At 44.0% G+C, this 72,089-nt stretch overlaps 1 long non-coding RNA gene and 1 pseudogene across 1 annotated transcript; both read right to left on the bottom strand.

Annotated features, from left to right (window-relative positions):
* Window positions 1–19,603: 19,603 nt before the first annotated feature.
* On the bottom strand, window positions 19,604–41,013 carry LOC136510345 (uncharacterized; annotated as a pseudogene).
* A 756-nt stretch (window positions 41,014–41,769) lies between these two features.
* On the bottom strand, window positions 41,770–51,388 carry LOC136511638 (uncharacterized). Its single transcript, XR_010772784.1, has 3 exons — window positions 51,225–51,388; window positions 50,886–50,986; window positions 41,770–41,977 (listed from the first exon to the last, which is right to left on the bottom strand). It is a non-coding gene; the product is annotated as an uncharacterized lncRNA (long non-coding RNA).
* Window positions 51,389–72,089: the final 20,701 nt, after the last annotated feature.

The following is a 72,089-nucleotide window of genomic DNA, read 5'->3' as shown; positions in this document are numbered from 1 at the left end:
CACATGGTGTATTGGATCTCGATCCTATTGGATTGGTCCAACCCATCAACTTGCTTCTTGTTCATCAGCTGCATTGTTCATCACGCTACCTGATTTTCTTTTATCTTGGTCAGAGCTCCAATTGCTCATCTAGACGGAACTGTGTGAGATTCTTTGCGAGCTATTAATAGTATAATGCATGTAGATACGGACATAGGAATTCGTGCTAAGTACGTAGCAGCTCATTTTAGGATGATGCATGATGCTTCCCACGCTCTTTCATACCTACAATAATATCGCCCTGGTGATCCTCATCTCTTCCCATCCATCTCTGGGATAACTCAAATTTTTTACCATAAATACATGTCGAATTGATTAAACACTAGACCATGAATCGATGCTCCTGCACCAGCCAGAATTATAAGAAATATAGGCTTTAGAAGATTAGTGTTTAATACCGTACCCACAACTAAAAACGGATTAGTTTCCTTTACTGGCTCTATTCGTTTTCGAACACAATAGATATATTATTGATAGATAGCCATTGAACACTAGTACAGAAACAATTTGTGCACACTACTGAATTCAGGTTCTTTGCCGAGTGCCTGAGGCACTCGACAAAGGCCAAATTGCACTCGGCAAAGAACACACGGCAAAAAAAATGATCGGCAAAGCCCTCTTTGCCGAATATCTTTTATCGGACACTCGGCAAAAGCTTTGCCGAGAGCCTCGGGGGCACTCGGCAAAGAAAAGCAACCATCACGGCGCCGGCCCTGTTGACGGTCGCTTTGCCAAGTGCCAACCCTTCAGGCACTCGACAAAGATTTTTTATTTTTTTTTAAAAAAAATTCTTTGCCAAGTGCCCTCTATTCGGCCCTTGGCAAAGATGTTTTATTTTTTTTAAAAAAAAATTCTTTGCCGAGTGCCCCCTGTTCGGCGCTCGGCAAAGTTTGATTTTTTTTAAAAAAAATTCTTTGCCGAGTGCCCTCTGGCTGGCACTCGGCAAAGTTTGAATTTTTTTTAAAAAAAATTCTTTGTCGAGTACCATGGTCATGGCACTCGGCAAAGCTGGAAAAATGGTTTTCCGAGCGCCCATTTTTCCAGCTTTGCCGAGTGTTGTGACCATGGCACTCGGCAACGGGGTCCTTTGCCGAGTGCAACACTCAGCGAAGTGACCCAAAACGGCAATTTTTATTTTTTTTACATTCCATCATGACAAATAAATTCATACAAACATATATCACATATATATCTCATCCATCACATATATATCTCATCCATCCACACATCCATCCGCACATATCACATCCATCACAATATATATCACATATATAATAATAAGTGCTCAAGTCCATCCAAATAAATCCACAAGTCCATCACAAGTCCATCAAAGTCCACAAGTGCATCACAAGTATTACACAAGTCCATCACCAAGTGAACAACAAATGAAAAAATACAACGTGCACTCATCTCGGCCACTGCAACTGTGGTAAAGGCCCAGCTCCATCATTCGGAGGTGCATGAGGTGGATTATTTGAACCACCATCAGATGGAGACCGCACAAAGGAGAAAAGATTGCATGTGAGACAAGATTATTTGGATAGCTAATCTAGGAAGGTAGAGACCATACAAGCAAAGCACAAGCGAAAGTAAAAAAACTCCCATACTCACAGGAGTAGCTGTAGTTGCAGGACGCAGAGATGGAGGTGGAACCAACAGCCCAGCTGGCAGAGAGAAGCCCACACATTGCCCAAGCCCTTGTTGGAACTCCGTAATGTCCGTCAGCCTCTGCGCCTGGGCCTACTGCTCGGCCCGCTCGGCCTCCAGGTGGCCCGCCATCCTCTGCTGCCCGGCCTTCAGCTCCTGACGTTGCCTCATTTCTTGTTCCAGCCGGGACTGTAATATTTCACTCCAATGTTTCAGTAATGCAAAGCTAATTAAGGTGTGTAAAGATCAATGTATGACGAGTAAAATAGGGAGGTGATGCCGAAACTCTGTCTCGGACCAGAGCAGACCATGGAAACTAACCCATCTACGCATCCGCGGGCTGTCCAAAAAACATGGACAATCCGAAATAGATACGGTCATAGATATGTAAAGATCTGCATACCTCCAACCGTATCTCTTTCGAACGGGAGACGCCTAACTGGGTTATGCGATCTACGACCGTGATACAAAAAGAGGGGTTATACCTAGGGTGGCGGTGGAGTTAGGCTAGCGGGGCCGTGGCAAGTCGGTGCAGTGGCGAGGCGATGCGGTGCAGGCAGACCAGCATGGCGACGGGGACTCCGACTCGGCTCCGACGGGCTCTTCTCTACAAAAATGGAACAAAATACTGTCATTTAAAAAAATTCGGCAGAACCTCCCCTGCATGGTGAGGTTTACAAAACCTGCAAAAAAACAACGGCACGATTGCCGACAAGCACATATGTCTCAAGAGAAGCCATGTAGTTTGGATATCAATCCATACAGAAGAATATATCCAAGTAGTACCACTATTTCTACTACTACTTCCACTATTGCTACTACTACTACTACCACTAGTTCTACTACTACTACCACTATTGCTACTACTACTACCACTAGTTCTACTACTACTACTACCACTACTTCTACTACTACTACCACTAGTTCTACTACTACTACTACCACTAGTTCTACTACTACTACCACTACTTCTAATACTACTACTACCACTAGCACTACTACAACTAATACTACTACAACTATCACTACCACGACAACAACAAGAGAGAGGGCATACTTGACGGGCGCTGGGGGTAGGGGCGGGCGGCATTGGGGTCGGGGTCGGGGTCGTCGGAGTCAGGAACGGGGTCGGGCACGGGCGGCGTCGGGGCGGGCGGTCCACGGGGTGCGGCTGGGGGCAGGGCCGGCTCCTCCTCCTCCTCCCCTCCTCCCCCTCCTCCTCCTCCTCCTCCTCACCTCCTCCTCCTCCTCCTCCCCTCCTCCACCCACCAGCGTTGGCGGGTCGGCGTGGGCGAGCTGGCCACACGCAGGCGCGGGGACGGGGGCTAGCGGGCGTGGGGGCTGTCGCCGACGCGCGGCGTGGGGAAGGGCGGCGGCGGGCAGCGCGGGGCACTACTACAAAAACAAATTTGCGCAGCGTTGCGATAACGCTCTCCGCGGTGGGCATTTTTTATTTACTGAGGCGGGCACTTTTGCCCACCACGGTAAATCGATTTACCGTGGCGGACCTCTTAATATGTCCGCCACGGAAAATACCTATTTTCTATGGCGGGCATATTAAGAGGTCCGCCACGGTAAATCGATTTACCGTGGTGGGCATCCTATAAAGCCCGCCTCGGTTAAGGCCGAGGCCCAATAGACCTAGAGCGAGGCCCGTAGCGGGTACTGGTATAAAATGAGCACTTAGGGTTTCAGTCCTCTTACCTCTCATCCCTAGGCGCCGCTCCCACCTCGCGACGCACGCACTCCCTCCTCGCGACGCACGCACTCCCTCCATCGCCAGCGTGAAGGCCTCTCCCACTCCCTCTCTCTCTCCCTCGCCGGCATGTGAAGGCCTCTCTGCGGCGCAGGGACAAGCGAGGTCGCGCGTGCCACCACCTCTCCGTCGTGCGCGCCGCCGGCGTGTGAAGGCCTCTCCGTGGCGCAGCATCGAGCAAGGTCGCGCGCGCCACCACCTCTCCGTCGCGTGCGCCACCACGCGGGTCCAAGACCGTGACCGGATCTGGCGAGGAGAGCGCCGCCGTGCCCGGTATCTCTCTCTCCCTCTCTCTCCCACCCTCTCTCTCCTCTCAGTACCTCCCTCATCTCTCTCTCTCGTAGGCGAGGAGCTACGTGGCGTGCAGGGATAGGTGATCCACACGGCAGCGGATCCAGGCGGCCGCGTCGACTCCCTGCGACGTGGATCCACACGGCGGCGAATCCAGGGCGGCCACGTCTACTCCCTGCTCCCACGACGTGGATCCACACGGCAACGACATGGATCCACGACGAGACGGCCCCAACCTGCGGCAATGGCGTAGATCCTGCGAGGATGACCTCCCCGGCGGGAGATCCGGCAAGGTGGAGACCCCGGCGGCGGATGCAGCGAGGTGTGGTGGCGCCAGTATTGGGTTGTGAATGGGCTCGTCGATGGGCACGAGAATGGGCTCGCCGGCGGGTTCCTGGGTTTTTTTGTTTTTTTGAAACGTTTAACCGCGGCGGGAATCCTAACGCGCCCGCCGCGGGAAATCGATTAACCACAGCGGGAAAAGCGGCCCGCCGCGGGAAGGCCATGATTTACCATGGCCTCTAGGCCACGGCAGACGGCTTTGCCCGCCGCCAGAAACTGAAAACGCCCGCCTCCAGTAAACTTTGTGTAGTAGTGGGGAGGGGCTGTGGCAGGCGGCGGGCGGCACGTGGCGCGGGGAAGGGTGGCGGCGGGCGACGCGGGGCACGGGGAAGGGCAGCGGCGGGCGGCGCGGGGAAGGGCGGCGAAGCGCGGCGTGGGGTGGGGCTGCGGCGGGTTTGTAAGCATTGTACGTGACAACTTGCACGAAATCTTCTGAAATTTTTATCATAGCCTCCACATATGATATCACGACATCTCAACAAGTTTCATGATTTTTAGACTTCGTTTGCTTTTTATAGAATTTAAAAACATTTTGCACGGAAGTTCGTGGTCATGTTTCGTGAACAAGATGTCTGAAATTTCGGGTCCATTCCTGGATACGGCCTCACACTACACTCAGTAACATGACTATCATTTTTTGAATCATTAAATTCCATTATTCGTACCACGTGCAGTTTAAATTTATATTTTTCGAAAAAATTCAAGTAAACGAAATATAGTAACTAAATATATAAAAAATGGACAAAAAATCCCCAAATTCTAACGAGGAGTTCCTGGTACTTTAAAAGGGCTGCACAAAAAATTTGGAGGCCAAAAATAAAAAAAAACTTTGCCAAGCGCCGGGGCTTGGCACTCGGCAAAGGGGGTCTTTGCCGAGTGCCAAGAATAAGACGATCGGCAAAAAGGTTTTTTAAATTTTTTTTAGAAATTTCCTCTTTGCTGAGTGCCTTCACAGGGGCACTCGGCAAAGGTATTTCAAAAAAAATGTAATTTTTTTAATTCCTCCATTTGCCGAGTGCCGAAGCTGTTAGGCACTCGGCAAAGACATTTCAAAAAAATATTGATTCTTTGTCGAGCGCCGTGTCAGGGCACTCGGCAAAGTATTTTCCAAAAAAAAAAAAATCTTTGCCGAGTACCTAACAGCAGGCACTCGGCAAAGAAGGACGTGGCCGAACACCGTTACGCGCGGTAGCCTATGCCGAGTGCCGCACTTTTGCCGAGAGCTTGGCACTCGGCAAAAAAGTCCTTTGCCGAGTGCCCTTTTTTGTCGAGTGCCCGGCACTCGACAAAGAATTCATTGCCGAGTGCAATTCTGTGCCGAGTGCCCGATTTTTGACACTCGGCAAAGTAGTTTGCACTTGGTACACTGGTAGAGAACCGAGCTTTACTCCCGGTGGGGAACCCCCTCTAGTCCCGGTTCCCCACCCGGGAGCAAGCATCCGGGACTAAAGGGGGGGTCCTTTAGTCCCGGGTCAGGAACCGGGACTAAAGGAGGACTTTTAGTCCCGGTGGGTAACACCAACCGGGACTAAAGGTGCCTCCTGACATGCCACGATGGCCGGCACCTTTAGTCCCGGTTGGTAATACGAACCGGGACTAAAGGTTTTTTCTTTTTTCTTTTCTTTTCATTTTTTTGTTTTCTTTTCAAAATAGGTTTTCGAAGTCGTATTGTACGCTGCTAATTATACATTTATACGCGCATATAGTATGTTTCGGTTCAAGCACAATGAACGTATTAAATCACACAATTCAAGCATAGAAATATATATATTTACATATCTTTTTTATATGCATGCATGCATATGTGTATTTTACATTATATTATTTCATGTGCATATATTACAAAAGATTGCATTACAGTTGTTGTGACATAACAAGTTTCCTCTCATCCTCTAGCTTGGCTTCAATGGTAGTGTTGGGTCGAAGTAGAACTCACCCTTGGAATCGATGACCTGCTCATTAAAAAATCCGGCTATAGACTATTGAATTGCTTTGATTTGGTCTTGCCGTATGACCTTTTCCTCCAACCATCGAGTCTACAGGTTTGAATTAAAGGAAAATAAATTAATATATGTACATATATATATATATAAAGACATAGTAACACAATCAATAATAATAATTAAATGAATATATAGTGTATTTTTAACGTACTTTGAGTCTCTCTATAGGAGTTCTTTGGGAGAGCACCTTGATAAACTTGCAAACATAGTAACCACAGTAGTTGTTCCCCTGTTCTTGCCTCAGACACCACTTTACGAGAAAAAGATTTGTTATCCAATCTGGTGATCCGGTGAAAGCTAAATGTTTAATTAATAAAGATGATGCGATTCAGGGGACTTACTTTCAAAGGGATTACATTCAGTGGCGCTTTGCATTTTTCCATGTGTTGCTTCTCAATAAAGGTTTTCCAAACACTGCCCAATAAAAAATTTGCCACGTCATCAGATATAGTTAATCATCATGTTTGTGTGTATATATAGTTGCTAGAGATCCCGAAATTATCTCTGGATAATATCTATCATATCTTGGTAGTCTTGTTGTGGTTTTCTCATCGAGTCATAGATTATCAAGTGACTTTTTACCAGATCGATGTCCATCAATATCCAGTGATTGCTGCATGTGTTTATAGGATATAACGCATAACACTCATTAATTAACTAGAATCAACATATGAGCCATTAAGGATGATCGACATGATTAACACTCACTTGAAGTTATAGGGAAAGAGTATATCCTTCTTGTGGCGTTGGTTCACTAAGAAGTTCATGAGGTTACTCTCTGACTCAGACTTCCAATTAGTCTTTGGAGTAATTGGGTCTTTGAATACTATATGGGGATCAACAAAACCAATTTCAATGCAGCCTTCCTTTCTGAGCTCTGTCATTGTAAATCTGCATATATATAGTACTTGTTAGGATAATTTATATGCATATACACACATATGATGAGTTTAATAATAGATCGAAAGAATTATTACTTACAGGCAATAGCAGCTAATGATAACTTTGTCCAGAGAGGTCAGGTGGCATAGTTGATGAAATTCTGCAAAGTCAACATACATAACATCATCGCCACGGAACCAATGTTCGTCTCTAATTCTGACACCAACGCAGAAGTCTCCACTGGTAGACGCCTGCATGTACCACTTGTTTAGCAGGTACATTTGCGTCCCCAGATCAGATAAGGCTTGAGGGTTGTATAGACTCTGGCCTAGTACAAATTTTTTCTTCCAAATATCATCCTCCGCCGCACTCTCAATGTTTCCATCACCAAACATCTGGTAAAGGTCGAGACCAGTCTCATCAAGAAATTCACCAAGGTGATCCAAATCGACATCCGGAGGTATGTTTGCCTGATGCATTAATCCTAAATTCGAACCATATTCATTACCAACAACTAGCGGGGGGATTGATTGGTGCGCTTGTTGTCCGAGTTGGGCAACTCCTTTCCCTGCCCGCTTCTTTTTCTGTGCTGCCTCAATTGACTTGGTGAGAGTGCGGTCATAGTCCGATAACGTTGATTTGGACGGCTTACGAGATTCCCGCTGTTGTTGCTGGTAAGAAGTCACCTTTTTTCTTAGAATATCTGGAGCTACGAAGAAGTACGGTTTCTCTGGGTTTGTCCTTGCTTCTTGATTCATTTTAAGTTTGTCATAGAATCTAGACATGTCTTTTTTATATGCATCAGTTCCTTCTTCCTTCTCTTCAGATATTATTTTGGGAATAGCCCTTGGTTTCACGGTGGCTTTCTTTGCAGGCGGGGACTGGTTCTTCATTTGAGGGGCTGGCCTCTTGCTAGGCTTCTTGGTAGGCGGGGGCGGGGGAGGCATTGGAGACCTCCTTGGAGGTGTTGGCAGCGGCGTTGGAGACCTCCTTGGAGGTGGCGGCTGCGGCGTTGGAGACCTCCTTGGAGATGGTGTGGATGCAGCCTCGCCTTCCAACACAATGTCATCGTACAGAGCACTATGATGATCTGGCGATTGAACAATTGGATTTAGGTTGGGGGAGGATCTGCTACAAAAAAAGGAATGACATATTATTATGAGCAGATTGTTAATTATTTAAGCCAATACAAATTAATGATGTAGTGTTTTCATCCGCACGTACCTATGGTGAGGTAGTTCAGGAGGAGGTGGAGCCGACATCCCTGGAATGATGATGTAGCGCTTGCGCCATAGAATGAATGTCTTCTCCGCTTCTCCTAGAGTCTTCTCGCCATCACCTCCAGGAATGTCAAGAGGCAAATCACTAAAACCTTTTTCAGCTTTATCTACCGAGATGGTAGCATATCCTTCTTGGATTATATTCCCATGAATCCTTGGTGTCTTGGTTCGGTCGATATGATTAACAAGACCGATAGCCACCTTGATTGTGGAATTCTCCTTCGGAATGTGTAGCTCACACGTTGTACAAGGTTCAGTGATGTCATCCACAGGGAAGCGCAGTCCTGTGTCCCCTTGATTTGGTATCTCCGTGGAAGCGCAGCTGCTTTTCAACTAAATAGATTGGCTAATGTTGATTCCTGGCTCTGATGCCTGCTTGCTTGCACTCACTGCTATTTGCACTTGCCTTCTGATTTCCTCCTGCATTCTCGCTTCAAGGTTTTTTTCCCGCTCCTGTGCTTCACGCACCGCTTCCTCCAACCTCTGGAGCCGCTGTGCCTCTTCTTCCTTCTTTCTCTGGCGACTTCTGTAGGAAGGTCTGTCCTGAGGGAATCCATGCTCCCACGAGACACTTCCTTTGCCTCTAGTTCGGCCACCATGTTCAATAGTCCCGATGGCGTATGTCAGCTCATCCTTCTCTCTGTTGGGCCTGAACGCACCACTAGCAGTAGCTCTCTGAGCATAAAACAATCTTTCTGCTGCTTCTTGCAGTCTTGCGCCATAAACGCACTTCCCTGTCTCCTAGTCTAGTGTTCCCCCATAACTGAAAAACCAATTCTTTGCACGTTCTCCCCACTCGAGTGATTCTGGTCTGATACCCTTGGCAAGAAGGTCTGCTTCCATTTTGTTCCACTTCTTAATGGCAGTCGGGTAGCCACCTGATCCCAAAGTATGGTGGTATGTCTTCTGTTGGGCATTACGTTGGTTCTTTATCACCCGACTCACACCCTCTTCCGAAGTCTTGTACTGTACAAACTCATCCCAATAGGGCCTCTGCTTTGAGATCGGGCCTAGGACAGTAAAATCTGGTGCTATGTTCTTCTTGACATACGTCGTGTATAGGTGTTTCTTCCAAGTCTGAAACTGGGTGGCCATCTTCTTCATTGCCCAATCCCTAACTCGCTCCTTCAATTCATCACCATCTATTATATCATCATAACCATCTGTTTGGAGCGTGAAATGTACCAAGACATCATTCCAAATTAACGCCTTGTCACGATCGGAGACAAAACTGATATGAGGAGCATTGGTCTTCTTCTTCCATTCACGGGTACTAATCTGGAGCTAGTCCCGTACAAGGTAACCATAGTGGTGCACAAATTTCATTTTATTCGGCCCCCCCGGTTCTCCTGTATCCACATTGAACTCCGAGATGATGAAGCGGCCCTCAAATGGCTTTTTGGGACCTCGAACATTTTTACTCTTCGTTGTAGTTGTTGATGTCGATCCAGAGGGCTACAAAACATAAACATTATTTTTAATGTCATGAGCACACATAAGACATATGATAATATATATAGCTAATAATAAAAAATATATACTTGGCCAATATGTTGTTGCTCATTTTGTTCAAGTGCTAAGTACTGACTCCCATCATCTGCATCCTCTTGCACGTTATTTTTAGCACCATCATCGCCGGCAACTTGAGTGCCAGTGTTGATCAAATTCATCATCAACTCCTCCTCATCTATGTTTCTTGGGTCGGCCATCTAGCTTCAAAAAACAAAACCAATATATAGTACATCAAATCTTTGCTTACATGCGTAAAATCTATGAACAATATGCATTATTAAATCTTGCCCCTCGGCCACGGACGCAATTCGCCACACTAGGGCAAACTACGTCGGTACTAGGGCGAATTAGGGCTATACATAAATGGCCGAGGGCAAATTGCATCGGTGACTAGGGCGAACCACGTCGGTGACATCAACAGCGCGGTTCGCCCTGGTGTGATTGTTTAGCATTAACGATAACGATAATATGAATGTTGATCAACTAGGCCACGAGAAAGGGCGGTGTGACAAGAGTGGCGGTGCTCCACTCCGCCGTATATATGTCTGTACACATGGGTGAACGAGGGCGGCGGTGCTCCGCCGTATACATAGAAACGCATGGGCGAACGAGGGCGGCGGTGCTCCACGACATATATATACATGCATATGAATACAAATGACGTATATATACGTGTCGGCGCGGTGGCCGGTGTGCTGACGACGACGACGTGAGGCGGGCCAGCGTGCTGACGACGACGACGACGTGAGGCGGGCCGGGGCGGTGTCGGTGCGTGATGTTGTGATCCTATGTACCATGTGAACCATGTAGTCATTCATCATATGAGAAAATTCTATGTTGATAATGTTAGTATAAGTCATTATGAAATGTAAGTATATGTGTCTTATTGCTAATAAAACCATTACTATTTCCGAAATGATAAGAATTTATTTTCTTCTTCTACAGGCGATCTCTGATGCTATGATATAAAGTTGAAAAAATATGTAATGCTCATATTACTTTAGCAACATTAATATATTATATCTGTATATTCAAAGTTCACAAATGAAGAAACGTTGAAGTTTTCCTTCATTGTCTGTAGCCATGCATGCAAGTCCAACCAAAACTGCTTACATCATCACATGTGATATTTTTTATAAACTAAAAAACGCTTAGTTTACAAACTGGGTATCCAAATTGAGTTCCTATTTGACCATATTATATATCCTACAACAAATCCTTCAAAAAAAAGACCCTACATAAATATATTTGGATAAAATTTCGTTAACAAACATTGATCTATGAAGATAGAAAAAATTCTTCTATTGAGCAAAGGCAGTGGAGGGCCTCGTCTGAGAATGTACAAAGAGAATGTACAAAGAGATCGACGAACATATCACCTTGAGCTCGGTAGTGGAGGGCCTCGGGCGTGGTGGAGGGCCACGGGCGCGGTGGAGGGCCTTGGGCACGGAGGAGGGCGCGGTGGAGGGCCACGGTCGCGCGCGGAGGAGGGGCACGGGCGCGCGCGGTGGAGGCCGCACGAGGAAGAAGAGGGCAGCGGTGTCACGGAAGGCGAATGGACGGCGGCGCGAGGAGGGCGGCGGTGTTCGACGAGGAAGAAGACGAGCGGATCGATCTGCGCCAGGCGCTCGAGGTTATATATCAGAGAGAATTACTCCCGGTGCCAGCCACCAACCGGGAGTAAAAACCCTTTACTCCCGGTGCGTATTACCAACCGGGAGTAAAGGTCTCTTTACTCCCGGAGCGTGTTACCAACCGGGAGTAAAGGTATACCTTTACTCCTGGTTGGTAACACGCACCGGGAGTAAAGGGTATTTTTTGGCGGGCCACAAAACTGCAGCCCACCTTTACTCCCGGGTGGGCTTCCCACCCGGGAGTAAAGGTGGCATGCAGTTTCGTTTCCCGCCTATTTTAAGCAATAGTCTTGTTAAATACAATAGAAATGCAATAGTTTTTGTTAAATACATAGTAAATTAAATAAAAGGCATAAAATTATTTTGTTAAAAATATGGATTTTCTTTTTGTTTATTGCACATAGGAAAAATCTATAACCTAACTTTTTTATTTTTTGTTAGAATTATAAAACATAATGTAACTAATATTTATTATTTCATTAATGCAAAAATGTAGTGTTTAATTAAAATTATTAAAACTACTGGTTTTGGACAGGAAATTTGTTTTCACATCATTTTAACGTTAATATTTTAATTTTTCATCACTCAGTACCCTAATTTACCTTTTTGAGAGATAAATCCCACCAAATCAAACATTGATTTAATTTGAAACATGACATAATAAACATCTGAATTCACAATTATTACATAATATCTCAAACACACTACATTAAATCACTATATCATCAAGTGGGCACAACAGTGAACTTCTTCTTTACGTATGTCTCTTGGTTATGATCGCGTCGTAACCATGGAGTGTCCTCATCATTTACCAAGATGCTAGGGTCTTTGTTCACTTTGAATGGCGGAATTCGGTCATCTTTTTCATAATCTTCTGACATGTCCGACTTGTCCTCAATTCCCACGATGACTCTTTTCCCTGAAAGAACTATGTGGCGCTTTGGCTCTTTGGTTGAGTCATTATCGTTTTTCCCTCTTTTTGGTTTGGTAGACATATCATTGACATAGAACACCTGATTCACATCCTTGGCAAGGACGAATGGTTCGTCTTTGTACCCAATATTACTAAGGTCTACTGTTGTCATTCCATACTCGTTGTCTACTGTTACCCCGCCTCCAGTCACCTTGACCCATTGGCACTTGAACAATGGGATCTTCAAAGTAGGTGCATATTCTAGTTCCCATATTTCATCTATGCGTCCATAATATGTCTGCTTATTCCCATTCGGGTCTGTGGCATCTATGCGGACACCACTGTTTTGGTTGGTACTCCTTTTATCTTGGGCTACTGTGTAGAATATGTTCCCATTTATCTCATACCCTTTGTATGTGACGATATGCCATGATGGTTGCATAGCCAATAAATACAGTTGCTCATGGATGCTCTCATCACCTTGACATTTTTTTCGCAACCAACCGCCGAAAGTTTCCATGTGCTTACGCGTAATCCAAGCTTCAGTCTTCCCTGGAAACTCGGATCGTAAGAGATCCTTGTGTCTCAATATACGGATCTACCAAAAAGGAGTTCTATAGAACTGTGTAGTGCGCTTTATTGAAATAATCATCATCCGTACCAATATATGTTTTCCTCCCTAGTGTCCCCTTTCCGCTTAGTCTCCCCTCATGTCTCGATTCAGGAACACCAATCGAGTCAAGGTCGGGAATAAAGTCAACACAGAACTCAATGACCTCTTCTGTTCCATAGCCCTTGGCGATGCTTCCTTCTGGGCGAGCACGGTTGTGAACATATTTCTTCAGGACTCCCACGAATCTCTCTAAGGGGAACATGTTGTGTAGGAACACAGGACCGAGAGTGAAAATCTCCTTGACTAGGTGAACTAGGAGGTGTGTCATAATATCAAAGAAGGAAGGAGGGAACACCAACTCAAGGCTGACGAGACATTGAACCACATCATTCTATAGTTTAGCTAGATCAGTTGGATCAATTGCCTTCTGAGAAATTGCATTGAGGAATGCACATAGCTTCACGGTGGCTAGACGTACATTTGGAGGTAGAATTCCTCTTAATGCAACTGGAAGTAATTGCGTCATGAGAACGTGACAGTCATGGGACTTTAAGTTATAAAATTTCTTCTCTGGCACATTTATAATACCCTTTATATTCGAGGAGAATCCAGATGGTACCTTGATGTTGTTTAAGCATTCAAACATGATTTCCTTCTCCTCTTTGCTTAGAGTGTAGCTAGCAGGACGTAAGTAATGGCGTCCATCATCTGTCTTCTCTGGATGCAGGTTGTCTCTTTCTCTCAAACAACGCAGGTCCTGTCGTGCTTCAAATGTGTCCTTAGGCTTTCCATACACACCCATAAAGCCTAGCAGGTTCACACAAAGATTCTTCGTCAGGTGCATCACGTCGATCGAGCTACGGACCTCTAGGACTTGCCAATAGGGTAGGTCCCAAAATATGGACTTCTTCTTCCACATGGGTGCGTGACCGTTAGCGTCTTTCGGAACAGGTTGGCTTCCATGTCCTTTTCCAAAGACGACTTTCACATCATTGACCATATCGAGTACATTCTCACCGGTTCGGTTGCGAGGCTTGGTCAGGTGGTCTGCCTTCCCTTTAAAATGCTTGCCTTTCTTTCTCACGGGGTGATTTGCAGGAAGAAATCGACGATGGCCAAGGTACACGACCTTTCGACATTTTTTCAAGAATGCACCTCTAATATCACCGAAGCAGTGTGTGCATGCATTATATCCCTTGTTTGACTGTTCTGAAAGATTACTTAGAGCAGGCCAATCATTGATTGTTACGAACAACAATGCTCGCAGATCAAAGTGTTCCTGTTTGTACTCATCCCACACACGTACACCTTCTTTATTCCACAAAATGAGAAGTTCGTCAATAAGTGGTCTCAGGTACACATCGATGTCATTGCCAGGTTGCTTCGGGCCTTCGATGAGCACATGCATCATAATGAACTTCCGCTTCATGCATAACCAAGGAGGAATGTTGTAGATACTTAGAGTAACAGGCCAAGTGCTATGACTACTGTTCTGCTCTCCAAAAAGATTGATACCATCTGTACTTAAAGCAAACCTTAAGTTTCTTGCGTCATTTGCAAACTCCAGGAATTCTCTGTCGATTGCTCTCCACTGGGACCCATCAGCAGGGTGTCTCAACATATTGTCTACCTTACGGTCTTCTTTGTGCCATCGTAACAATTTTGCATGTTCTTTGTTTCTAAACAGATGTTTCAAGCGTGGTCTTATAGGAGCATACCACATAACCTTGGCAGGGATTTTCTTGCGCGGATGTTCGCCCTCAACATCACCAGGGTCATCTCGCCTGATCTTATGCCGCGACGCATGGCATACCGGGCATGCATCCAATTTCTCGTACTCTTTGCCACGGTACAGGATGCAGTCATTAGGACATGCATGTATCTTCTCTATTTCTAGCCCCATAGGACAGACAACTTGTTTTGCTTCGTAGGTAGTGGCGGGCAATTCATTGTACTTCGGAAGCATCTTCTTTTGGATTTTTAGTAACTCTCCAAATCCCTTGTCAGATACACCATTCTTTGCCTTCCATTGCAGCAATTCTAGTGTGGTTCCCAACTTTTTCTGCCCTGCGTCACAAGTTGGGTACAACAATTTCTTGTGATCTTCTAGCTTCCGCTCGAACTTGATCTTCTCCTTTTTACTTTCACATTCTCTTTGTGCGTCACGAATGACCTGAGAAAGATCATCAGTCGGCTCATCTTCTGCGGCTACCTCTTCTTCAGCTTCTCCCATTGCAGTATCATTGAAGCACGCACCATCGGGAATAATATCATTGTCGTCCCATTGTTCTTCTTCACCTTCTTCCATTACAACACCGGTTTCTCCGTGCTTTGTCCAACAAATATAGTTTGGCATGAAACCCGACTTGAACAAGTGTGAATGAAGAGTCCTTGAGCAAGGATATTCCACCGTATTCTTACATATGGCACATGGGCAGCATATGAAACCGTCGCGTTTGTTTGCCTCGGCCGCATGTAACAAAGAATGCACGCCGTCAATGAACTCTTGGGAGCGGTGATCAGCATTATACATCCAATGACGGCTCATCTGCATTACATGACATAAATATCATATTAAAACCTAGATCATAATTAATTATTTATACAACATGCGTGCCACCACAAAAGATACAAATTTATGAAAGCATCGCTACAATGTAGACAATCCCAACTACCACTAAAAGAACTAAAGCTAAAATACATTTCAGGAGCACAAGGATTTCGCGACCAATCTCAACTAAAACAAACAGATCCCCCGATTGTGCAACATCTTTGGGCTTCTTCGGCTGGATCACTGCCTCATTAGCCGCCGTATCTGCCTGTTGTGTAAGATATTTTTGCACGAGTTCAACATACTCTTCCTCCCAGTAGAAGCCTGAACATCGTCCACTGCCATCCCACTGAAATTAAAACAAAAAATTAGAACTTTAATCACAACCATCATGAAAATAGGTATAAACTAACCATAATCATTAAATACGATAAAATAACTCACATTGCGATCGGGACACTTGTAGAAGATACGATCCTTGTTGGGACCCTCTTTCTTCACTCGGTACTCCATCACAATCTTCGTCTCATCACGACACTTGCCGCATGGAATGAGAGGGAGGCCCGACCTAAGTCGCTTCGGAAACCCATGAGAGGCCGAGGACCCGGAAGCAGTTACCATCTACTCTCTATACTCATTTTTTAATACACTATAAATTTCTCCTTTTATAAACAAATAAAATTAAGAAACTATAAAATTATCTAGATCTCTATACTCATTTTTAATACATTATAGCTCAAAAACATGTTTTAATAAATAACCATCCGTACTAGTTGACCTTGCTTACGTGATCATCTCGGCGAGCATTTCTCCACCGGACGGCACCGTACTTGATCAAGGAAGAGCTCCGATTCTACGAGGAAGGGAACACGGTCTTCCACGACCGTTGTCGCTCTCCCTCGTAGAATCAAAGCTCCTCCTTGACATCCGTTACCGCTCGGCAGAGAACATGATCGCCGAGATGAACACGGTCCGCAAGTTCAACTAGTATGGATTTTCTATAATTTTCTAACTATTTTCTAAGTTTATATTTATATATACTACGTTTAGGTACGGTGATTGACAGACTACTGCGACGATATCGGGACATGTGAATAAATAATCATCCGTACTAGTTGACCTTGCTTACGTGATCACCTCGGCGAGCATTTCTCCACCGGACGGCACCGTACTTGGTCAAGGAAGAGCTCTGATTCTACGAGGAAGGGAACACGGTCTTCCACGACCGTTGTCGCTCTCCCTCGTAGAATCAAAGCTCCTCCTTGACGTCCGTTACCGCTCGGCAGAGAACATGATCGCCGAGATGAACACGGTCCGCAAGTTCAACTAGTACGGATTTTCTATAATTTTCTAACTATTTTCTAAGTTTATATTTATATATACTACGTTTAGGTACGGTGATTGACAGACTACTGCGACGATATTGGGACATGTGAATAAATAACCATCCGTACTAGTTGACCTTGCTTACGTGATCATCTCGGCGAGCATTTCTCCACCGGACGGCACCGTACTTGGTCAAGGAAGAGCTCCGATTCTACGAGGAAGGGAACACGGTCTTCCACGACCGTTGTCGCTCTCCCTCGTAGAATCAAAGCTCCTCCTTGACGTCCGTTACCGCTCGGCGGAGAACATGCTCGCCGAGCTGAACACGGTCCGCAAGTTCAACTAGTACGGATTTGCTATAATTTTCTAACTATTTTCTAAGTTTATATTTATATATACTTTAACCTTCTTTCATGTAAATATGCAAGCTTGAAGTGATTTTGAGCTCAAATTGCTTACAAATGAAAAAAACTACAATAAAGAACCATATATATATAGTGAACAAAATGGCATAAGACAATGATGAAAAATGAGAGTATGAGATTGGTAACCTTTACAACTGAAGAATCGACGGAGGAATCGAAGAAATCGACGGAGGAATCGAAGAATGGATGGAGGAACAATGGAGGGAGGGAGGAAGCAAGAACACTAGTGCAGTGAGCTTCAAAATATGCTGAGCTCGGGCTCGGGGAGGAAGAAGGAGACGGCCGATATATAAAGAGAGAACATTTAGTCCCGGTTGGTGGCTCCAACCGGGACTAAAGGTAACTTTCCAACCCCGGGCGCAGCCACGGCCCGGGAGTAGACCTTTACTCCTGGTTGGATCCACCAACCGGGAGTAAAAGTATACCTTTAGTCCCGGTTGGTGGCTCCAACCGGGACTAAAGGTCCCTGCCACCTCTGTCTGGCGCAGTAGCCGTTGGGCAGGGACCTTTAGTCCCGGTTGGAGCCACCAACCGGGACTAAAGGTATTTCTAGTCCTGGGGGAAAAAAATTCCGGGACTAGAGCCCATTTTGGCCGAGGATCAAAGGTCTGTTCTCTACTAGTGGTAAAGGCCCTGTTTCCGGTAGTGATAGAAGTTACCAACATTCAGGTCTATTAAATATGATAGGAGCATTCCTATATATCGTAGTACTCATATATTTGTTGTTTGTATCTGTATGATGTGAGACAAGACAGGGTGATGATCCAACCACTAATGACATGTTTCACAATAGGAGTACTAAGCACGAGTGAAGGCATGCATATAGAACACATGATTCCTTGTATTCGGAAAAGCTTCTCTATTGACATGTACTCGTTTTTGTAACTCGTTTCCCGGCTAAAAAATGTAACTCGTTTCGTTTTAATTTTGTTCAATCAGTAGGAGAGAGAGTAGGAGAGAGAGTAAAATAAAAAGACTTACATTATTTTGCATCAGTAGGAGAGAGAGTACATGGCTGGTTAATTAAACAATGAACGTATAAAACATTGTGTGTGTATCACTTATTTCGGCCATATATAACATTGTGCGTCTATCACTTATTTACTCAAACAATGAACCACTACTAGAATAACTTCATCACTGGCAGTTTAAAGCACCCTGTCACCGCTGGTTTTGCTCAGCTGTGGTGAAAGTTGGCAGTGACAAGGATTTTCATTATTGTCGGCTAGAGAGACGTCCGTGAAAATCAAATAAAAAATTTAAAAACATGTCATCGCTCGGAGTGGGGCGTTCGCTTTACGCGCCATAGGTCGGAGTGGGGCACTTGCCCTATACACGATCGCCGAGAGGGGCCCGCCTTGCGCCATCACTGGATGGGGACGCTCGCCCTGCGTGCCATCACAAGTTGGACCCCATGTGCCATTGCCAGGAAGGTGGCAAGAGCACCTGCGCGCTTGGCCTACCGACCGAGGGAGAGGGAGGGAGGGAGGGAGAGAGAGAGAGCCAAGAGAGAGAGAGAAAGAGGCCAGAAGGGAGAGAGAGCCTAGAAGACTGAGCGAGAGCCCGAGAGAGACGGGAGCAGGATAGAGTCCGGACGCCAAGTTGACTGATTAAATACATTGAATCAAAATTTCAGATCTGAGGCATATTTTTACTATATTTGCCATACACAAATGGAAAGTTGAATGGTTAAATATCCGTGAAAATCAGTTTCACCGCTGGTTTCATTATGAACCGGCAGTGAAAATGTGTTGGTGAAAATATATTTTGTAGTAATGAACATATCCACATGGCAATCCGGAAGTTGGCAAATGGGATCTTTGACTTATTTAGGCAGTACGCCATGTTTTGGTGCTAGTGACAATCAAAATGTGGTGTAATTGAACAGATAAATATTAATAAAGCATTGTTTAATGCAAAACCCCCAAATCTGATATATGAAAGGAAATGATATAATAACATGGCAGCAGTCTTTGATCAATGCAAAGACCTTTATTTGACACACAAGACAGTGACAACCATATATAGACACAAAACATATTTTATAGACACAAACATGTTTGGTTAAACAATGAACACCTAGGGCACCTCTTCACATGGCAACTAGGAAGTTGGCAAATGAGATCTTTGACTAATTTAGGCACTACGTCATATTTGGTGCTCGTAATAATCAGAAATTGGGGTAAGTAAATAAACATCAATAAAGCATTGTTTAATGCAAAAACCCCAAATCTGATAAAAGGGAATGATTTAATAACCCAGCAGCAGTCTTTGATCAAGACCTTTATTTTACACGATGACAATGGAGGCCATAGACAACATATGTCCAGGGAGTGCATCACTTTCTCTGGCTAGCTAACTGTAGGTAGGCAGTAGCTAGGCCTGCAGTTCAAACTTCACGCACATAAACACCAATGGCATCGATGAGGCTTCCCGAACGTCCATAGAATCCCACAATGCTGCTGTTGGCTGGCGCGGTAATGCAGAAAGGTGTCCCATTCTTAGTGCCCCATGGGCCCCAGGTTCTGTTGTTGGTGACAAGATTGAATGAGGTTAAGACAGTATTTGGTCCGTATAAGCTGTATGTTCCTGAAACTTCCTTGACGTACTCGGCGTCGTCAAGATCGATCTGCACGCATGATCAGGAAGATAAATAGGCAGAATGTTTAGTAACACACTCGCTGCTTCTGTGAGGCAGAGAAAAATTCAGCAGATAATGTTTGTCAACCATCCCAGTTATGCTTGCGTCATATATATTTTCATCATCATATTGATTAGCTAGTATTTGTTGATAGACAAGATCAATGTTGAGACTTGCGGTCTCAGACAGTGTGGAGGAGGTAGAGGCCTCCGCCCGCTAAGCGCTGCTCTCAGGCGGAGGCTCGGGAAACAGGCACGACAAGTGGGCGTGTAAGGAAATGGCACATAAAACTAGGGTTTCATTAATACATTCACCAACCTCCTGCACTGTTACAAGTGTTCCCTATTTATAGGACTCAACTACCACTTTTACAGAGTTTATAATAGTACCCTTCAACTGCTACAGTACATTCTCGGAATATTCCACTACTCGCCTTTCCTCTCGGGGGTAATTTTGTCTTGCCGCCCTCAGGTACTGGGCCTGCGCGATCAGCCGGCCCATCAGGCCTCAGGATTCGGCGATGGGCCTTTGGGCCTCCGCCGTCGGTCTCCGCCCCATCAGGCCTCAGGATTCGGCGAAGGGCCTTTAGGCCTCCGCCATCGGTCTCCGCCCCTGGGACGCCGAGGCCGCAGACCCCCGACGCCCAGTATTGCCGTCCACGAGCGCCTTCCTCTGGTTACCTGCACACACACACGTAGGTAACGTTGGCACTTGATTAGCCTTGCAGCGGGGCGGCCTCCGCCCCCTCCGCCCGGAGACGCCTACGAGCTAACCGGGCGGGGGCTGCGCCAGGGTCACCGGCAGTGTCCTGCAAGCAGTCTGAGAAACCGTCATCTTTCTGAGTCTGGAGGCGTGGTAGCTGGGCCTTTGCTTAGGTAGTTGGTCGGAGATGTCTCTGTGAACTGCTGGCCGCGTAGGTCTCCGCCACTCTCGGAGGCCGTGTTACAACAGTTCCCCCCTTTTGAGACCACGGTCCGCCCGAGCGTGTCGTGAGCTCAAAACGCCCTAAGCAAGGACGTTCGCGGGGGCGGAGACTGCGCGTAGTCACATCTCCGACTGATCCCCGCAGGTTCCCCCCTGGCCCGCTCTGGCGTGGCCGCTGGTCTTGTCATAGTAGCCGTTAGGTTGCAAAACTAGACGTTGTCCTACACTGTGGCCGTTTACGCCGTATTGCTTTCCGTTGTGTACCTTGCGACTTCTTCGGAGATGACCGTTGGGCGGCAGGCGAATTCTCCGGAGATGACCGTTGTACGGCGGTAGCCGAACCGCCCGCCCGCGGCCTATATAAGGGCGGGGTTGGTGGCGGGGTCCCCCCCCCCGCACTGCTCATTCGCTTTCCTTGCCTTTGAGAAATCGCTCTCTGCTCTCTTTGCTTTCGCCTGAGCTGCCTTCGCGCGTTCCGTCTTTCCGCTTGCGTCTTCCACCTAGGTTACCGCCGCGGTGGCTTTCTTTTCCGCCTCCGCCCATACTCGCCGGCCCGCCTTCTTCGGACCCTATCGCCACCTTCTCGGCGTTAGGGCCGCCGGCTGGAGCGCGCTTTTTGAGGAGTGCATGCTTGCCTCCGCCTCCGCGTTGGAATTTGAAAAGCTAGTGGAGGAGGATTTGGGGAGTGTCTCCGCGTCCATCGGAGACCTGATCGCTGTGGATTCCAGAGACATGGCGATAAAGTCATGGGATTTTGGCCCCTCCTCCATTACTGAAGAGGCGGTCGTGGAGATGTTGAAGGAATCGTATTTTCCTTCTTCGAGGGTAAAAATCCCTCCGCCCGGCCAGACCGTTCTGGAGCCGAAGGAGGGATATGCGGTGGTGTTTCGGGACTTTTTCACCTGCGGCCTCCGCCTTCCTTACGTCCCCTTCCTCCGCCGGGTGTTGGAGACGTTCAACGTCCAGGTTCACCATCTGACCCCTACGGCCTTCCTTACGCTCAGCAAATTTTGCTGGGCGTGTGTTTCTTATGGTGCCGAGCCGGATGTGGACACCTTCTGCGCGTACTACGAGCTGTAGAAGTAGCCGAAGAAGAAGGAGGAGGTGCGGGAGGGCAAGGAGGTGGAGGTGACCTACCAGTATGGTAGTTGCACCTTTATGTTGAAGAGGAACCAAGGCGTAGACCGCCTGGAGATTTCTTTTTGCCAGAAGGGCAAGTGGGACCACGGCTGGCTTGAGCAGTGGTTCTACGTGAAGACCTACGGGGTCCGCGGTACTACCGAGGATGGTGCGGAGGTCGTGGAGTATCCATTGACTTCAAGAATGGAGGAGATGGCGCCGCATACGCGCGTGGATCCGCCGAAGGAAATGTCTCCGGCGAGGAAGGCTTGCGACCGGGCTTTTGCGGTTGCGTGCCGCTACTCCGGGGGCCGCGACCTGGTGGAGGAGATTATGGCCTCCATCTACTGGCCCCTGGGCCGAGACAACCCAGCCTTTCGGCTGGAAAAGGTGAAGGTTCCTATTTTTGGGCCGGAGGCCAGGATTCCTTTCCCCTGCTTTGGCCGGTCTTTAGGGGAGGGGGTGACGGAGGACAGATTCGTTGCCGACGTTGAGGAGGCCACCGTTGGGTTGGTTGGCAAAATTTCCGAGCATGAGTACACGTCTCGGAGAGCTGTGGCAGGCACCATGCCGCGGCTCAATCGAGTTTTTGAGGAGCTCAGGATCGTCTACCGGGAGCACGAGGTTCCCGCCGAGGTCCTAGCTTCGATTGACAAGAAGAAGAAGAAGGCCTTCACGAAGAATGTTACAGCGGAGGCCGAGTCCAAGAAGAGGAAGGGTGCCGCTGTTGCTCAGGCGCCTGCGAAAAAGAAGAACAAGACCGGTGCTCTGGTGATCGCGGCGGCCGCGTCTTTGGCCGGTAGTGCTGGCGTTGCCTCCGCCGGCAGTTAAGATGTTCAGAGCTCCTCCGTCCCGTCAGTGGATGTGCGGGTCACGAGCGGCGAGGATCGCGGCTCTCCTGGAGCTCCGGTGCACCCTGTGAGTGGCGCTGTGAGCGGTGCTGGGCGTCCGGAGGCCAGCGCTGCTCTGGTGCGCTACTTGCACGGTGCTGCGAGTGTCGCCGAACAGCCGGAGGCTAGCGCCGCCGATCCTATGCCCGACATTTTTGGCGGGCTGTATTCAAGTTCTGAAGAGGGCACGGATGTCGCCTTGCAGCATGCTCCTTCGTCGCCCGCCGTTGTTGCGCCTTCCTCCGCGCCAGCGGCCGACGTCGGGCAGCCGGGGGCCATGCTTGCTGAGCAGGCCCCGGCGGCTCAGGCTTCTTTGAGCCCTCTGCCCGCCAGGCCACTGGCTGAGGAGAGCCGGCCCTTTGGGCCTTTGCCGCATGATATGGCAGAGACTTCTGCCTAGGGGGCTCGGCAGGCGGCCCAGCCTGGGCTTTTTATGAGTAAGTTTGTTTGGCGCACATTTTTGTGTTTACTATCTTCGCCCGGTTTAATTGTTTATGTATTCTACCAAGTGCTAATACCATGTACTTGTTGCTTCGTAGGTGATGTCATGGCTGGACTCCTCACCCCGAAGGAGCAAGCGACCGCTGCCAGCGTCAGGTTTGGTCCGAGGCATCCGGGGCCGATGGCGCCGGGTCTGAGTGAGTATAGAGTGTTTTTATCTTACTTGTTTTTTGGCCTGTTGTTATTGTCTATTTCTGATCGGCCCTCTGACCTGAGTTGTTGTTGTTGTTTTCTTTTTTTGCTACGCAGGTTCCTCCGACACTTCTATCTCAGGTTGGGAAGAGTGCTATCTTGGGGTTCTTGGAGACGTCGAAGGTGGTCTCTAGCAGTTGGTGTATGTATTGTGAGATTTGCTTTTCTCACCTTATGGTCTTGTGTTTGTTTGTTCTTGTTTGAACAGATCACTTCAAACAGCGTCTGAGGGACATGGATTTCTTCCAACTTCTCCGTGTTCATCTAGAACACCAGAGCTTGGTGCGTCTTTGGTGGTTTGCCTTTTTTGGTGTATGTTCGCCTTTAGACTTGTTTTTGTTTCTATTGCTGATCGCCTTGGTCTTCTTCTTTCTGATCGCAGGGGTATCACACGGCCGTTGTTATGGAAGAGCGCTGCACTCACGAGGTCTCCGACCGAGATACTACGATTGAAGCGCTCAAGGCGGAGAACGAGCGCCTGGAAGGTGAAAAAGGGGGTTTGGCCAACTCCCTTGCAGCTCTCCGCCTTTCTCTGGCGGAGAAGGAACAAGAAAAGGAGGCTTTGAGGGCCGATCTTGCCAAGGCCCGGGATGCAGAAGCTTTGTCCGCCGAGCAGGCCCGTAGGGCAAACGAGTTGGCCGAGGGTCTCCGGCGAGAGCTGGCCTCTGAGAAGGAATCCGCAGCTGCGGTGAGGGAGCAACTGTCTTTGACGACGAGGCGTTTGGACTCGGTCAAGGGGGTCCTTGCTTCAACCATTGGCCATTACCGGGCCATCATCACCGAGTTCGGAGGCAAAACCTCCGCTCCTCCGGAGGAAGACAGCATCTACGCCCTCGCCTCCTGGCTAAAGCATCACCTTGCGAAGCTCCCTGGTCTGATCAATGGCTGCACGGACTACGGGGCACTGGCAGGAGTAGCGAATTACGCCAAGCTTTTGGTGCGCGGCGGGTGTACGCATACCGAGAGTATTCCGAAGGGAGTGCTGCCGGGTCCGGAGGAGCTTGGTGAGACTTCTCTTGGTTTGCGAAAAACCTTGAGAAATTTCATTGGGTACTTTTGGGCTCCATTTGGGAGACCTGCTGCCCGGAAACTGGCGGAGGAAAAGAGGGCGAAGGTATTTCTAGTCTTTGTAGCCGCTATTTTTGTCTCCTTGCTTTTTGCGAAGCTGCGAAGGCTTTCATTGCCTGTGCCCCTGATATTTTAGCCTATGCTACAGGATGCGCAGAAGAGTCTTATGGGCAGGCCTCCGTCAGTTCCGCGCTCGGCGACCGCAGGCGGTGCCTCCGCCACAGCTGGCGCTCCGGTGGGCGCTACGATCGGCGGTGGTGATGGTCGGAGGCCGCAGGCGCCGTCCCTGCCCACATTTGATGCGGGCTCCGTTCCAGGGACTTCGGCTGTGGCCGAGGTGCCGGAGGTGTAGGCTCTTTGTAGGACTTAGCTGTTTTGACTTGTATATTGTAGTCCAGTTGGGCTCTTGTAAATAAAGTTTCTTTTGTTCTGTATGATTTTGTGGAAAATTTTAACCTTGCGCAGGTTCTGAATGGGGAGCCTATGCAAGATGTCGTGCCTTTGACTCTCTACAACGATGGTATTTATGTGAGCGGAGAGCTTTAGGAGTATTGGCGTTCGGCCTTTCCCCGCAATGTTGCGCGCGACGTGTTTGAGTCAGTTAAGTTTGACATAGACGACGAGCGCGCTGGGTTTACTCGCGCGCTTGCTTGGCGCGGACCTCCGCCACAATAGTTTGGATTTTATTGTAAGTTTGTGTCCTATAAGAATTCTACTTGACGTTTTATGGAATACAAAACAGGTTCACTTTCTTGATTGTTTGTGCGGGGGCTTTTGTCTATTGTGCTAGTTTACATATCTCATCTAGTCCTGAGCTTGCACACCGTGGGCCTTTGCTTGGGCGAACGTGCGCGATACTGAGGTGGTGGCCAGGACCTCCACCCCATGTTCTCTCCTTCTCTGTGCTTGCTTGATGGCCAGGGTAGAAGTGTTGGTAGTTTTTTGGCCGGCGGAGGCGTACTTGAAGTCCGCCCAGCGAGGCTTGCTAAATCGGTGTGTGATCCGATAGGAGGTTTGGCGCGGCTTGTGCAGACGGTAGAGGCTTTTGGTATTTCTTTAGTTGGGCGTTTTAGCTGTCTGGTGGTATGGGCCTCCGACGCTGCTCACCCGTGGGACATGTTTCATTTGTGGAGATGGTAGGTTAGGTCTCCAGCGTCAGGGGGATGTTACGAGATTTCGTGCAATATCCCCCTTCTTCCGTAGGCCTGCACTATTCATCACCATGCCGTAGTTCTTGTCTCTTTTCCCACTGTCTCCGACCATCTACTGGTGCCTCCGATTTTACGAGTTTTCGTACAATATCTACGGCCGACTTAGATATCTAAGGAGACCCTTGCCTCCATGGCCGTTGCTGTGGCTTGTGCTTGTGCTCTGCCTTCTTCCCCCCTTGCGCCTTATGCTGACTGAGGTTTTAAGGGCGTGGGGGGAACCTGTTTTTATAGCGGGGTGGTGGCTTTTGGTTGTTAAATTTTTGGTACGTTGTTTGTTGGAACGTATCTTGGCTTTAATGGCCTATATCTTGCTTGAATTATTCGTGCCTTTTGAGATCTTTTGTAGTAAATAGGCCTAGTGCCTAAGTGACAGGGTTTTGTCGGACCTTTTCCTTGTTTTGCTGTTTTTGATGGCGGAGACCTTCTTCCTGGTTCTAGCACTATAATGGTGTTGCCCCTGATGCTTGGGGTGGTTTTTTGTTAATGTCGGAGGCCTGTTTGGCCGAGGTTGTTTTTTCCTTGATGCCTGAATTTGTTCAGGTCTTCGTCAAGGTCGGAGGCCTGTTTGGCCAAGGTTGTTTTTGCCTTGATGCCTGAATCTGGTCAGGTCTTCGTCAAGGGTCGGAGGCCTGTTTGGCCAATGTGGTTTCTGCCTTGATGCCTGAATTTGGACAGGTCTTTGTCAAGGTCGGAGGCCTATTTGGCCAAGGTGGTTTCTGCCTTGATGCCTGAATTTGGACAGGTCTTTGTCAAGGTCGAAGGCCTATTTAGCCAAGGTGGTTTCTGCCTTGATGCCTGACTCTGGACAGGTCTTTATCAAGGTCGAAGGCCTGTTTGGCCATAGAGGTCGTTTCAAATTGCCAATGCATGTGGCCGGCGCTTTGAAAGGACCTGTGCTTATTTTTGTTCACCGAATATTGCGGTGCCAGAGCTGGCCGCTTTCGGTTTTGGACTTTTCAAGTGTTCTTTTGGGGAATTACCTCTTTATACTTCTAGAGGATTTTTACATTGAGCCTGCCTCGTTAAAAACCTCACCTCCATTTGGAGTTCCCCTGTGAGGAAAAGAGTACAGGCTCTTTTACATTTTTTGGGTTGAAGAAAAAAGAGCTAAAAGGTAAATGAACGGAGGGGCCTCCGCTTATTATTTGCGAAGGTTGCCCTTTGGTACATTGCCTAGATGTAGTATCTGTGGAGGCTGTCAATATTCCAGGTGTGGGTTGTCGTGACACCTTCGCTGTCGGTCAAGTGGAAAGAGCCAGGGCGGCCTGCTGCCGTTGCTATGTATGGGCCTTCCCATTTCGGTTGCAGTTTGCCAACAAGTTGTGCATTGGGTTTTCTTCTGAGTATGAGGTCTCCGTGTTTTATGTCTTCCCTTACCACCTGAGAGTCTCTCCACTTCTTGGTTTGGGACTGATATTTTGCAATGTTTTCGACTGCTTCTAGTCTTATAGCTTCTATTGTTTCTTTTGCATATTCTTCATCTTGCAACATTAGCTGTCTCGTTGTGCGGAGGCTTTCATGCTTGATTTCTTCTGGCATCATGGCCTCTTCTCCATAAAGCAATTTGAATGGTGTGAATCCTGTTGTTCTTGAGATAGATGTATTGTGTGACCAAATCACTCCGGGTAATTCATCTACCCATTTTCCTTTGCGTAGGCCCAGCAATGTTTTTGATATTGCTAAAAACACTATTCTGTTTGCTCTTTCCACAGCACCATTGGACTCTGGGTGGTATACTGAGACGAAGGCTAGTTTTGTCCCAATGCTTTTGTAGAATTCTTTGAAGTTCTCTAAATCGAATTGTTTTCCATTGTCTACTATCAGAATCCTCGGTACACCGAATCTGCAAATGATGTTTTGCTAGAAGAATTTTCTGATAGTTTTTAAGGTTATCTTCGCCAGCGGCTTTGCTTCTATCCATCTTGTAAAATATTCTACTGCCACTACTATGAATCTGTTTCCTCCTTGGGATGGTGGTAATGGGCCGACTAGGTCCATACCCCATCTTTGTAGCGGCCATGTCGGGGGTATAAGCTGGGTCTCCGACGATGGTTTTGACTGCCTGGGAGAGAATGTTTGGCATGCTTTGCATGTTCTGACTATCTGCTCTACGTCTTGTATGTGTGTTGGCCAATAAAAGCCTTGCCTTATTGCCTTTGCTGATAATGCTCTAGAGCCAATGTGCGACCCGCAAATTCCTGAGTGTATTTCTTGAAGCAACTCTATGCCTTCGCTCTGCGATATGCATTTGAGGAGAGGCTGGACTACTCCTTTCTTGTACAGTACACCATCTATGATTGTGTAATTTCTTGCCCTGGCATGTATTCTTGCTACTTTTGCTTCATCTTCTTCGGTGGTTTTGCCTTCTAAGAATTCTGTTATCGCCTTTCTCCAATCTTCATTTTGCAGGTGTAGTATGGGCTTAGGTGCCTTAGATGTCTCCGCAGTTGCTGGAGACTTCAGGATCTGGTAAAAAGTGTTTGGTGGCAGTGGCAGGTTGTTTGCCGTAGCTTTAGCTAGTTCATCTGCCTCTGCATTTTCTGATCTTGGGATGTGCTTCAGGGTGAAGCCCTCGAATCTCCGCTCCAAATTTCTGACAACGGATAGGTATTTAATGAGTTCTGGCTCTCTTGCTATGTATTCTTTCTCTACTTGGCCAGTAACCACTTGAGAATCTATTTTGACTGTCAATGTTTTTGCCCCTAGGGCCTTTACTTTACTGAGCGCTAGGATCAGGCCTTCATATTCTGCTATGTTATTTGTTGATTTGAACTCTAGCCTTGCTGCGTATTTCAGTCTGACGCCAGAGGGTGCTGTTAGGACGGCGGAGGCTCCTGCTCCGGCTTGGCCCTAGGCTCCATCCGTGAATGCTATCCAGCCTTGAGTGGTTGGTTGTACCTTGGGCTCTGTCGGAGGTGTCCAATCTGCTACAAAATCGGCTAGTGCTTATGATTTGATTGCTGTTCTAGGGACATACGAGATACCAAACTGTGATAGCTCTGTAGCATATTTGCCTATTCTGCCGGAGGCTTCTTTGTTTCTGAGCAAGTCTTGCAGTGGCAGCGATGTTGGAACTAAGATTTCGTGGGCTTGAAAATAATGCTTTAGTTTTCTTGATGCCATCAGCACTGCATAGGCAACTTTTTCTACCTCAGTGTAGTTTAGCTTGGCTCCGGACAGTGCTTCTGAGATAAAATAAACTAGCTTTTGAGTTTTGCCTGATTCTTTTTCCAGCTCGTGAACTAAGACTGCGCTGACTGCATGGTCGGAGGCCGCCACATATAGCAATAAGTGGCTGTCTGATTCTGGGACGGAGACCACCAGTGAGTTGCCAGATACTCTTTGAAGTTATGAAATGCCTCCGACTGCTTGGACCCCACTCAAAGTTGTCTCCGCCCCTCAGGGCTTGGAAGAAGGGGAGGCTGCGTTCTGCTGATTTTGAGATGAAACTGTTGAGCGCTGCTATTCTTCCGGTCAGCTTATGCACTTCTTTCTTGTTTTTGGGTTCTACCATTGTCATTATTGCTCTGGTTTTGTCTGGGTTCACCTTGATGCCTTCGCTGCTAATGATGTATCCGAGCATCTTTCCTTTTGTGACTCCAAATATACATTTTTCTGGGTTGAGGCGGAGGCTAGCTATCCTGAGGTTGGCGAAGGTCTCCTGTAAGTCGGAGACATGATCATCCTTGTTCTTGCTCATGACCACTATGTCGTCGACGTAGGCTATGATGTTTCTATCTAGTTGTGAGCCCAAAACTTCCTTTGTCATTCTGGCAAAGGTTGCTCCAGTATTTTTAAGGCCCTCCGGCATTCTGGTGTAGCAATATGTCCCGAATGGAGTGGTGAAACTTGTCTTATCTTCGTCTTCTTTTTTCATCCAGATTTGGTGATACCCAGGGAAACAGTCGAGGAGAGAAAACCTCTGGCATCTGGCTGCCTTGTCGACGGAGGCATCTATTCTTGGCAATGGGAAAGGGTCTTTTTTGCAAGCTTTGTTCAGATCTGTGAAATCTATGCACATTCTCATTTGTCATTCTTCTTTGGTACCAGTACTACGTTTGCAAGCCATTCTTAATATTTGACTTCCCTGGTGACTTTTGCGTCTAGCAATCTTTGCACCTCCGCCTTTGCTGCCAGGAGTCTGTCCTCCGACATTTTTCTCTATTTCTGCTTTCTTGGCCTCATGTTTTCATTGATATCCAGTTCATGTTGTATGATGTCCCTACTGACTCCCTGTAGGTCGAAGGCTGACCAGGCGAAGATGTCTTTGTTTTCTACTAGAGTTTCCATGAGCTCTTCCTCCTCTGCTTTGCTCAATTCCGAGCTGATTGTTACTTTTCTGTCTGGTAACTCCTTTTCTAGAGGGGTCACCTTTGTCTCTTCTTGACCTGCCATATCTGTTTTTCCTCTAGGCATATCCGGAGGCTCTAGTTCTTTGTCTGCCGACTCGACTACGTTGATGTTTCTTTGGGCTCTGTAGATTGCTTTTTCTATGTTTCTTGCTTCTTTTCGGCTGCCTCTAACTGTGATAATACCATGGAGTGCTGGTATTTTCATGCACAGGTAGGCCATATGCAAGGCTGTGTTGAATTTGGTTGTGAATCCTCTGTCCAAGATCAACGACGTCGAAGGTTATGTACTCGGTTCTAGCATTTGCTTGGGTTCCAAAGGACACTGGGAGTGAGATTTTTCCTAATGCTTGTATCTGCTTGCCTCCGAATCCTATCAAAGGGGATTTAGAGGGCTGTAGTTGATTTCTGCTAAGCTTCATTTGGTCGAAGGTATTTGCGAAGATGATATCTGCTGAACTGCCAGTGTCAATCAGTACTCTGCTTATCTCCCATGCTGCTATGTTGGTCTTGATTACCATTGCGTCTGTGTGAGGGTAGCTTTCTAGCTGGAGATCTTCTTCTATGAAGGTGATTGGGACTCTGGACCAATTTGTGTATTTTGCTGGGCCTTGGACTGCTACGTTGTTTACCAGGCGGAGGTGATCATTTTTCTGCTTTTTCGTTTGAAACTCCATTGATGATCCTCCGGCGATTGGTAGTATCATGCCTATTGTTGGTAGCGGTCCATGGGGGTTGACTTGGTTTTCTGGGTTTGGCTCATTTTTTGGTATTGGTGGTTGGTTGTGAGGTGGCGGTGGAGGCAGTTGCTGCATGTGCTGCTGTTGCGGCGGAGGCTCAAACCTGATTTGGTTTTATGGCGGTGGGTTTGTTTCGAGGTAGATTATGTGGGGAGGTTTTGGGTTTATATAGGTCAGGCTTGCCTCCGACCTGTAGTTACCCGCCGGAGGCTGCTGCGAAGGCGCTGACCGCCATGCTGGTAGGAAGTTTGGGTAATAGGCAGAGGCCAGTGTGGAGGGATGTATTTGGTTTGCGTTTAGCGCTGGGTACATTGGGCAGTACTGCTGGTGGCCAGTTGTGAAGGTGGTGCTGACCTCTCTTGCGCTCTGCTGTGTCAGAGGTTGGGCAGTCTGCTTGTTCTTCATCCTTTCTTATGTCTCTTTTGTCTCCGGACGATCTTTGGTGCTGTGCCCTGCACTTTCGCCGTGAAAAACGCAATATGGCCTGTGTTGTTTCTGGTTGTGGTTTTTGTTCTAGTTTTTGCCTTGGTAACCTTGCCGACCTTGGTTCCTGGTCTGGGTCTCTGGCCGTGCTGGCGCTGCCAGTTGCCCTTGCTTGGGGTAAGGTTGACCCTCGATGCTGAGCACTTGCCCCTGGCCTGGTTTCTGATTTGATGCATTCTGGTTCGTATAGGTCTTCTGGGAGTTTTTGCTGCTATTTTGCTGTCTGTTTTGACCCTGCTCCTCCAGCCTTTTCCGGAGGTCATTGTCTGATCTGCAGTATTTCTCAAACTCGTCATACAACTGCTGTATGGAAGTTGGTTTCTTTCTTGCTAGGTGTGCTGTGAATGGCCCGATTCGGAGGCCTTTGATCGCTGCTTCAATAGCGATCTCGTCTGGGACGTCTGGTGCCTTCGCCTTTAGTTGCATGAATTTCCGGAAGTAGTCGTGTAGTGTCTCTCCCTGCATTTGCTTGCACTAGAACAGATCTGTAGATGTCAGCGACTGTGCTGTTAGCCCCTTGAAATTTGCCAATATCTTGTCCTGGAGGTTTTCCCAAGAATAGACCGTGCTTGGTTTGAGCATGGAATACCAAGCCAACGCGTCACCTTCGGCAGCAATAACAAATGACTTTGCCAGGACGGCGTCGTCTCCGCCGGCGGAGGCTACTGCTGCCTCGTAACTCATAATGAACTGATGGGGGTCCGTCTTTCCGTTGAACTTTGGTAGTGTGATTGGCTTATACGCCGTTGGCCATGGCGATTGTTGTATGCCTTCAGAGAGTGGGGACTTGGGATCGAGAGGCCTCCGCATCACCTGAGATGGCATCGTGGTCAGGCTGATCACTGGCGGAGGTATGGTTGCAGTTGGTGTTGCTGCGGAGGCTGGGATTGCGGAGGTTGACGCTAGTACTGCATGCTGCATACTTAGCATCTCAGCATGTAGGACTGCCAACTACTGCCTTATTTCTGCTGCTTGTGCTGATGCTTGAATAGCTTGCTGATTAGCTGCGAATGCTGCTGCCATTCTATCCCTCTCTTGTTGCGCTCTTTGCAACTGTGCTTGCAGCTGTTGCAGTTCTTGCTCGAGTGTTGTGGCTGAGTTTGGTTGGGCCTCTGGATCTTGAATCTCTGGATCTTGGGGTTCTGGTGGTTGACCCTGGGCATCTGGTCTGGTGTCATCCTCCGCTGGCGAGGTTGCATAGGTGCTACGGGTGGTGCGCCTAGGCCTTCCTCTCTGACCCGTGGTCGTTGCTTCTTTGGTGGTGGTTTTTCTTTTCCCTGCCATCGTTGGTTTGCCTTGGCCAAACCACGGTGGGCGCCAATGTTGAGACTTGCGGTCTCAGACAGTGTGGAGGAGGTAGAGGCCTCCGCCCGCTAAGCGCTGCCCTCAGGCGGAGGCTCGGGAAACAGGCACGACAAGTGGGCGTGTAGGGAAATGACACGTAAAACTAGGGTTTCATTAATACATTCACCAACCTCCCGTACTGTTACAAGTGTTCCCTATTTATAGGGCTCAACTACCACTTTTACAGAGTTTACAATAGTACCCTTCAACTGCTACAGTACATTCTCAGAATATTCCACTACTCGTCTTTCCTCTCGGGGGTAATCTTGTCTTGCCGCCCTCAGGTACTGGACCTGCGCGATCAGCCGGCCCATCAGGCCTCAGGATTCGGCGATGGGCCTTTGGGCCTCCGCCGTCGTTCTCCGCCCCATCAAGCCTCAGGATTCGGCGAAGGGCCTTTAGGCCTCCACCATCGGTCTCCGCCCCTGGGACGCTGAGGCCGCAGACCCCCGACGCCCAGTATTGCCGTCCTCCTGCTTGGGTCTCTGCCCCTACACTTTAGGCCTCCACCATCGGTCTCCGCCCCTGGGACACCGAGGCCGCAGACCCCCGACGCCCAGTATTGCCGTCCACGAGCGCCTTCCTCTGGTTACCTGCACACACACATAGGTAACGTTGGCACTTGATTTGCCTTGCAGCGGGGCGGCCTCCGCCCCCTCCGCCCGGAGACGCCTACGAGCTAACCGGGCGGGGGCTGCGCCAGGGTCACCGGCAGCGTCCTGCACGCAGTCTGAGAAACCGTCATCTTTCTGGGTCTGGAGGCGTGGTAGCTGGGCCTTTGCTTAGGTAGTTGGTCGGAGACGTCTCTGCGAACTGCTGGCCGCGTAGGTCTCCGCCACTTTCGGAGGCCGTGTTACAACAATCAAGTAATAGTATATAATGTAATCCAATTGGAAAAAACTGACTCACCCTTTGAGAAGTGCCACCACTTCCACCCCATGGGCCAGCAGTGTGCTTCTCGCCAGCTTTGTCGGTATAAGTGAACTGAATCGATTCAACAGCACTGCCACTGCGAGTGGTGATGGTGAGGCTCCGCAGACGCTTTGGTGGAGCTGTTATGTCATGATCCCACCCTCCCGCTCCACCCCATAATCCCATCTTCGTGATAGAGATCCAGTATCCACAAAGTTTTACATCCAAAAAAACAAAAAAAGTTTTATATATCAAATTTAGATTTCTCTCACCGTACGTGCGTACCTTTGGCTGCTGTGATGAGCCAAACACCGGCAGAAAACTTCCATGGTAAGTTCATCAGAATTCCCACCAGTCCTATCGGGAAGATAGTTTCTTTTTATGACACCGCTCGCCATAGCAAACACTCCGGTTCCGCCGTAGATTGCCCAGTCATCAGACCCACCCGTTATCACTCCATTGGTAAGGAGCGTGGAGCCCTTAAACCTGTATATTTAATTTGTATACTAGCTAGGTTAAATAAGTTCATTCATTGTGAATAGTACAGTACTAGTTCAGTGGTATGCCGTACCACTGGACATGCTATATGTATACTATAAATGTGGTTTATTATTAGCATGGCAATTTAATATAACTCAGGAAATCACATTATTAGGGCATCCCAATAGCTATAGAAATCGCTAGCATGTAATATATTTTATTACACGTGGACGAGAGAGAAGGTAAAAATCGATCTCGCTATCCGAAAAGGTTATGGTCACTGACACTCCTCTGCCTTCCCGTCTACCATGCATGCGCACAAGTGTTTCTTTTATTTTTTAAAACTTTCTTCCTTCTCTTTTGAAGGGGTCTCTTGAGGATGCCCTTAGCCAATCGAGGAACAAGCGCATGCAGATTATATATATCATTTTATACGTTCCAAACATGGAGCAGATAGAAGGTACGTGCTATCTACTACATGTACTCCGTATTAGCTAGTCTAACGAATTTCATTGCCTGACGATGAATCGCAGAACACATGCATATTCAAGTAAAATGAAAGGGAGATCCAGCAGTATTTGAATATATAGACAGAGACACGCGCGCGAACGAATAGATAACTGAAATCTCACACATATACATACCTGTCGTTCTCAAACACGATGGTGAATATTTGGTGTGTGTGTTACCTGTTAGATACTTTGGGACCATCTAGGAGTGGATCCAGTGGGGTTTCATTGGGTTTCTCGTAGTAATGGTGTGAACGGAGAGGGACAGAGAGGGAGAGCAAGAGCTAGGGTTAGGCACTGACCATCCATTGAGTAGGGGATCCGGCCATCAGGTTCATCGGTGAAGTTCTGCGCTAGGCAGCGACAGTCGGAGAAGAGAGAGCGACGCAGTGAAGACCGTGGTGACGCAGTGCAGTGGCGGCGGCGGTGCTTCCTGTCACTGGCTGCGCCCCTCTGTTAGATCGGAGTAGGGTTTCTAGGTGGGGCGTACGGCTCAGGCGAACCTCGTACAGAGTGCCGCCGGCCCTCACCTCTATTTAATGCGCAGTGTGACGGGGGGCCGCCAGCCATAGATGGACTGGGCGCCCCCGATCAGGGCGTGAGGTCAAGGCCCAAGTGGCCATTGGGCCACTATGGTTGGGAGATCAAACCAACATTCTACCCCTTGATCTCAACTGATACTTTAACTTTAAACTTTGACTTTAATCCCTTTCACTTTTATTTGTTCCATCACAGATTAGTGTATAGAGCATGCTTCATCGTCACGGTCAATCGCCGATAGATTTAACAGCTACAATACACGTCTCTGTTCTGAAACAGATTCTTTAACTTTGGGCCCTTTATTGTCCGAAAATCATAGGCTATACCATAAACCCATGTCGACCGTGTGTTCTCTAAACACACTGGGTGGTCAGCCTTTTGTACGCGGATCCGCAAGCACTTTCTTGTTACTTTTATGTTCAATACTTTTAGTATGATTCCAGACTTTCTCCTTCACAACGTATAACTTTAACGTCAATGTGTTTGGCAGCACACTAGACCCGTTGTTATAGGAGCGAACTACTTAAATGGTTATTGCTATTGTATACCATTATCAATTCCGGGTGTAAGTTCTTTTAACCATTTCGCCTGTCCTTAAGCCTCATAACAAGCTTTACTGTGGGTATACATCTATGATGACACCACAACTGTTTCTTTGGAGCTTTTCCACAATAAAACTCCAACTACGAGTGTTAGCTACTATGTGGGTTTCACTAAACATCACGCCAAAATTTAACATTTGTACCCACAACTATTTGAGAGTACTTATTCTTTCTTACTCACCATGAGGCCTATAAATCTTTGCACAATTGCAAAATATTCTCAACTCCATTCCAGTGATCTATATCTGGACTGAACTTCTGCCAAAACATCTCGGATACATGAACTATGTCAGGGTAAGTTCTTACTTATAAGCACTTATTAAGCTTCCAACAGCTGAAGCATATAGGACGTCCTTTCGATCGATCTCACATTCGTTCTTGGAACACTGAAAGTTCCGAAAACTATTACCCTGGACTATAGGAACAGGTGCAGGTATATTCACATATATACTTTATTTCTTTAGAATCTTCTCTAAGTATACACTTGAGATAGTTCTAATACCCCTTTTTCCTTTTGTCTCGGTAAGTTCCAATTTCTGGAATGAATGACGTTTTACCAAGACCATTCTCATTGAAACTTGAGGGCAAGAACTGCTTCTTCTCCAACAGTAGATTAACACCACTACTAGCGAGCAAGGTGCTACCCACATGCAGGATTAGGAAAATGAATTTCCCATGTTTAAAACTTTGCATAAATGCAATTGTCCTCTACATTCTCTTTAAAACTCAAACTTTCTTATTGTACTGTTAAACTTCAAGTATCACTGTCTTGAAGCTTGCTTTAATCCATAAATGAATTTCTTCAGGCAATATCCCTTACATTCTTTTCCTTCCACGACAAAACCTTTTGAGTTATGCTATGTAAACTTTTCCATATAAATCCTCATTGAGGAAAGTGTCTTTACATCTTTCTGATGTAACTGTAAATCGTAATGTGCCACTAACACCATTATGATTCTAAAAGAATCCTTGCATGCTGATTATAATCTATTCCTTCTCTTTGTGTAAATCATTTCACCACAAGTGCCGCTTTATAGCTTTCAATATTCCCTTTTGATATCTTTCTATATTCCCTTTGGAGTCACCTTTGTCTTGTAGACCCATTATAGCCTACTGTTTTGGCTCCATTGGGAATTTCTTCTAAGTCCCAAACATCGTTGGTATTTATCGATTTCATTTCATCTTCCTTTACTTCTTGCCATTTAGACGTGTGAACGCCTCTCATGGCCTTTTCAAATGAGGTGGAATTACCCTCTATTTGAATTTCTTTCTTAACATTGACTACTTAGTCACCAGAAATATCTGATTTTCTTATTCTTTGGGACCTACTGGGGCCTCGTGGCACTTCTTTCATATGGGGCTATTGTTGCTCTTTATTGCCAAAAGGCAAATGTTCTATAGCCTCCTGTATCACAAGATCCTTGTTTACTTATTCATCTTCTTTAAGAGCTAACATCAGGTGTTGTATATGTCATACAACATCAACATGTATTAAGCAATTTATTGCTCTAAAACACTGTAGTGGATTTATAATCCGACTTCTATTCAAGCTTTAGGTATCTACATACCAAGCTCCCCCAGATTACTCCATCTTCTATAAAGATGGTGTATCTTCAAATTTCTTATTTTTGGTTTAATCTGCTAAAAACTCATATGGCGCGTTTAGCACCGCCTTGATAACTCTGAACTCGTCCAATATAAATACTAGCCGACTATGCTATCTTCCTATCGGAACTGTAAAAGGTCTAGGAATTTAGCTATTTCTTTACTTTAGGGGTATCGTTATTATGACCGTCTTACTCCCTCAACGATCACATTCATCTTTTATAGATCACTTTTACCTTCAATGCATAGTATGCATTGCATTATCTGAAGTATGAGGAAGTATCTTTCTTAATTGTCTTTCTTAATTAATCTTACATTTCTCCCCCTCGAAATGTGGTATGAACTTTTCTACCACAATTTCAAAACATTCTAAACTCTTGTGAATGAGGAAACTTTGATTACTTACTTCATCCACATGATTACATCATGCAAACAAAATTCGTATGGGAGTACATTTCACTTCAAAACTCAACATAGTCTATTATTTTCAATACTTCTGCAAGTCACGCTTGCATATCATTTTTATCTTTTGGTTCACATGCAACTTTCTTTTGTTCTTAAACTCATTGAGTACTTAATGACCTTGACACAATCAGAGTGTACGGTCAATTCTAGGATAGCATAAGAGCTACCGCAAACTTCTCTCCATGTGCGGAATACACTTAGAGCACATGAGTCATCATATCCTTCTCCTGCCATGCGGGATAAGTACTACGCCAAACTCTCCCGCCATGCAGGATTGGTTAACAGATGTACTATGCCAACTTTACCTCGCCATGCGGGTATTTTCTCAAACTTTTCCCGCCATGCGGGTACTATCACAAACTTTTTCCCGCCATGCGAGATATTCCTTTGAACGGACATAATTGCCAGGATTGGCTCGTGTTCAATCATCAAATTCAGAAATAAATCCGAATATTCTTTTAACACACATGTTATAATCCAATGTTAGTCAAATTAAACATTATGAATTTTACAACTCTCATAAGTGAAACTGAAAATAAATTCTGCTCCACAGAGAGTACATAAAAGACATTTCTCAATGAAGACTCTCATTGATCTATCTCTTTTCTTGGATCAATATCCTAGAATTATTTTCTTTTGAAGCCATTCTTTAAAGAGAACACAGTCCCTTAACCAATGGCATTCTTTCATACATAACTTGCCCATAGGCATTTCATCATCTGAGTCACAAGTACCCAGCTCATTTCTCTTTCTGCCTTCAAGAATGAAAGCATGGAGGTCTTTTATCTGAAAAATATTCAACAATAATGCTCATTAAACTTTGAAAACTTTATGTTCTATTCTATATCACCGTTGGGCAGAAATAGAATAAAACATCATTCTTCTACATTAATTCCACATCACCGTTGGGTAGAAATGGAATTAACGTATAGAAATTTGAAAACATAGAACTGCTCCTCAAAATTAAATTCTCCCGTTGGTTCGAATTTAAATAGAAGACAATCAACTTCATTGCAGCGGAAACATGAAAATACTTTCTCTAGTTTAAGAGCATTCCTTGATCTTTATCTATTCTCTAAAAAAATTAGTCACTTTGATGCAAAATTCATCAGAGATTTAAACTTTAAACATAAAACTCATATAGTTATAATATTGTTATCATCAATGTTGGTCAGAAAATAACAATACCATAATTTAACTTTAAGCTTAAATTCATAAATGAACTTATAATATTGTTATCATCAACGTTGGTCAGAAAATAACAATATTATAATTCATCTTATCTATAAACCGACTATTCCTCCAATTAAAAAAAACTTCTCTTTGGTTCCAATTTTAACTGGAGGATAAATTTTTCATCATTTACTGAATAACTATAACTGCTCTTCAAATTAGAAGACAATAAACCTTTAACTTTGCAGCGGAACTACGAACATAATTGTTGAATTTTACCCACAGAAAAATTCTCTTTTCCAATTTTCTTTGAGCCATTTTTCACTGGAAAAATTAGAAAAAGAAAATGGCTTAAACTTTTACTGTGCTGTGGCCCAACCATCAAAATGGCTCGGCCCAACTCGGCACGCGCGCGCGCAGCCACCCAGGCCGCAACGTGGGCCTGGGCCGGCAAAGCGCCGCGGCGCGCTCACCCGCCTGGGCCGCTGAGTGGCCCGCTTCATCTCCACCGTCCGTGCTCATCCGACGGTCGCCCGACCTCTTCCCCCGAACAAAAACCGGCGTCGCGGCCGTCAACCCCAGAACCCTAGCCTCATTTCTTTCTCCCTTTCCTTTCTTTCCACCGAACGGAGCAGCTGCGGCGGAAAGGTGGCGGTGGCCGCCAGCAACTGTGAGGAGGTGGCTCCGCCGCCTCCGCTGCGAGTCTCCAGCCGGCCAGCCGATCTATCTCCCTCCCCTTCTCCTCTGTTCTAGCGCCGCTCGCGGTCCAGCCATGGAAGGAGCAGTAGCCGTCCATGATGGCGGACTGGTGGTGCCAAGCCAGCGCCGCCGTTGGGCTTTTCGTCAGCGTGCGCGCTCGCTCGTGGCTGAGCGGGCCGCTACCGAGTAGCCTGGTGACGGTGCCCTATCCCGCGCGACGTCCAGTGTAACGGCAGGCGGTGGTGACGGCGCAGGGGATCCCCAGGTAGGAGAAAACCCCTTCCAATCCGTCCTTTCTTTCTTGATTCGGGATCACAGTTAGGGTTAGGGCAGCGGTCTATTCTTTCTCGATCCGATCCGGATTGGTCAATCCTTTTTTTTCTCTTTTCTTTTCTGTCCCCGATCTAGATCTACGAACTAGACTGGGGATTTTAGGGTTAGGGTTCTTTAGGAGGGTAATCCGAATCGAATTCGAATCCCCTTCTTTCTTTTTTCTTTCTATCACCCGATTAGGGTTTAGGGTTCGATGAACCCTCTGTAATTCTTTTCTTTCGATCCGAACCAGATCTAACCTATCTTTTCTTTTCTAATCGGTTTCTCGCCCCTGACAAGATCCACGCCTAGGGAAACCGGCTCTGATACCATTGTTAGATACTTTGGGACCATCTAGGAGTGGATCCAGTGGGGTTTCATTGGGTTTCTCGTAGTAATGGTGTGAACGGAGAGGGACAGACAGGGAGAGGAAGAGCTAGGGTTAGGCACTGACCATCCATTGAGTAGGGGATCCGGCCATCAGGTTCATCGGTGAAGTTCTGCGCTAGGCAGCGACGGTCGGAGAAGAGAGAGCGACGCAGTGAAGACCGTGGTGGCGCAGTGCAGTGGCGGCGGCGGTGCTTCCCGTCACTGGCTGCGCCCCTCTGTTAGATCGGAGCAGGGTTTGTAGGTGGGGCGTACGGCTCAGGCGAACCTCGTACAGAGTGCCGCCGGCCTTCACCTCTATTTAATGCGCAGTGTGACGGGGGCCCGCCAGCCATAGATGGACTGGGCACCCCCGATCAGGGCGCGAGGTCAAGGCCCAAGTGGCCGTTGGGCCACTATGGTTGGGAGATCAAACCAACATTACCAGCTTGGATTGAGACTCCCTGTACGCAAGCCACAAGGCTGGCGTCGGAGGCAGGACCATCATATATGGGGAAGTCACTGAAATATCTTTTGCCCATATCAGATTTTCCATCCATGGATATCTCCCTGCTGCCTGGAACAGTTCGACGAATATACAAGCTACTGAAGGTGAGTTTGTTAAACTCCGGTGACAGAGGTGCAGCCATGGGAGTGACTACGATGCTCGCCATGGGAGGAGTGACTACGATGCCCTCCATTGCTTGCTACTTTGCTTTGCTGATCTAGTTTGTTAACGAATGCAAGCTAGCTAGCTATGCACTATCTATCGATCTCTTGTGTATAATGTGTGCCTTGTATTGTGTGTAATGCTGAAAAGAAGTCATACATATATACGTATTTATAGATGAGCAGCCAGCGTGACCTAGCTATAGCTAGCTTGCATGCTACACGATCCAACACACATCAACTTGCATTATTACATTGCCTCAAGTTCAACGCGAACGCCACCGACGATGAAGTGTAGCTAGTTTATTTTTATGATATCATCAGTACAGTTTGCATGTTCACGAGATAAAACGTACTTTTCTTTTATCTTCATCAGAGCACCAATTACTTAATTGCTTGGACTACGTATACAGATTGGACTTAGAGATTCTTTGCGAGCTAATGCACGTGGATATGGGCATGGGAAAATTTCCTTAATTAGGATGATGATGCTTCCCAGTTCCCATGCGCTTTCGTACCTACATCGCCATTGTGATCCTTATCTCTTCCCATCCATCCCGACATCACTCAATCTTTTACACCATAAACACATCTCGAATTAATAAAACTCTAGACCATGCATGAATAACGCTCCCCCAACAGCTCGAATCGTAAGGCGGTCTCAGTGGAGGTTTCATGAGAGTTTCATTAAAATTAAATAATCTATCAACTTAGCAAATATGCTAACATGATACTATATTAATAAAGAGAGAGATGATCAAAGTTTTATGAGAATAAAATGAGTTTTAGAGAGCAGGAAGGCTACAATTGACAAATGTTGTATTTTCTTCACTGCCGACCTTCTTTTATGTGCTCCATTGCCCTGCCCAAGACTGTCATCAAACAAATTGACAAGTATAGGAAGCACTGCTTATGGAGGGGTTCAGATATAAATGCAAAGAAGCCTCCAAAGGTAGCCTGGAAAATAGTCTGTGTACCAAAAGAGGAAGGAGGATTAGGAGTAATTGACATTGAAAAGTAAAACAAAGCACTCCTCAGCAAGAATCTTCATAAATTTTTCAATAAAACTGACTTGCCCTGGGTTCACTTGATCTGTGAAAAGCACTACAGGAATGGGAAGCTTCCAACTCACATAAAAAAGGGCTCATTTAATTTAGTGGAGAGATATTCTGACTTCAAAGTTATAGCCAGGCCTCATGTGGAAAGTGGAGAAAGTTCTTTATTTTGGCATGACAAGTGGGTCAATCAGCCACAGGCTCTCTCAGCCCCTGAGCTCTTCTCCTTTGCAAAGAACAAACAGATCTCAGTGCAAAAAGCTTTTAATGAAATAGATTTTTGCAAAGTTGTTCCAATTGCCACTGTGATATAACAAATTCAACAAGTTTGGTGATAGGGTGCAATCTGCGTTTTAACTTAATTAACATGTGGAAAACAATATTACTAAGACCTAAATTCTTTTTAATAAAAAAAATTTGAATAAAAAATAAAAAAAACACTAGAGTTTCTACTTAACATGTGGAAAAATGTACAACTAGGTTAAAAGTCGAAAGCTAAACTATAATTCGTGAAGTCATAGAAAGAGATGCAATAAGAGTTTATCGCCCTGTTCGTTTGGGCATGTTTGGCTGATAAGCCATAGTTGAAAGTATTGTTGGCTGATTTATTGTGAGAGAAAAATATTGTTCGTTGGCTGAAAAAGTACGGCTTATAAGCCAAATAAGCCCAAACGAACAGGGCGTATAAATCTTAAGATTAGGTTTCAACTAAATGCATGTCATGCTAAAAAAAGATAAATACTAGAAATGCTAACTAAAGGTCCTTAATGGAGCCTCCACGTTAGTCCTCATGAGACACAACAGAAAAATAAAAAATAGATCCTAGAAATTTATCGTAGAAATTTGAAACATTGGACCATCAATTCGGTATAACCTATCACCATTGATAATAATAGCTATTAGATCTATTCCATTTTTTAAATAATTACCCACATCTGCTATTACATAAAATAACTCATGACTCTATATTTAAACTACCCACATATACCAATAAGAAAACACGATCTAGAGTAGACCTAAATTTTCATCTAATTACCCAAGTACTCCTATTACAATAAATCATTTATGTAGCCCAATTTTCATCTCATTAGTAAGAAAATTAAATATCCTCTCAAATCTACATCTAAAAGACAATGAATATCTTCTATTAAGATTTGATTAATATAAGCAAACACATTTTGTCAGCATGCATGAGCGATAAATATATATGTTATGTTTAATTTCATCAACAAAATATTTCCTTAAAAACTCATATATTAATGATGCTAACAAATTTTTAAAACCATATTAGTAACCATGACTTAATTTATATAGGTTGTTACTTTATATATATTTGTATATTTTAATTAAATTTTTGACACATCTATATTGATAGTAATAACCATAACTACACGTATAGTTCCTTGATAGGAAATTCATTCATCTTAAGAATTATGGGAGACTACCGGTGGCTATATTTTTTCGGCCATAACATTACTCTAGAGTAATCTGATCATTATAAGGCTCAATAAGCTTTAAAATTCTGTAGAGTTCAGCACTGCTATCACATCCGAGATCTCATTTCAAGCTCTATCACTTATCTTAGGTGACCTGATGCATGTTTCAAATGATTGCATATGCTAAAACCTAAAATCCTTATTTCAAACTGTCCAAAATGAGAGTTAGTAAAAGATACAGCAAGCATAAGAGTTTTAGCTTGAGGGAAAAAACTGCAGCAGTCAATAAAAATAAAGTTAAAAAATCAAAATTCAGATTCATGACTTAAGATACGTGATGCAACTAGGGCCACCAAAGTTAATGGAAAGGCTACAAACTAATTAATTGCACATTAAAATATACAAGGTGCCATGCAAACTAAAAATATGAATATGCATGAAAAATATATAAGTCAGTCCCTTGAAAAAAAAGTAATTAATACGTTTATGATAATCAATATAAGTAACTTTTATTAATCAAATATATTAATAGTACATATTTCAAAATTCTTGCCCGTGCAAGAGAATGGGTTGATGGACTAGTATACATAATAGCTCTTATGGTAAAAAAAACTATACAAAGTGCATCTGCATGGGTGTGTATGATAGAAAAAAAATTTACGCACTCTAGGCAGGTACACGTGACATTTCCATTTAAATATCTGAATGTAGATAGTAGATCAAATGAGTATATTGCTATATAAGTTCATTGTTTAGAGAGTTAATTCAGAGACATTTCCATCGGGAGATAGCTCAAGACATAACCACTCATTGTGATGGAAGCAGAGGTTCTAAAACAGGGCTTCCTAGCTGCGAAGCTAACATGGATGAAATACGTTATCACTTGGTGGTTTATTTTTGGAGGTCGATGCACCACAAACTAGAATTAATGAATTAATTTTATCTAAAAATGTAGAAGATGAATGTTGGGAATAAACAATAAATTGTCTGCAGATGCCACATAACATGTCCGACCTCCATGTGAAACCCACTATTGAACACTGAGCTGGCAACATAATATACAAGATTCCAAGCTGCTTCAATATTGAAACCCACTGCCTACACAAGAATGATTTATGATGAAACAAAATACTTATGGAAGAATGGATGGCAGTTTATCAAATGGAGACTAGAAGGCAATTTAGACAACAGACTAACGACGATGAGGAGACGCACACTCTTTATTACTTTGCAACAATATTACACAAGACTACACACATCTTTCTGTGGCTATCCTATCATTCACCTCACTCACTCACCCTTTTCTCATTTCTACCATGCTCTTAGATGGATAGCATAGCAAGGAGGGGTGCCTATATTTATAGGCCATGGGGGCTTACAGTGAGATGACATGTGCCCCCTTCTAAAACATTCTACGATAAATATCTATATTCTACATTATCTAATGTTTTATGGTGATAACATCTACTGACTTCATGCAAAATCTAAAAAATCATGAGTTGTGGGGAATGTTCTATAAAGTTTGCATTCAGAACATGTAACTACTATAATATCAAAAATGCCTTCTGTGTTTGTTGCTAAGAATACCGTGCACAATTTGGTTAGAACCTTGCACACAATTCGAAGTGGTTGGTGAGCAATTCAGAGCGTGTAGAAATTAACTTGGAGTTTAGTCCTTTGGTAGGTTGAATCATATGGTAGCTTGCTAGTGTACTGGTAGATACTAACCTTAGACAAAATCCTTCAAGGTAGATGCCACGTAGAGGGAACATGAAGTTTATTGGAATTTTTAGTTTGGGCCAACCCTTATAGTTTAGTAAGACCGCTCCATCATCAGCCAGTAGTAGCGCCCCGAATGCTGTATTGAAAGCCGAAGCACCGCAAAAAAGTCATTTAAAATATTTTTCGTAATCAATCTGTTAATGCCAATCTTGACCGTACTGAAACTGCTCTGGAAATACTCTGGCAGAAATGTTTTCAAGTCTAGCATATGTAATGGGATGATGTGAAACTGTTCTGCAAATTCAGTTGGTGTTTCATTTACTGGGATGCTCTTCCTCATACTGATGAAACTGCTGAAATAAACTGCAAAATGTATAGTTTTGTGTCTTTGACATATTTTCACTGACACTGTTCTGTTCATGTCATCATGTGTTGGTGTGTCCAGACACAGAGGTGCAGCAAGAAGTGCCCTTCCCTCTATTAGATTTCAGGCCTCGCAACGTTTGCAGATTTGGACATCTTTTAACTTTTATCGTCTGATATTTCAATTGCAGCTTTACAGAGCTGCTCCTTCTATAATTTACATGCATGTACTTCTATAGCATAGAGTAAGTTATGTAGACAAGGTTTCTCTATCATTCTTATATGTCTCTCCAAATGGAATTTGATTGATGCTTCACAGGTGCTACCTTACGGTGCCATCATGGCAAGATTTACCATGGCTTGCAGCTTTAAAGCCTGCAATTTTTTCATTTCCTCTTTCATGCATTTTGTTTGATTGACAAGGGAATTGAATTATCTTATGAATTGCCTGCCTGCAACACCTTCATAATAAAAGGTCATGTCTTCATCTCTGTAGGTGCACTCTTTGATTAGGTGTCTCCTCTATTTAAATAATATATATGTGAATTTTTAATTTTGAGTAAATATTATGTTCAACTTTCGTGGCTGCTGTATGGTGTTTAGGCTAACTATTGGTAACATGAAACTCAAACCATTACAATGGCGTCTTCGAGAAAAACTACTGTCGTGCCTCAAAAGGTCACACCATACAGGAAAGGCTATGTGTGTATATATTTAACTACAATTTTATTTGAGACAGCAATGAGCATTTACCAATTCTCAATTAGTCCACTCTAGGTACAGAGTAGTGTACTTTAAAAGAATAAGGTCAAACAGTTAGCACGGTTCTAATTTATTTATTTTAGTCCACTGTTCTTACTATGAATCTTAACCTAACTATGGATATGTTTTAGTTTAACGAAATAAAATAGCACAAACATACACATGATATGCTTTGAATTACCTCACCGGCTTAGGTACATTGTTATCATCACCTATATGTCCAATCATTAAAGTGGTCTTCACAGCTTCATCAGTGGAATCAAAGGCATACCATTGTAATTGTTGCTACTGACATCCTAGGTGGCCTTAAAGAGTTGGCAATTTCCATTTTGCCCTCTAATTTTGGTCCATCGCCATGTTCTCTTACTAATAGCTGCCTAAATGCCCATGTAAATGGAACCATAGTTTCACATAATGTTTCTTCGAATGATCTTATAGTGATTCTATAAATGATAGGATGGTATATTTGCATTACTTACACATTTTTAGGTTAGGTTGATTTAAATGATTGATGAACTACGATTACACACAGATAATGGCATTATTGAGTTAACTTTGCATGATACAATGATTAATCTTTCCCATCAATAGGATCTGGGGATGCAATGAGCGGCCTAAAATCAGGCTCCAAATTTTATTTGTTGCATATATATTATTTAGCGTCCTAATACATCCAGATGTTTTTCTTAGCAAAGGTTGCTCATCATTGCTATTTTATATGCAACACATTACTATGCCTTGCTTCGTGCAACCAACTAATTTGTATTACTAATGCAGGATGCAACAGGTGTTATGTTACTGCATAATAACATAAATGGAAGATCAGGAGATTGGTTGTTAGGTTCTCTGGTCTACCAAAAATTCTCAGAGTTGACCTTATCCTTCTTCATGCGGAGGTAACTATTCTTTCCCGGTCCTCTTTGGTTTAATGTAATTTCTGTTGTCTACATTATTTTTATTACAGGGAAACTCCATGCAAGGTCAGAGTTTAAAAAGAACTGGCTAATTATAAAAGTTGCTAACCTAATCCCACATCCAAACTTGGCCCCAAATAACCATCTGACCCTGCTAAATAGCAAGGATGAGCGCTTGTGATAGGTATCTAGAATACTTACCTGAATTGATTTCGATCTAGGTTTCAGCTTAACAATAATCATCCAGTTCCTGAATGTCCATTTATCTATTGCAGGGGCAAACGAGGATTGATGCTGCCAAGTTAAGTTTCATACAGCCGTTGTCATTGATTATTGCTGACAAGTTAGGTTTCATAGGCATATCATCATCAAGTTTTAGCGTTTTGCCTCCGTTTGTCCCAGGTAATACTCAGCCTTGCAGAGTTGCAGGCATTATCTGCGCCAAACAATGTGCTACCATATGTGGTAAATGTACACTAATGTGGCAGTTACTATCACAGAATAGCATTACATGTTCAACAGAGATTCAACCAATAGACGTCACATAAATATCATGTTTTTTACTCAGCTACTTATGGTGATTTTGATACCTGCAGCCTCTATATGGTTGTTTTCGATGAGCTTATGCCATCTTCGGTTTTATGTGATTATTTTTAGCCTATGTCGGTAGAGGCAGCAGCATGGTAACATTGGAAGCCATTTGGTTGATCTGACAGAGAACAAATTGTATACTATAATGGTCAGTGCAAACTAACTAACTAAAACATCGGCTCCTACAGACTGACACAATAAGGGCGCGGCTTAATTTATACTAAAAACACACGGATCGTACGATAAGATAATGATACTGTAAAAATTAAATACCAACGTTAAAGTGACATTTAATCCAAAAAGCAAAGTTTATGAATTTAACACAATCACGGAGTGCGCGGCATCGCAGGCTCACAAACTCTACTTTATAGATCTTTCCGTGATGCGGCTAAGATAATGTTTTATATTGGCAGGAAGAAATCTCCGATATCCATTTCTTTTATTGTAATCCATTTATCTGGACAATGTTTAAGGTGGGGGCACGGTTACAGTTTTTAGTAGCTTTGCGATATTATCCGAAGCTATAAGATGATTGATGTCTTGCAATGATCCTTTCATTAATTTAGTTTTATATCTATGTTTAATTGTTTATTCAGTCTATTTTATAGGCACGCAGGTAGATAATGGATGACAAAATTTAAGTATCCATAATTTATCTCTTTGACTTTGAGCATGAGTTTTGTTTTTTATTTTTTAATTGATATATTGTCATTTTGTTTTTACCGTAGCGTTAGCACGGGCATGCATGAAAAACGAAGATGTCTTTACACTGCAGAAATCTTTCAAGAAGATCATGCATAAATTATTCTTGTATTGAATATTATATATATACAATCACCTCAATATTCTAATTAAACTATAAAATTTTGAATTATGATATGAGGTAAAACATGCAAACAGATATTTCAAAACTACCTGTAGAGTCCAAAAGAACTTAATAAATAAATCCTTTTAAAGGCAATGCAAATTCTCTCTAATCTTTCATTTGGTGTAGTTAGTGTTATCATAGTACCCGCATGCATTCATGGGAAATAAATCATAGACAAAACGTGGACACTTTTTGATGCGAGATTTCAACATGGGTTCATCATCCTGCCAATATCCTTCAGGTAGATCACATAAAGGATGAGAGTCCCTCTATGAGATTGCTCATAAGAGACTCAAACTTATATCTGATCATGGTAATGTTGAATTGCTTTGCATCAAAAGCATCGGCAATGATAAACGGGGACATAGGTTTTAGTATGTATAGTGGAGAAAAACTCAACATTGGCCTTCCCAGCAGTTTTTCTGAGCCTTTACAGTGCTAACTTGTCCTTACTCAGATAGTCAAGAGGTGCACCATAAAATTATGCACCACTAAGAAAAGTGTCACTATTGGTTACCTTGAACTGAAAAATGTGTCGAAATTAAGAATTACAACACATAATTCAACATCTTGGAACAGACACTCAAGTGGATACCTTATTCTACAATATATATCTGTGTAGAATAGTCCTAAAGCCACACATATTTATATAGTGAGTATAACATACTTTGTTTTAAAATTTTATGAGAGATTTTTTAAGACACACAGTATTATCCATGTGACAGGCACTAATATTTACATATATACTCGAACCTGTGTGTACAAGATTATATGGAGATGCAACGGAACTTATTCATGGATTTATTGGCGCATGAAAGAAATGGATATCGGAGAATTCTTTCTGCCGATATAAAATATTATCTTAGCCATATCACGAAAAAGTCTATACAGTAGAGTTGTGAGCCTGCGACGCCGCGCTCTCCGTGACTGTGTTAATTTCATGAACTTTGCTTTTTGAATTAAATGTCACTTTAATGTCGGTATTTAATTTAACAGTATTGTTGTCTTATTGTGTGATCCGTGTGTTTTTAGTACAAAAGATTTAGTTGTCCCGTAGCAACGCACGGGCACGCTATCTAGTTGATTTAAAATAAGCATGATTGAACCACGGTTCTGGGATTCGCCCCGAATGGGCCGAATTTCACCGAAATTCGCCCATTTCGGTTGGGCCCGAAATAAAAATGAGCCGGCCAAAAAAAATCGGCCTCATTTGAATTTTCAATATGGCCCAGGCCCAAACCAGCCTAGAGATCCCGACCTCTAGTATAAAAGTCTGAACACCTCTTGGAAACCCTAAATTTTCACTTGTTCCTACTCTTTCCCCCTGGTGGCCGCCGGCAGCAATTTTGTAGAGGTGTGAGCAGACTTCGTCTTCGGCATCCAGTCCTCCCATGTTCTCCCACAGCCATCTCCAACCGTTCCCATCCATCTTCTTCGTGAGTCCCTTGTTCATGAAGCTCCCACTCGCTCACATGGACCATGGCCAGCAGCAAGTAGGACGGTGGCGACGGCGCTGGCACCGGTGCCGGCGCGGCGACGCGACACTGTGGTCACTTTGCGTGTGCCGGTGTCGTTGCTGCCCTCCCTGCCGCTTGTTGCACGCCGCCACCGGATGCACCCTCTCCATGGCCACGACCTTGTTTGACTGTTTGGAGAAATTTTGTTCAAATTTGCTCAAATTTCATTCAAATTTTCACTGGATACCGGTCCGAATTTTCCGAATTTCGTCTAATTCGGTGGTCACCGATTTTTTTTCAGAATTGAATCCCAAAACCTTGGATTGAACCAATGCCGCTACCATAAGCAGAAGCAGTTTTACTTTTACCTTGTTTTCTACAAGTAATTCTTTACTTTTCCCAACAACGCTGACAACACTGGGAATTCTAATACATAAGCATCATTGCCACCAATTGTACTGTTCCCTTTTTGAGCTTAGGCCAAACTAGACTTTTTTACTAATATAATTCTGGCAAAACTCTTGTCAGATTTACGTTTGAAAAAAGAGCACAAATTCCAATGTAAAATCGCTTCTCTTGGAGATACCATTAATCCATAAACCCAGAAAAGAAAAAAAAAATGATCCTGCCCACGTAGTTCAGGAGTATCATAACAAACATTACCAAAACCAAATTGTCCTAGGCTGCCAATTTCAGGAACGAATCTTACCGACCGCAGAGGCTAGCGAACGATCGCGTGGGTCGGCGCCGTCACTGCGTCTTCCTCCGGGGTGGTTGCTTCTCGGAGGCCAGCTTGTACATCCAGAACACCTGCAGCTAGAGGGAAGAGCGGTGAGAAGTGCGGATCTGAGCGGGATCAAATCGACAAAACGTGACCTCGCCGGCAACCAGCGAATCGCGGCCGCTCGCGTTCTGCCTCAGCCTTCGCCTAGACAAGCCGCGAGCAGCGCTACCGTCGCTCCTTGCTCTCGGGCAGTCGGGCGCTCGGTGATTGCGGCGCTAGCACCGAGAGCACGGGACTTCGATTCGATGAGGGTACGCTGTGCACCAGGAGCGGCGTCCGTCGTCCTCGTCCGTTCTGGCAGGCGCGTCCGTCCGCCGGGTTCCCGTGCGTGAGGTCGCGTCCGCCCGCCGGGTTCCCTCGTGCGCGTGGTCATCCGTCCCGAGGAAGCACGGCGGCGGTTACGCTAGGGAGACAGAAGGAATGAAGGATGGTGAAGGGTGCGCTGATTGAGATGAGAACCCTCAGAACCGATCGGTGCAGTGGCGGCGGTTACGTAGATTGAATAGGATACATAAGTTTTTTTCGCATGTGGGTATAGGCGTGCGACGGTGAAAAAACGGTGAGAAAAAAAAACCCGAAGGGAGGCATAGGTCACTACTAATTTTGGACCCTATCGCATCGCTTCACCTTGCATAAAACACAAATTTGATGCAATAGGTGGGTGCTATTGCATCAGTTTAGCAAATTTGATGCAATAGGTGGTCATTATTGCGTCGAGAAGGCATTTGATGCGATAGTAATTTATGTCGATGCAATAGGTATGATCTATCGTACCTATTTCAAAGAAGAGATGCAGTAGGTACAAATTATTGCATCGGACAAATTTGGTTGCATTACTATTGATTTTTTATGCAATATGTAGGTATTGCACCAGTTTCGAATATGGGTGCAATTAGGAAGTACTATTGCAACGGATTGATAGTGCTAATCTCTGATGCAATAAGTGATTTTATTGCATCAATTCAGGATTGTTTTGATGCGTTATATTGTCACCGTTGGCCCACAAGTGCCTTAGCTATCTAAGCTAGTTATTAGCATATTTTATACTATTATTTAATCACACCGTGCATCCTACTAGGTTGCCACAGCATAAAATTAGTGACAAACACATAATCATCATGAATTGTCATGTGGCCCATTTAACTGCTACATATATAGGTTGATTTCTAAGACCTATTTAATTGATCCTAGCCCATACAATTTATAGCCCATTTCCATTATATAGAGAACATATTAATTATAATGGATAAAAAAATAAAAGCTAGTATATCTAAAATTAATATATATTAGATCAAACATTATAAAGATCATTGCAATGCTAAAATAATGTACATAAATTTAGGATGACATACAAGTGATCACATTAGCCATTCACACATGTGGGGTTACTCCTGGCCTCTCACCCTCACTAAGAATGTGCGGGGAGAGGCCAAGGGTTTCCTGTAGTGAGAGGGGCATAGAGATGGTAGGCGATGCAAGCATTTAAGCGAAGGAATTCCATAAGAGACACAAGAATAAATGTGGATTAATTGCCCATTTCTCTGTCCGAAAAAGCCTGTTTCTTACATGAGTGCCCCAGGGTATTTATAGACCATACCCAAAGCTGCGGTAAAATTACATTAGGGTTGCCCCTGGTGAGACAGTCGCAATACAGCAGCCAAGGGCAAGGTGGTAATCCCTCTTACCCTTGGCTGACTACCCTAACTCCCTAAGCCCTAATTGCGTTGATGGGGCCGCCGCCGACTTCGTGTTGGCTTCCCTCGGCAGCTCGCGCCGAACCCTCGCCCACCCGGCGCGAGGGTTCGTCTCCTGTCCTGGCGTGACAACCCACGGCCCTCAAAGGGAACCTCCGCACATGATACCTGAAACAGAGGATAGCTAATAAGCAAAACACTCGCGACGGGGGTCAGCATCCGTCGTGAGGCCAGTTAGTTAAGCCAGATCGGGGGCCGAGTGCCAGGCAGGGGCTGAGCCAGGGTCGCCTTCCCCCAACAACACATCCATTTACCAAACAAGTACATATATGTAATGTCAGTGAACATCAGAATAGTCCTTATTTGAACATGTAGCTGATGAACAAATAGTGGAAGAATATAAGGTTAATCCTAACTTAACATAGCTGAAAGCTCTAGTTTGGTTTTGGTTAATTGATGAAACCCTAAGTGCTAACATAGTTTATCAAAGTGATTATGAGATAGGTAGCACTACTCCAAGTGATGAAGCAAGGGCGAAGATCATGACGATGGTGATGGGATGGTGATGATCAAATGCTTGAACTTGGAAAAGAAGAAAGAGAAAAACAAAAGGCTCAAGGCAAAGGTATAAATAGTAGGAGTCATTTTGTTTCGGTAATCAAGACACTTAGCGAGTGTGATCACATTTAGGTTAGATAGCCGTACTATTAAGAGGGATGAAACTCGTATTGAAATGCAGTTATCAAAGTGCCACTAGATGCTCTAACTCATTGCATATGCATTTAGGATCTAGTGGAGTGCTAACACCCTTGAAAGTATTTGTGAAAATATGCTAACACATATGCAAAGGTGATACACTTAGTGGTTGGCACATTTGAGCAAGGGTTAGAAATTTCACCAGCGGAGTGTCCGCCCGTAGAGTGTGGATAGTCCGACGGTGCCACCGGCGCCCTATACAGAAAAGACAGGGGTTCACAGAGTGACCAGACGCTGGTGGAGCAGTGACCGGACGCTGCGTTCAGAGTCCGGTCAGTAGCAGCAGTGAGCACGCATCTCGATCTTATGACCGGACGCTGGCGTGAAGAGTGACCGGACGCTGGCTGGGTGCGTCCGGTCAGTGCTGACGTATGCTGACGTGAGGTGCACAGAGGAAACGTTGAGTGACCAGACACCGGGTGAGTCCGGTCGTGCATGATCGGACGCGTTCGGTCGTGGATTTCTGTGAATGGATGCTTACTGGAAACGACCGGACGCTGGGGGTCCAGCGTCTGGTCACTTCACAGCAGTGCGTCCGGTCATCACTTGACCATTGAGATCGGGCGATCGGCGTTTGAAGCCGTTGACACGTGGCAAGCATCAGACGACCAGACGCTAGGGTCCTACGTCCGGTCGAACTGACCGAAGTGTCCGGTCACCCCAAGTTGTGCCTAGTGAAGGGGTACAACGACTCTATTTCGTGGGGGCTTCTATTTAAGCCCCATGGCCGGCTCAAGCTCACTCTCTTGGACATTTGCATTGACATATCAACCTTGTGAGCTTAGCCAAAGCCCTCCCACTCATCTCCATCATTGTTTCATCATCATTGTGAGATTGGGAGAGAATCCAAGTGCATTGCTTGAGTGATTGCATCTAGTGGCACTTGGCATTCGTGTTTCGCTGCGGGATTCACTTGTTACTCTTGGTGGTTGCTGCCACCTAGATGGCTTGGAGCAGCGAGGATCGTTGAGCGGATGTTGGTGATTGTCTTCGGCTCCGATCGTGGTGATTGTGAGGGGCCTTGTGCCTTCCCCGGCGGAGATCCAAAAGGTAACTCTAGTGGATTGCTCATGTCATTGAGTTACCTCACTTATGGGTAGGTTCTTGCGGTGTCCAATTGTGTGGACGAGGTTCGTTCAACACCTCTTAGCCGCCGAACCACCAAGTGTTGGTCGACACAACGGGGACTAGCGTGCCGGCAAGCACGTGAACCTCAGGAGAAAAATTGGTTGTCTCTTGCCCTTTGGTATTCTCCCGGTGATTGATTTAGTATTCATCTTATAATTGGTTCACTTCTCTACACGGCGGTATAATCACACTACTCACTCATTTATATTCTTGTAAACTAGTTGTAGCAAGCTCTTTAGTGTAATTAGAATTGAGAGCTTGCTTTGTTATTTTAAGTTCATCTAGTGGAGCTCTATAGAGTAGCAAGATTGAGAGCTCTTAGTGAGTAGTAACATTGCAAGTTGTGTGCCTAGTAATCATTGCAACTAGAATTGTTGGATAGGTGGCTTGCAACCCTTGTAGAGCTAGAGCAAGTTTGCATTTCGCTATTTGTCATACTAATCAAATTGCTCTAATTGATTTGTAGATTTTTAAATAGGATATTCACCCCCCTCTAGCCATATTAGGACCTTTCAAGTGGTATTAGAGCCGTGGTCACCGTTTGATTGAAGGCTTAACAACCTCGGTGTCAAATTATGGCTCAAGTTGTGTTCAACCATGTGGGGGGGCAAACCACCGTTCTTTGATGGCACATGCTATGATTATTGGAAGAGAAAGATGAGGATGTATCTTGGTTCAATCAATGATCAAGTATGGGAGGTGACCGAGAATGACTATGCTATCATTGATCCCGATGACCCCACCAACCAAGACAAGACCAACAAGCAATGCAATACAATGGCTCTCAACACCATATACAATGCCATTGATTCCAAGGTGTTTGAGCAAATCAAGGATTGTAAAAGAGCAAATGAGGTGTGGAGGAGATTGGAGGAAACATATGAGGGCACACCGGCGGTGAAGAGTGCTAAGTTGTACATTCTCAAGGATATGTTGACAAGCTTCAAGATGAAGGAAGATGAGAGCATTCTAGAAATGTTCCATCGGTTGCAAGTGATTGTAAATGACTTGAAGGCCTTGGGAGAGAAGATCAAGGATGATGATGTTTCTCATCGGTTCTTGATGTGCTTACCTCCAAGATTTGAGATGTTGAGATTGCTTATCATAAGAGGAGGATTGAAGGAGATTACCCCTAACCAAGTACTAGGTGATGTCATGACCCAAGAGACATACCGTGTGGAAAGGGAGGGGGATGACAAGGATGACAAGAAGGAAGAAGAAGAAAAGAAGAAGAAGAGTATAGTATTCAAGGCTAGCTCATCATCATCCAAGAACAAGGGCAAGTCCAAGAAAGAATCAAGTGATGATGATAATTTTAGTGATATTGATGATGAAGCTATGGCCCTCTTTGTACGCAAGATGGGAAAATTCATGAAGAAGAAGGGCTATGGTGCAAGAAAGAGAAGAGATCACACCAAAAGCAAAGAATATGTGAGAAGATGCTACAATTGCAAGAGTCCCGATCACGTTGTAGCAAATTGTCCCTACAATAGTGACAATGATGAGGATGAGAAGAAGAAGCACAAGAAGGATAAGAAAGAAAAGAAGGAGAAGAAGGAGAAGAGAATGACCTTCCAAAAGAAGAAGAAGGGTGGAGGCTATGTGGTCACTTGGGATAGTGATGGCTCTTTGGATAGTGATGACTCTAGTGATGATGGCAAGAAATCTATCAAGAAAGCACTAGCAAGCATCGCCATCAACAACAAGCCCTCCATCTTCGACACTCCTTCGACATGCCTCATGGCAAAACCCACCAAGGTAAAATATGATATGAGTGATGATGATGAATGTGAAAGTGATGCTTGTAGGAGTGATGATGATGATGAGGAGTACTCCAAGGAGGAGCTCATGGACATGTGTGAGCAAGTGCATACTTGCTTTGAGATGGAGAGAAAGGAGTGCAAGGAATTGAACAAGTCAAATTTCTTGAGCAATCCCTTGATGAGCTCAATGCCACTCATGAGAGGCTAATGGAAGCCCATGAGAAGCTTGGCAAAGCTCACTCTAAGCTTGAGAAGGCTCACTCCTCTCTCATCGAGCAAGTCAAAGAGGAAGCCAAGAAGGAGCAAGTGATTCTATCATGTGATGTGGGACTAACATGTGATCTTATTGATGAATCTTTTTATAAGCCCATTATAGTTGCTCCCACTAACACTTCTTTTAGCACTACTACTTCTACTTCACCTTTGAATGATGGTCTCACTTGTGATGCCTCATTAATGGTGGAAAATGAGACCCTCAAGAAGGAGGTGAATGAGCTCACTTGTGCCTTAGGCAATGCCTATGGTGGAGATGCCCGCTTGCTAAAGTGCTTGGGTAGCCAAAGGTTTTCTCTCAACAAAGAGGGATTAGGCTATACCCCTAAGAAAGGTAAGGCGGCCTTTGTCACTCCCAAAGTTAACTTTGTGAAGGGCAATGGTCGGTTTTGCAATAGATGCAAGCAAGTTGGGCATATAGAGCAATATTGCAAGATTAACAAGAACAAGCTACTTATTGTATCCTCAATTAAATTTGATTCTTGTTACATGCTTGTTAAGGGTGCCAATGGTGTGAAGGCTAAGTTCATTGGTACACCAATTGTGGGAACAAAGAAGAAGGCCATTTGGGTACCAAAGACCTTGGTAACTAACCTTCAAGGACCCAAGCAAGTTTGGGTACCTAAAAAGAATTGATCTTCTTTTGTAGGTCAATTATAAAGCCGGAGGAAGGCATTGGGTGCTTGATAGTGGGTGCATACAACACATGACCGATGATCCAAGAATGTTCAATTCAATCAATGAAAACAAGAGCAATGGGATTGATAGTATCACATTTGGTGACAATGGCAAAGGCAAGGTCAAAGGGCTTGGTAAGATTGCAATATCCAATGACTTGAGCATTTCCAATGTGCTACCAGTAGAAAGCTTGAACTTCAACCTTTTGTCGGTAGCTCAATTGTGTGATCTAGGTTTCAAGTGCATATTTGGTGTGGATGATGTAGAGATTATAAGTGTAGATGGCTCTAACTTGATATTCGAAGGATTTAGATATGAGAATCTATACTTGGTTGATTTCAATGCTAGAGAAGCTCAATTGACAACATGTTTGATCACTAAGTCTAGCATGGGTTGGTTATGGCATAGAAGGCTTGGTCATGTTGGAATGAAACAATTGAGCAAGTTGACCAAGCATGACTTAGTTAGAGGCTTGAAAGATGTCACATTTGAAAAGGATAAGCTATGTAGTGCATGTCAAGCCGGAAAGCAAGTTGGTAACACACATCCTAAGAAGAGCATAATGAGCACATCTAAGGCATTTGAGTTGATGCACATGGACTTATTTGGACCAACCACATACACAAGCATTGGTGGAAATAAATATGGATTTGTGATTGTGGATGATTTAACTAGATACACATGGGTATTCTTTCTTGTTGACAAGAATGATGTGTTTGCAACATTCAAATCATTTGTCAAGGGCACTCACAATGAGTTTGAAACAACCATCAAGAAAGTTAGAAGTGACAATGGTAGTGAATTCAAGAATACTAGAATTGACGAGTTGTGTGATGAATTTGGAATTAGACATCAATTCTCGGCCAAGTACACTCCTCAATCAAATGACTTAGTTGAAAGGAAGAATAGAACTTTGATTGACATGGCAAGATCAATATTGAGTGAGTACAATGTGAGTCATTTATTTTGGGCCAAAGCAATCAACACGGCTTGCTATTATAGCAACCGACTCTATTGTCACCCTATGATGGAGAAGACACCTTGTGAGCTTTTGAATGGAAGAAAACCCAACATAGCATACTTTTGGGTTTTTGGTTGTAAATGCTACATATTGAAGAAAGACACTAGATTGAGCAAGTTTGAAAAGAAATGCGATGAAGGTTTCTTGCTTGGTTACTCCACTACTAGCAAGGCTTATAGAGTTTAGAATTTGGCTATTGGTAATCTTGAGGAGGTTCATGATGTGGAGTTTGATGAAACAAATGGTTCCCAAGAGGAAGATGAGAATCTAGATGGTGTAAGAGGCACTCAATTGGTCAATGCAATGAAGAACATGGATATTGGTGATATAAGGCCTAGAGAGGTGATTGATGTTGAAGATGACAAGAATCAAGTGCTCTCTAACTCAAATGTGCAAGTTAGTGGTTCTCATGATCAAGTTCAAGCAAGAACTAGTGATGACAAAGTGCAAGATCAACAACAAGTGGCTAGTTCATCATCTCAACCAAGTGATCTATCAAATGCAAGCAATCAAGTGCAAGTGCTTCAACCAACCAATGTTGCAAGAGATCATCCATTGGACACTATCATTGGCGATATTTCAAGAGGTGTGCAAAGTAGATCAAGATTGGCTTTATTTTGTGAGCATTTCTCATTTGTGTCATCCATTGAACCTAAGAAGATAGATGAAGCTTTGAAGGATGTTGATTGGGTCAATGCTATGCATGAAGAGCTAAACAACTTTACAAGAAACCAAGTATGGGAGTTAGTTGAGAGGCCTAAGGTTCATAATGTGATTGGAACCAAGTGGGTCTTTCAGAACAAGCAAGATCAAGATGGGATAGTAACAAGGAATAAAGCAAGATTAGTGGCTCAAGGTTACACTCAAGTTGAAGGTCTTGACTTTGGAGAAACATATGCCCCGGTTGCAAGATTGGAAGCAATTAGGATCTTGTTTGCCTATGCTTGTGCCCACAACATCAAGTTGTACCAAATGGATATAAAGAGTGCATTTCTCAATGGGTACATCAATGAGCTTGTGTATGTTGAGCAACCTCCTGGTTTTGAAGATGAGAAGAAACCCAACCATGTTTACAAGTTGAGAAAGGCTTTGTATGGATTGAAACAAGCACCAAGAGCATGGTATGAGAGATTGAGGGATTTCCTACTCTCTAAGGGATTCAAGATGGGAAAGGTTGACACCACTCTCTTCACCAAGAAGCTTGAAAATGACTTGTTTGTAATGCAAATCTATGTCGATGATATCATATTTGGGTCAACAAATCAAGATTTTTGTGAGAAGTTTGGCAAGATGATGACAAGTGAGTTTGAGATGTCTATGATTGGAGAGCTTAGTTACTTCCTTGGTCTTCAAATCAAGCAAATGAAGAATGACACATTTGTGAGTCAAGGCAAGTATATCAAGGACATGCTCAAGAAGTTTGGAATGGATGATAGTAAAGCTATTAGTACACCAATGGGGACAAGTGGAAGCTTGGATAGTGATGCTAGTGGCAACATGGTGGATCAAAAGATGTATCGGTCTATGATTGGAAGCCTACTCTATGTAACCGCATCAAGGCCGGATGTGATGTTTAGTGTATGCATGTGTGCTAGATTCCAAGCCTCACCAAGAGAAAGTCATTCGAAAGCAACAAAGAGAATATTGAGGTACTTGAAGCATACACAAAATATTGGATCGTGGTATCTCAAAGGAGCAAGATTTGAGTTGATTGGATATTCGGACTCCGATTATACGGGATGCAAAGTTGAGAGAAAGAGCACATCGGGCACATGTCAACTATTGGGAAGATCACTTATGTCTTAGTCATCAAAGAAGCAAAATAGTGTAGCACTTTCAACCGCCGAAGCGGAGTACATTTCGGCCGGTAGTTGTTGTGCTCAATTACTTTGGATGAAGGCTACTTTGAGTGACTTTGGAATTAAATTCAAGCAAGTGCCATTGCTATGTGACAATGAGAGTGCCGTAAAGCTCACCAACAACCCGGTTCAACATTCAAGAACAAAGCATATTGATGTCCACCGTCATTTCATAAGAGATCACCAACAAAAAGGGGACATTTGCATTGAGAGTGTGGGCACCGAAGATCAACTTGCCGATATCTTCACCAAGCCACTTGATGAAAAGAGGTTTTGCAAGCTAAGGAATGAATTGAACATACTTGACTTCTCCAATATGTGTTGATGCACCCTCACTTATATGACATGCCTCTCCTTCGAGCAATCCAAGGTAAAAGTTGATTGGCATGACATACATCCTTGCTAAGGACATGTTTAGTGCATCTAGACATATTTCACATTTGAATAGGCTTATTCATTAAAATCAAATGAATTTGATGCTTGTATGGTACCACTATTGCTTGTATGTTTGAAATGATCTAGTGGTAACATATGACATGTTTGTGGGCTTGTAAACCTAGTATTTGATCTAGAAAATAAGCTATAAGTGTTTAACTCAACATGGTACAAGATAACCCTCATTTAGAGATGTGAAGAAGTTTGTCCTTGGATCAAACCAAGTTAAATATCTTTTGCAAGTGATCTAGATCGAACCAAATTGGGAAAATGATCCTCATTTCACATGATTTCACCTCAACCTATCTATAATTTGAGCTAACCTTTTGTGCTAATTGTTGACAAAGGGGGAGAGAAATTCACAAAGATAGTAAGATAGGAGAAGCAAACAAATGAAATGACATTGTAAGGGGATCAATAAAAAAATGCACACAAGTAGGGGGAGCATGCTCATAAACTTGTATGTTGTATTTGAATGTGCATTCCATATATTTGCTTGCATAGCACAAGTTCTAAATTTCAATATCCATGCTTGTGTGGTGTATGCTAGTCATATGCTTGAATGGTAAAATAAAAAACTAGCATGCATAGGCTAAAGTAACTAGACTTATGTTCATTTTATGGAAACTAGACCCTTGCTTGTAATATTGATCTCGTGGGGTATTCTAGTTTTTGTGAATATATAGTTACTAATGGTGCTAAGGATGGTATATTGGTGCACTCCGATTGGTATCACGCTTCAAAGGTCCATCTCTTATACCTTAGCATCATACGGTAGAAATTGTCTCCTATATTTTCTATCTAAGCATATGTGCAAGCTACAATCAAAACTCTTAGCACATATGTAGTGGGAGCAATTGCTACCATTTGGGATTCATGAAACTTGTCCATATCTTTTACACATGGTAAATATGCTTGGGCAAGCAACATGGATTCAATTAAATTTCAACTCATATCTTTGTGAAAGGGTTGTCATCAATTACCAAAAAGGGAAAGATTGAAAGCTCTAGTTTGGTTTTGGTTAATTGATGAAACCCTAAGTGCTAACCTAGTTTATCAAAGTGATTATGAGATAGGTAGCACTACTCCAAGTGCTGAAGCAAGGGCGAAGATCATGACGATGGTGATGGGATGGTGATGATCAAATGCTTGAACTTGGAAAAGAAGAAAGAGAAAAACAAAAGACTCAAGGCAAAGGTATAAATAGTAGGAGCCATTTTGTTTCGGTGATCAAGACACTTAGCGAGTGTGATCACATTTAGGTTAGATAGCCGTACTATTAAGAGGGGTGAAACTCGTATTGAAATGCGGTTATCAAAGTGCCACTAGATGCTCTAACTCATTGCATATGCATTTAGGATCTAGTGGAGTGCTAACACCCTTGAAAGTATTTGTGATAATATGCTAACACATGTGCACAAGGTGATACACTTGGTGGTTGGCACATTTGAGCAAGGGTTAGAAACTTCACTGGTGGAGTGTCCGCCCGTAGAGTGTGGATAGTCCGACGGTGCCACCGACACCTTATACAGAAAAGACAGGGGTTCACAGAGTGACCGGACGCTGGTGGAGCAGTGATCGGACACTGGGTTCAGAGTCCGGTCAGTAGCAGCAGTGAGCACGCATCTCGGACTTGTGACCGGACGCTGGCGTGAAGAGTGACCGAACGCTGGCTGGGTGCATCCGGTCAGTGCTGACGTATGCTGACATGAGGTGCATAGAGGAAACGTTGAGTGACCGGACGCCGGGTGAGTCCGGTCGTGCATGATCGGACGCGTCCGGTCGTGGATTTCTGCGAATGGATGCTTACTAGAAACGACCGGACGCTGGGGGTCCAGCGTCCGGTCACTTCGCAGTAGCGCGTCCGGTCATCACTTGATCGTTGAGATCGGGCGATCGGCGTTTGAAGCCGATGACACGTGGCAAGCATCGGACGACCGGACGCTGGGGTCCTATGTCCGGTTGTACTGACCAGAGTGTCCGGTCACCCCGAGTTGTGTCCAGTGAAGGGGTACAACGGGTCTATTTCGTGGGGGCTTTTATTTAAGCCCCATGGCCGACTCAAGCTCACTCTCTTGGACATTTGCATTGACATATCAACCTTGTGAGCTTTGCCAAAGCCCTCCCACTCATCTCCATCATTGTAAGATTGGGAGAGAATCTAAGTGCATTGCTTGAGTGATTGCATCTAGTGGCACTTGACATTCGTGTTTCGCTCCGGGATTCACTTGTTACTGTTGGTGGTTGCTGCCACCTAGACGGCTTGGAGCAGCGAGGATCGTTGAGCGGAGGTTGGTGATTGTATCCAGCTCCGATCGTGGTGATTGTGAGGGGTCTTGTGCCTTCTCCGGCGGAGAGCCGAAAGGTAACTCTAGTGGATTGCTCGTGTCATTGAGTTACCTCACTTGTGGATAGGTTCTTGCGGTGTCCAATTGTGTGGACGAGGTTCATGCAACACCTCTTAGCCGCCGAACCACCAAGTGTTGGTCGACACAACGGGGACTAGCGTGCCGGCAAGCACGTGAACCTCGAGAGAAAAATTGGTTGTCTCTTGCCCTTTGGTATTCTCCCGGTGATTGATTTAGTATTCATCTTGTAATTGGTTCATTTCTCTACACGGCGGTATAATCACCCTACTCACTTATTTATATTCTTGCAAACTAGTTGTAGCAAGCTCTTTAGTGTAATTAGAATTGAGAGCTTGCTTTGTTATTTTAAGTTCATCTAGTGGAGCTCTTTAGAGTAGCAAGATTGAGAGCTCTTAGTGAGTAGTAATATTACAAGTTGTGTGCCTAGTAATCATTGCAACTAGAATTGTTGGATAGGTGGCTTGTAACCCTTGTAGAGCTAGAGCAAGTTTACATTTCGCTATTTGTCATACTAATCAAATTGCTATAGTTCATTTGTAGATTTTTAAATAGACTATTCACCCCCTCTAGCCATATTAGGACCTTTCAATAGCACATACTGCCTGTGGAAAGCTATCAAACGTCCGACAAAAACTCAAAATCCACAACCGCTATGCACAGCTATTATGTTAATTTGGAGTCCAGAACGAATCAAAACTAGCACCATCAGTGCTTTACTTGGCTTCTTGCCCACAAGTTCGCTACCAGCTTGCCGCCTAACACCTCTAGCTAAGAAGATCCTGAACATAATATATATGGCAAGCATTCAGCAGCATCCTTCAAACCGATATTCTCAATGCAAAGATAATGACCAAGAGACATGAATAGTGTATGCACGCACATAAAAGTACTAGTAGAAATGCAGGTGTGACACACATGTTTATCAAGATTGAAATTAAACCCAGATATATATATGGTGCCTCACAAAACTGAAAACTGATGAAAGGTGAATGTATACTCATGGGAGATAGATGATATGAAATTGCCGAATGCCATCTAGTTGTCTTCATAGTTTAGTTGCAGATACAAGTAACTAACCACATTAACTAGGAGAAAATTAAAACCTTGCTGATCTCACTTCAAAAAGAAATTGGAGACAAACCTGAAAATTGATACTCCCCTAAGTGACGTAAAAATAGCAGTCTACAGGAAGGATACACATATCCCTAACAGTTTTAATATCAGAAGGAAGATGGATTTTGGGTGCTTCATGGGTGGCATGTCAATCTGTTGGCATATAAAACGTTACAATAAAGTAAATGAATGATGTAAAATCTAAAGGTGTTAAGCACAACTTCACATGTAACATTGTTCATGTGGTATTGCACAAATGTTAAAATAATATGGCTTGTTAGGATCATGCTCAGCACCTAATAAATAAACAAGAAACTAATCCCAAAATACAAAATAAAAAGGCAGAGAAATAGATAGTACTGATGTGACTTCAAACTTTGCAATATATGTTGAGTGTGACCACAAGGCGGAAAGGATATCTAAATCTCAATTTTGAACAAATGTCTTTCAAACTAAATTGGGGAATCAGCAAACAAAATCTGGTCATTGCCCAATTCCTATCAAAGTGAAGCACTATGCCTAAGGTGAACAAAACTGTAGCTGCAAATAAAATGCACGATCTCCTCACTGCAGGTGAACATAAGTAATACATAACTTTGCTTCTGGAATTTATAAAAATTTCCAAGAATAGTAGAATCACATATTATCAAAAATATTTTTACATTGCTCGTACACATCTTATAATCATCTGCTTGGACAATCTATTTTATATATAGAACTGGTTAATGTATAGTGAATTCAGCTCTTGTGTTGGGACAAATATCTGAGTTGTCCACTACAAACATAAAATTTATATTGAAAATGATGCATATTGTGGTACTTATACGTGAGCAGATAATAATCATCCACATATACATATAGTCATATACCTGCTTATTTCTCGATGACCTTGTTCTTTTTGCAACCATGGTTATTGATCTGCTTCACTTGTCTTTTTGCTCCTGGTCCTGTACAGAACAAGCATGTCATTTGTCAAATATATATAGCATTTTATAAATTTCTATGGTGAAAAGCTTGAATAAATATAGTTAATTCCTATCCATTAAATTATTCAATCAATTCGTTGCTTGTGTTTCCAGCAAGTATTTCAACCTGGATTGTACAACAATGAACAAAAGACACCTTCTATCAGGACATATTAGGTGCTTGGATGGATATGGACATATAACTAAAGAAATGTAGCAAAAGCACCAGGTCTAAACATATATCAGGGCATATTATTTGGAAAACACAAGTGCTAGTACGACGCACGAACCAGCTAGCTAGCCTCTTTACTTTCTCATCCTCGGATAAACACGCATCACAGAAAGGACCAGGTCGAGCACATCACATCAGCCAGTCTAGCAAAAGCAAAAATGGGGGAAGCTCACCAGTCAGGCAGTCACACAAAGGAGTGGATCTGTAGGAGAAGAGCCGTGTTCTTGATTACCGTGTTGGAACTATGGAAGGAGCCGTCGTCCCGGAATCCAGTGGCCGGTGGGAATTGCTCAGACAGCTGCCAGATCTGCCGCTTGGGCTGGTTCTCAACAAATCATCTGGCAGGGCGCATATGTGCACTAATCAAGGTTTTTTTTATCGGCCGATATTCACCGAAATTTCCGAAATTTCCTTTCTATCCACATAGTCCGATAAAATTTGACATCGGCCAAATTTTTCCCTTCTTTCCTGCTCTCACACAGACAACCCAAATTCAGCCGTGCGACGGTCCCACACTATAATGTTTTATTCTTGTTTTTATCGTTGAACAAGTGATGTTTAATAGCTTAGGAATAGTTTCAAGTCAAATTCTACGAAATTTTTTTAAAACAATTTGAATTTTTTTTTGAATTTGGTCCGATATTTCCGATATATCTCGCTTATCCTGTTTATCCATGACCTCCGATAAATTTTTATTTCCGATAATAAAAACCTTGGCACTAATAGATGTCAGATTCGAGACAAGAAGGGGAAAGAACGGGGCAGCAATGAGGAGGACGTGGATTGGTACCTTGCCGGAATTGTAGCGGGGTGGCAAGGCGCGCGTCCTTTGGTTCTCTGCCTCTGCAATGACCTTGCCGATGGGCGATGGGAGCGCAACCAATGCTGTGGCCTGTGGGAGGAGGCGAAGAGCCGAGCCACCGCCGTTATTGGAGGACGCCGCCGCCGTCTGCATAGCACGTCGGTACCTCCATGCCTGTGGGGATGAGAGCATGGAATAGGAATAGTCGTGACTGCAGACTGCCTAACTTATAGATAAGATGGGAGGGGGGCAAAGGAAATGTGATTTTGGCGCGCGTGGGGGCAGTGGCGCGATGTTTTTTTTTTACGCGGGAGAGACAATTTTGGACTCACAATGGGCGCCACTGCGCCAACAAAAAAATTGGTTTCAATTGATAGCATATAATCATAGTGACCTATATTTTGACTATTAGTAGTTAGGAAGGAAACAATATACGACTAACATGCGTGGCAAATAGATCTTTGAAATAAAAATTGATATATGACTATACACATATTCAACATTCAAAATGCATATTCAACATTTAAAATGATATATGACTATACACATATTCAACATTCAAAACGTGCGTAGCATTTAAACTTCTTAAGTTCCCTATAAAATGTGTGTAGGATGTAACTTTCATGCATCCTACATAGTGTTTGCAATTGAATTTTTAACAAAAATTTAATATGCTCAAGAACGTTTTCTTTGAGTATAGTCACATTGTCGCAGCCAAACCTGAGTGCAATCTCGAACACATGTGTGTAACTCTTTTTCTCTCAAACATGTAGAAGGGCTACATATTATATTAATGTGTTAAATGAGACAAAAGTTTTAAACAATTGATTTTTTAAATAAACCAATATAAGATATTTTAATGTATTTATAACCTTTTATTGCAATATAATAGGCCACAACACACCATTCTACCAAAGAGCCTGTAAAATGGGTGTTCGGGCGTTAACACTCACCGGACCTGGGAAACATAAATGTTGCCTCCAAGAATCGAACCTTGTAACCTTAGCAAGGGAGCAACCCCCACACGGACGGACTACCAACACGCCAACTAGACATACTTGTTAGAAGTTGAAAGGGATTATTTATAACATATATACAAGCTAAGGTTCAAACAGTGCCCCAAACAATGTTATATATTTATTATTAGAAATGAAAAAACCAACTCAGATGATATGCAAGGTTCAAACAAACTCGAATGAAGAAACAACTAAAACTAAAGTTGTAGATCTCAATGAGTTCTCAAAATTCATAGCTGACGTACTTTCCGTTTGAACAATACTTTAGTAGGTCACGAGGAACAAATCCTTTGACTCAGATTGTTATGTTATAAGTTCAGCAAAATCATAAAAAATTAAAGTGAGCTAACTATTTGCTCACCCAATCATTTTAGATTTTCATACTGTAATCATGACTACATTGCAACAAGACATATCTTGTTTACAGGTAACTTGGATAATTGTTACCTTGTTAATTTGTAGAATATTCTGGCCATAGAATAATTGTAAATAATATCTAAATTTGGTCAACAAATTCTACAAACTGAAACGGCAACATATTTTTGGTGTATACTTACTCCATAAAATTTTCAAATGATTTTAACAAAGAGCGGTACTACAAATTATTCAGAAATGGATACATCTCACATAGTTATATGTAACTACATGTCAAATGTATCTATTTGTGAATAATGTATAGTCCCACTTTATTGAAAACGTTTGGTTTTTTTTTTATGGAAAGCTTATGGGCCCAATATATGTTGCCATGTCATTTTAGTATAATTTTATGACCAAATTTAAATATTACTACGTCTAAGCTTTAGAGACAACCATCATGTCTTTCTAGTAGCAATGCATACTGCATAGGCGCATTCCCTATTTTTGGAGAGGCGAAAGAGAATTTCATATCTTAGTTTTTATACAATATTGATTTCATAAAATTGAAATAATAAAATATGTTGTTTTCAGTATATCTAATCAAGGCCTTGAGCCACCAATCTTTCTCAATTTTGGAGAGCCAAGCAAGATTACATGAAAGCATGACAAAAATAACACTTACTCCTTCCATTAAAAAAAGTACACCTCTCGTTTCTCCATAATCAAATAATTTTGAATTTGATCAAATCTTTATAAAAACATACCATATTTATGATACCAACTAAATATTATTAAAGTAGTAATAACAAGTCGGAGTAATAATTATTAATTACTAATGGATTTTGATCTCTGCGGTTGTTTTGACTTGAGATATGTTATTTATCACGTTGAGATTCAGGTCAGGAGGATCTATTACTCTGGATTAACAGGGCTACCTCGATGCTTCAATTTAATCTTGAGCACACGACAATGTTTCCCATCAGTGCAAGGTATATTCAGTAATTCAGAATCGATGGATTAGTTTGCTCTTGCATCCTAGGTGTTCGATGATAGGTTTCTTTGGCATGGTAGATACTGCTTCTCTTCTCTGTATAGTACAGTTTGGTTATCCTAGCATCATGCTCACATTACTAGAGTAGTTGTATTCCAGATTAGCCGTCAAATTTCAGTTGCTAGAGTGAATCAACTATGCTACTTGTTCATTCTATATACAGGCAGATCACTTAGCTATTTACCAGCCGGACCAAGCTTCATAATGTATCCTATATTAAATGCATCATATGCCAAGTCTCCTATGTGGACACAGCAGCACTAAACAAAATTAAAGGCACCTTACCTGCAAAGTCTACTTTCAACCTACCTTAATGTAATTGCTTTATTAGCTGTGCCATCAGATTCGAAAATCTATAACTATGATAATGAAGGTATGCCTAAATTTTCTCTGCTGTTATTAATTGATTTCCACTACAAATTTTAAATTGTTGTTGTGTATTTGCTTAAAGTGAAGGAGGCATCGCTGGTTCCTGTTTTTGGATCCAGCATCCTGGACAAAGTTGTTTCGTTTTCTGTACAAGAAAGACGGCATTGCTTCAACTGTATCATATTTGTTGCTCAAGGACTATATGTACTTATGGAGTTATTTGATCTAAAGACCGAAGCAACTTGTGTGCTGTAGTATGCACCAGATCATTAAAATTAACCTATTTCTACTGTCAGCTATTCCTTGTAGCATTATTCTTTATTACATCCTACTTTCTTTTTTAAACTAATCTATTTCTACTAATTTTGCAACTGCTGCCCCATTTCAGTTAACCGGTTCATTAGTTCAGATCTGTGCAATGATCTCATAAATTCAAATGCCCATCATTATTTTTGATGTTATCTTATCAATGAGACATCAATGTAATTCTCAAATATACAAGACTTGCAGCAAGGGAAGAGAAGAGCAGACACTCAACCCAAATGGATATGATGCTTACTGTGCCTCCTAGTTCACTGTTCACCTCAATGGGTTAAAGGTAATTGCTGGTTCCTCATGGGCATGTCCACCTCCTATGGGTTAAAGGTAGGGATGAAAACGGATCGGATACGGACGGATATCACCGATATTACATTTGTTTTCATATTTTTGTCCGGATTCGGATTCGAATACGGATAGTGACAACTATGTCGGATAGGATACGATTGGATATCGACATCATAAATATGTGATTTGAGTATTCGGATACGGATACGGTATCGGAAGTTGGATATCCGGACTCGGATACGGACAGATCTCAACCCCTCTAAACGGATTCGGTTTTGAATACGGTCGGAAAATATCCGTACCCTTTTCATCCCTAGTTAAAGGTAACTGTCCTAGTCATTGTTTCTAATTTTCTCATATGTGATTAGTGACTCATTAATGATATTTGTGATAGATGAAGGTTAGCAAGGCATCAATATCATCTCATGGTACTTCAGGTATCTCAGCTCACTTGTCACATTTCAAATTTCATTTCTAGTGCTATGATTTGTGATGGTTGAAGTTAAGCAAGGCATCCTTGAACAAATGTGCCATGAAAAGTGTTTCTATCAAACTAATGCACAATGAACTCGCAACCTATGTTCCAAACTTACTCTAGCAAGCAATTCTATGAATGTAAAACAAGTATTGAATTGCTCAAAGTAAATACTCAAAGTAAATAGAGAGAGAAAGGAACGCGGCGATGTTTTGCCGAGGTATCGGAGAGTCGCCACTCCCCACTAGTCCTCGTTGGAGCACCCGCGCAAGGGTGTAGCTCCCCCTTGATCCGTGCAAGGATCAAGTGCTCTCAACGGGTTGATTCTTCGACACTCCATCACGGCGAATCACCCAAAGCCGCTCACAACTTGAGTTGGGTCACCCACAAGCTCTGCCGGGTGATCACCAAACTCCCAATCACCACCAAGCCATCTAGGTGATGGCGATCACCAAGAGTAACAAGCACGAACTCTCACTTGACCACGCGAAGCCTAATGAGAAGATGGATGCACACTTTGCTACTCTTGATTTGCTAGTGAGGCTACTCTCTTGGATTCTCAAATCACAAACACCTCACTAGGACCTTGCTCTTCTTGGCACTCACAAACGTGTTTCTCAGCTGTTGGAATGAGCAAAAGTAACTCCACTCACGAGTGGAGCTTCTATTTATAAGGCAACCTAAAAAATGAACCGTTATGAGCTTCTGCGGGGTGACCGGACGCTCTGATCGTTTTGACCGGACGCTTCGGTCTGTTCAACCCGCGCAACAGTTTTCAAGTGATGATCGGACGCTGTCAGGGTCCGGTCAGTAATGACCGAACGTGTTCGGTCGCTCTTGGATGCTTACTGTACTCGACCGGACGCTGGATACTCAGGGTCCGGTTAGTATTGACCGAACGCGTCCGGTCGCACTTTCTCAAGTCTGGACCCTTACTGGAGTCGACCAGACGCTGGCCCTCAGCGTCCGGTCACATTGACCTTCCAGCGTCCGGTCACTCCAGACTTGTTCTCCTCGGTCAAATGAACTGACCGGACCCTGCGGCCAGCGTCCGGTCGCACCGGAGCCAGCGTCCGGTCAGTATTTGACCTTCCATTCAGTTCCAACTTTCGAACATATGTGAATGAAGTTTGCTCCAAAAGATCTTAGGCATTCATAGGAGCTACCTAGAGCTAGTTTTAACAAGTGTGCACCACACCTAACTCACTAGACTCAACTAGGTCAAGCTACCCATTCATACCCCCTTAATAGTACGACCAAAGGAAAAACAAAGTCCTAAACTACTCTAAGTGTCTCTCCAACTTCAATTGACACTTAGAACTAGTTATCCTTAACCTTGTCGTCCATCCTTTGAAAACCGAAACGATTTCCATCGTAGGGGCATGACAACCTCGATTGCCCAATCGATCTCCATTACCATGACCTAACTTAATTGCCTCTGCAAAACACACGTTAGTCATAGTAATCCTGTATTGACATTAATCACCGAAATCCAATTAGGGGCCTAGATGCTTTCAATCTCCCCCTTTTTGGTGATTGATGACAATACTACCTCGAGTATGTTAAAGAGTGAGGTTTTTGACGGGCTTGGTTCATATAAGCTTTTGTCGATAAGAACAAAAGAGTTAGGCAAGCTTATATGACCCAAGCCAACACAATGTACTCAAAGGATATGAATTAAGCATGAGTACAAATAACAAAGCTCATTTGCTTCGAAGTATAAACGCGGAAGCAAAAGCAAATGAGCATAACACAAGTGATATGACGTATAGATAATGCAAAGTAGAAATCACACATGTCATATATCACAATCACGTAGATAGCACTATCACATATATATATAATAGTATGCATGAAAGTAAACACACGAATGCAAAAGTAATAGTGTATCACACAAATAAAACTCCAAATGTATATAATAAGCTAATACTAGATAACTAGCTCCCCCTAAAACTCGCTCCCCCTGAGTCTACATACTCAAACCCTCTCCCCCTTTGGCGTCAAACACCAAAACCTAAGGGTCGGTCGGCGGGGCTGCAGCGGACGAGTCGGGCGCTGAAGTACGTGGAGCAAGATGGAACTGGGCGCCATCATCATCTGACCCTGAGCTCTGAACTGACTGACCCTCTGAAGCAGGAAGTGTCGCTGAAGCGGTCTGGGTCTGAGC

The sequence above is a fragment of the Miscanthus floridulus genome, chromosome 16 (assembly GCF_019320115.1).
Source record: "Miscanthus floridulus cultivar M001 chromosome 16, ASM1932011v1, whole genome shotgun sequence".
Classification (NCBI taxonomy): Eukaryota; Viridiplantae; Streptophyta; class Magnoliopsida; order Poales; family Poaceae; genus Miscanthus; species Miscanthus floridulus.
This window is presented reverse-complemented; position numbering and strand designations above follow the sequence as displayed.